The 72,089-nt window shown below is 35.5% G+C and overlaps 3 protein-coding genes across 6 annotated transcripts; 2 read left to right on the forward strand and 1 right to left on the reverse strand.

The window, feature by feature from the left end:
* The first annotated feature begins 12,497 nt into the window (after positions 1–12,497).
* Positions 12,498–32,173, forward strand: LOC127946240 (DNA replication licensing factor mcm4-A). 4 transcript variants are annotated; one of them, XM_052542681.1, is made up of 19 exons: positions 12,498–12,547; positions 13,397–13,509; positions 14,937–15,068; positions 24,469–24,526; positions 24,638–24,772; positions 24,863–25,026; positions 25,853–25,954; positions 26,064–26,159; positions 26,273–26,368; positions 27,055–27,193; positions 27,285–27,505; positions 27,652–27,772; positions 28,643–28,902; positions 29,001–29,366; positions 29,451–29,578; positions 30,394–30,601; positions 30,713–30,941; positions 31,716–31,849; positions 31,955–32,173. In XM_052542681.1, the coding sequence occupies exons 4-19, from the start codon at positions 24,481–24,483 to the stop codon at positions 32,045–32,047; spliced, it is 2,538 nt and encodes an 845-aa protein (XP_052398641.1). In that variant the 5' UTR covers positions 12,498–12,547; positions 13,397–13,509; positions 14,937–15,068; positions 24,469–24,480; the 3' UTR covers positions 32,048–32,173. The 4 variants fall into 4 exon arrangements, with proteins under 4 accessions (XP_052398641.1, XP_052398642.1, XP_052398643.1 ...); XM_052542682.1 differs by having other exon boundaries at positions 12,499–12,547; positions 14,879–15,068; XM_052542683.1 differs by having other exon boundaries at positions 12,529–12,547; positions 13,397–13,519.
* On the reverse strand, positions 20,712–22,094 carry LOC127946248 (CCAAT/enhancer-binding protein delta). Its single transcript, XM_052542699.1, has one exon. It carries the CDS (start codon positions 21,904–21,906, stop codon positions 21,031–21,033), a length of 876 nt encoding a protein of 291 aa, XP_052398659.1. The 5' UTR covers positions 21,907–22,094; the 3' UTR covers positions 20,712–21,030.
* Positions 32,174–32,772: 599 nt separating the features above from the next.
* Positions 32,773–39,409, forward strand: LOC127946250 (ubiquitin-conjugating enzyme E2 variant 2). Its single transcript, XM_052542701.1, has 4 exons — positions 32,773–32,862; positions 34,632–34,780; positions 35,955–36,080; positions 37,686–39,409. The coding sequence occupies exons 1-4, from the start codon at positions 32,847–32,849 to the stop codon at positions 37,830–37,832; spliced, it is 438 nt and encodes a 145-aa protein (XP_052398661.1). The 5' UTR covers positions 32,773–32,846; the 3' UTR covers positions 37,833–39,409.
* Positions 39,410–72,089: the final 32,680 nt, after the last annotated feature.

Below are 72,089 nucleotides of genomic sequence, written 5' to 3' on the forward strand. Positions count from 1 at the left end.
ATGTTGCTTTACAGTTGTTAAGGTCTGGTTTTAACATGTTAATTTGCTATGTAAAGTGTTTTCAGTCATTTTAGCATGTTACAGTTTTGCAGTTGCTATTAGTTGTTACTTGTTACCAAGTGTGCTGCACTCGTCCTGAAAAGTGAAGCCAAAATATTTTGTTCGCACCCTGGTGGCTGACAGCCCTCTCCACGTAAACACATGGGATTTAAGACCAACCAGATGGATTATGTAATATTATGCACTTGATATTTCTCTAAGTGTTTACTTTGTTTATTTTTTTGCTTTTCTTTAGTTATTTCAGGCAATATGGGTTCTTGTGATTGGGTCTGCGGGAGTTTGGGCAGGACTTTGATACTGTAGCTATAAATTAATCACGACTGCACAGACTCAGACTCCAAATGAATCACGACTGCGCAGACTCGGACTCCAAATGAATCACGACTGCACAGACTCAGACTCCAAATGAATCATGACCGCACAGACTCATACTCCAAATGAATCACGACCGCACAGACTCATACTCCAAATGAATCACGACTGCACAGACTCAGACTCCAAATGAATCACGACTGTGCAGACTCGGACTCCAAATGAATCACGACTGTGCAGACTCAGACTCCAAATGAATCACGACTGCGCAGACTCGGACTCCAAATGAATCACGACTGCGCAGACTGGCTCCAAATGAATCACGACTGCAGACTCATACTACAAATGAATCACGACTGCGCAGACTGGCTCCAAATGAATCACGACTGCGCAGACTCAGACTCCAAATGAATCACAACTGCGCAGACTGGCTCCAAATGAATCACTACTGCAGACTCATACTCCAAATGAATCACGACTGCACAGACTGGCTCCAAATGAATCACGACTGTGCAGACTCAGACTCCAAATGAATCACGACTGCAGACTCATACTCCAAATGAATCACGACTGCACAGACTGGCTCCAAATGAATCACGACTGCAGACTCATACTCCAAATGAATCACAACTGCAGACTCATACTCAAAATGAATCACGACTGCACAGACTGGCTCCAAATGAATCACGACTGCAGACTCATACTCCAAATGAATTCACGACTGCGCAGACTGGCTCCAAATTAATCACGACTGCAGACTCATACTCAAAATGAATCACGACTGCACAGACTGGCTCCAAATGAATCACGACTGCGCAGACTGGCTCCAAATTAATCACGACTGCAGACTCATACTCCAAATGAATCACGACTGCGCAGACTCTGGCTCCAAATGCATCACGACTGCACAGACTGGCTCCAAATGAATCACTACTGCAGACTCATACTCCAAATGAATCACGACTGCGCAGACTGGCTCCAAATTAATCAAGAGTGCAGACTCATACTCCAAATGAATCACGACTGCGCAGACTGGCTCCAAATTAATCACGACTGCACAGACTGGCTCCAAATGAATCACGACTGCACAGACTGGCTCCAAATGAATCACGACTGCGCAGACTCATACTCCAAATGAATCACGACTGCGCAGACTCAGACTCCAAATGAATCACGACTGCGCAGACTGGCTCCAAATGAATCACGACTGCGCAGACTCTGGCTCCAAATGCATCACGACTGCACAGACTCATACTCCTAAATGAATCACTACTGCTCAGACTCGGGCAGGAGATTTTTTTGCCTGTTCTATCATCACCAGATGAAAATTAGTTGTTTGATAATTTGAATTATTTTTTAAATTGAATTCATTGATTTAAATGTAAATGCTGTGTATCAGTGACATACAGAGAAAGTGTAAGGGTTAGTGAGAGTTCATTCATCTGTTTCTGCAACAAGCAGTCATGTAGGCATCTGAGGACTAATGAGAATATCAAGCAGATTCAGCTGTGCTTTCTTAAATCAAATTCATTATATTCCTCGATATATGACAAAAAAATTTAGCTGAATGTGTTTTTAAAACTGCCAGTAGGTGGCAATAAGTGCCTGATTAAATGAGTGATTTAATGAATCGTTCATTCAAACAGTTAAGAAATGAAGATTCAATTAGAAACTGACAGTCTTTATGAATGGATAATAGAATCGCTAACTCAAATGATTAATTCAAAAAACAGATTTGTTCAGGAACTAAACACTGCAGTGTAACAGAAAAAAAACAAAAACAATGTTGTGTCTAAAATGTAACTCACTCAATATTATAACTTTTTTTGTTGTTGTACTGTTAAGTAAAATCAATTTCACATTCACAATGTGAGAGAATGGCACTCTTGTTTGTTGGACTATCACTAATCTGTATGATATCTGATATCAAAAACCCATATGGGGATATTTTTGCTCTTATAACTTGAATTATATGAGCATTCTAACTGCTTTCTAATAGACTTCATCATCCAGTGAATGCTTTTGGACTCTCAAGACACGACACTTTATGTGCCCTCAGAATGAATCTTATGCATTTCTTTTTGTCAGATATTCAATCTGGATTTCTTCTGGTGCCTTTGTGGTCAGAGGTTTGTTATTAAACAGCTCAACCGGACAACCAGAAACCACTTCTGTTTCTGTTTTCACTACATTGTCAGTGTCAGTGTGTGCAGGTTTCAATTACAGACATGCTGCATGAGTTCAGGAAGACTGAAATCATATCCACAGGTTAAGTGTCCACGTTCTCCTCCCTTATACGCTTCCTGATCTCTTCACCGCTCTGAGACATGCTGTTTTGTTGTCAGAAAATGCACGTGGTGCTGTGTTGATGAAGTGTGATGGAAAAAGAGTCATTTGAGTGTCAGTAAGCGGATCCCCGTCAGACGCTTCAGCATGCCGTAAACATTGAAGCACAGGAAGAGCAGACACTGTGGAATGGAGTGTGTTGACTGGGCCAAAGCTGGTGTGACAAAGTTGGAGCCAACACATGCACATACACACAATGCACAACATTTTTAGCAGACCCCAGCACATGACTAGCTGCCATTCACAGCCTCATATGCTTTCTGTGTCACTCACTCACTTTGTTTCTGATTAATTTTCTTGATCATAAAGCAGTCTCATTGTATCGTCAATCCAAGACCGAGTTTTATGTGCAGGTATCAAATGTCTCATATTTAGAACCAATTTTAATTACTGATTTATGTTTTCAAGCTATAATAAATAAACAATAAAAGAAAAACTACAAGGAGAAAAATATTAAAAATGTATAATTTTATTATGAGTGGTATTATGAATAAATGACAATAATAATAAAAAAAAACCTTTTTATTAGGGCCGGGACTCGATTAAAAAAAATAATCTAATTAATTAGAGGCTTTGTAATTAATTAATCGAAATTAATCGCATTTTAATCGCATATAAATATTTGACCTGAGAACAGTGAGAAGTAATTTTTTTTCACATGGATTTATAGTATACCATTGTATAATGACTGAATACATAAGCTTAAGCAACAAAATATTGTTTATTTTTGTTCAACCAAGTCTAGCAGACCAGTGCAATTTTTGCCATGAAGTGTAGCAATAGCATATTTAGAAACAATTTAGAAATAGTACATTTCAGAAATTCAGGAAGCTTATAGGTGCTGGAACCTTCTGTAAAGTGTTTTTTTAAGTAATACACAATACTGTCAAGTACATTCAGAACATTGGAAACACTGACTATTAGAAAACATCTCTCTGTTGCTTCAGAGGCCATAACATACTAAGTCCAACTCTCAACTACCTTGGCCAACATAAACTGTTGCACCAACAAAATAATACATAGTTCAACATAAAGTGTAAAGTCCACGCTAGCTGCTATATGTTTTGCGTTGAGGTGATACTTGAGGCTCGATGTGCCGCAGTGATATGCGAACGCTAGTTGGTGCTCCAGTATAATCGGTCCCGCCGAAACTCATCCAGTGAGAAACGTTCCGCGGTGCAAAAATAAGTTATTAAAAATGCGGGAATTTTTTTTCTGTAATTAATTAATCTTAGTTAACGCGTTATTTTTTGTGTAATTAATTAATCTCAATTAACGCGTTAAAGTCCCGGCCCTAATTTTTATTATTACATATAATTTTTTTTTGTCATTATTAGTGTTAAAAGTAAATTTGTAATATTAGAGGTTTATTTTTATTTATATATTTTTTTGTAGTCTAATGTTAATTTATTGTAGTGTCAAAGAAGAAAATCAAATCTTTTTTTGCAATTTGAATTGCACTTTGAAATGCTATTTGGTTGAATCTTTGTTTTGGGTTGCGTTTAAGTGTTAAGTCTAAAATGTTACTCAAGAATGAATAGCTGTTACATAAACAGATGAGTAATGTGTGTAAACAGTACAATAAGTTACTTTTAACACTTGTGAATGTTCAGTGGGATGATGGTGATATCTATACTGTAGCTCAGCTGGTGGCACATGGTGCATACATGCGCTTATTCTCTTGAACATAGTCATACACACATCTTATGTTCAAATGCAGCATCAGTTGATTATACAAACACATTTCCGCTCCCTCATGATTCGATTCGCCTTCCTCATTTTATGTTGGCTCAGATTGGGTCAGCTGACTGTGATGAGTTCAACTTCTGCACCCTCTCTATTTTTTAATCTAAATGATTTAGTTGTTGCTAGGGCAATCATCACTATTTCTAATGATCTTACATTCTGAGCCATATCAAGTGGTGATGCTCTTTTGACTTGGACTAACCACCCAAAAACCCCTATGACCCCATAGCAACACCCTGAATAGATCATCTGTGCTTAATTTTAGACTTTTTGAAGAAAATACTGTACGTTTGTTCATTTGCTCTACCAAGAAGATTGTTTATATCTTTACTTTTCTACCTTTCTGTCACCTTAATATTCAGCCTTTCCCAAACTAATTTGTTAAGCTAAACTGTGATCTTTAATATATTCATATTTATTTGTTTGCTTGTTGACAGCAGTAAAAATCAGTGTTATTTTAGTATTATTTTAATTAGATATACGTATAGCATTTAATTTATTTTTATTTCAGATTGAGTAACATTTCTAAAGTTTTTTTTTTTTTTTGCGTTTTTCATCTAATATTTTTGTTTTATTTTGTTTCATATTTATTTTCATGAACGAAATGATTAGAATATGTTCAGTTTTAGTTAATAAAGCACTGGTAAAAGCTGTCTTGGCTCTGTTTATAAGTTCACCACACACATGCTTAAAATCAGATTATAAGCATATGCTTGAAATCCATGTTTATACCCTCAAACATGCATTATAGTTGTCAACAATATTTTTTTTTTCATGTGTGCTTTGACAACATTACTTCATTACAACTAGTTTGCAGTTGGATCCTGCCCTTTTTTTTCTTTATGGTTATTTCTCCTCGTTGAGTTTTTGTGGCCAGTTTCCAGACAATAATTAGCATTTAACTTTGGGTCCAAGAAGATATGTTGTTCCAGTAAAAACTCAGAGCAGTATAAACAGGCTGAAGAAGTACTCTGTGCTCAGACAGGAGGGGTTGGATGTTTTCTAGAAGAAGTAGAACACAATGTGCTTTACGTGTCGGATTACAGCTCTGTTTATCGAAAGATCCGCTCCCATTGGCCAGCGCTGTTCTGGAAGGAATCCCGCCCACTGTGCCTCAGCCAATCAGCTTCCAGAGAAGTTTTGGTGCATGTGTGAAAGAAACGCAGTGGGAGTGGGGTACCTACATCCAGTAGGCTTGTGTGAAATGTGTGTGTATGTGAGTGTTTGGACAAGCTCAATGGATCGCAGTTCCTGGAAGCGCCTCCAAGTTGCTGCGAATTCCTGCGAATGCTCACAATAACAGATTCCTGAAAGTGGCTCGTGACTGTGGCTGACTAGTGACAGAGACCCGGTGGGGGCGTCGGTTGGCCCCCAGTCCTGCTCCGTTGGAGGAAGTGCCTGAAGAGGAATAAAGAAGGGGGTTGTTTATGTCAGCCTGGCCATACCACAAAAAGCTACTGGCCAATCACCCCTCCTATTCTCCAGTTTCATAGACACACGGGTCTAAACAAGCCTCAGTGTTCACAACCGCACTCACTTAACCCCAGTGTTCTTTAGCAGCGCCACAACAGGGTAACAACAAGTCAGGATGATTCCAGAAACGCCAGTCATGGTTTATTAAAAGTCAACTCATATCGCGCCATCATCATTTACTTGCTTTTTTTTTCGTTTCTATTTTGAAAGCTGTTTTATTAGTGCTTAGACTTTTTATTCATTGTTTTCGCTTGATATTTGGCGACTTTATCAACTTAATTGCACACTGTTTGAAGAGAACTGAAGTGATGACATCACTGTTTCCTTTATAGATGAATCGAATTCATTCCAAAATTGAGGAAATGCACACAGATATTAAACTCAACTGAATCAACAATGAACTGACTTTTAATGAAAACTTGACTGGTTACTATTGTCTTCTTTTAGAGCTGCTTTGCATCAGAATTAAATTTTGTCAGCATCATTGAAACATTAATATCCTGTTTAACACGATAAAGCCACTTTGACGCAATCTGTGTTGTATAAATCTAAATAAAGGTGATTCGACTTTTTAACATGAAACATAAATGTTTTATCCTAATTTGGCTCGAGCTGAGTTAAAGTACTTTTTTGGACAGTATAAATGTTGAAAGACTTAATAGCAAATCTGAGATTGTTGGAAAATTGAAATGGATTCTTAATTTAGTTTGAACACATCTGAATATGAACCAAAATAAACTTTTTCTGTCAGCTCTGTGTGTTCTTGCCACCTTTAGCAAAAGAAAAGATAAAAATATAGAAAGAAATGGGAAAATTGAAATTCATATCTTATAAGAAGTTTGAGATAATCTTGTTTTCTGTCAACTCTGCATATGAACACATAACTAACTTCTGATGCCTTTTGAGATAAATACACAGAAATCGATAAGAAAGTATGCATAAATCACAATTCAGTATGCAAAAAAAAAAAAAAAAAAAAAAAAAAGGCAACCAACTGCAATTCAGTATGCATATAATGTAATGACATCACTTAGATTTCAAATAGCAATTACTATCATAAGTATACATTTTTTTTCGGGTGAAGAAAAGTTTGTGACTCTGTTCTAAACAGTCTATTAATAGTCTGCACAGAAAGTGGTTTGAGCTGAAATATATGCAGAAAATGTGGAGAAGGAAAAGAATGAAAGTAGATTATTATGCAGTTCTGCCTTGCAAGCACTTTTTTAACTAAACAGCACGTCTTCAGATCAGTGTGAAGAATGTACGAATCAACCGTGTTTATTTTTGTATTCCACTATAGTTATCTCTACTGTGCAATCAAATCACTGTCTCGCATGTGAATATATATCTAAATACCAGCCTGCTTGTTTAGTCCTGTGGTTTACTGGCTCCAAAAAAGTCACCAGTTTCTGTAAACTGACTGTATGATCTGTAGAGACTATTAATACCTGCAAAAAAAAAAAAATTTGAGTATAGAAACACCGCCATGTGACCGCTGCGAGTCAGGCCATAGATCAAATTATTAGTAAGTCCCCGTCTGGTGCCAAAGTCAACATTAAATCCGTAGCCGGTATCTGTATCTATGTGAGTGTTTGTTGTTGGGATGAAGCTTCCCTCTTCATCAGAGACTCACATTTGCAGGTTTTAATTTGGGGTAGTTTATTTCTGAATACAGTTTGTCATGAAGAGTCTGCCAAAATAAATTCAAATGCTTGTTGGATTTTTAGAAACATCATCAACAGTTCAGTCTTTCTCAGTCTCTCTCTTTCTTACCACTTTATTATTGCTTTATTATTGCCATGGCAAAAATGGTAAGCTTTTGTATTGCAAAAGTAAAATAACAGTAGTGCATTGCAAATGGAGTTAACAATTACTATTGAAACTCAAAACAAAATATCAGTAGTGCAAAGCAAAATAAGTCATTACAGGTTGTTAAATGGCTGAAAATGATTGTTTCCCCTCTCTTTCTCTTTCTCGGGTCGTGCGCTCTCATTCAGGATGGTTATGGGATGTTATGTGTGTTCACAAACTGTCTCAAACCGAACCCTGTTTTCTGCACTATTAGTGAATAATTAGTGAACCTTACTGCACTCTGTGAACTCAAAGTTAATATGAGCTCCTGTTTCCACCCTCTCCTGCTCAGATTAGCAGCACACTGGCCTGTGAGATTTACTTCTGTGTTGAGTATTATTGGCCTCTCGCCACATGTGTCTGCTCACTCAAGGTTGTCTGCGTGGCCAATGCTTTAACATATGTGTTGTTTAAGTTAAAGATGGCACGTGATGGGAAATTCTGGTGACACTTTTCTACAGATATGAACATAAGCCGTGTACACGAATACCCACGATGCCTTTCAACATGCACTGCTTATTTGGAATCAGCGGCCATCTATATGGTGTATAGGGTGTGTGAGATTAGGGTCAGGGCACTTAAGGAAATTCCGTCATTGTTTACTTGCCCTTAAGTATTTAAAAAAAATCTAAACTTTGTTTTTTATTTCAGTGGAACTAAGAAAGAGATGTCTAGCATGCCACTCTTTTCCATAGGATGAAAGTGAATGGGGACTGGGACTGTTAAGCTACAAAAAGACATTAAGAACATAAAATATGTCCTTAAATATGATCGCTTTATGTGAAGAAAAATGCAAAATGTATGTAGTTGCTGATAATATTCCCAAATGTTATCAGCGATAAATCATCTTAAATTCTAGTCTTTTCTTCACATAAGCCTAGAATGGTTTCAGAGCACTTGAAATTGTGTGTACAAGTCATTTGGACTGCTTTCATTTTAATTTTATCATGCTTTTTTATTTTTTGAGCTTAATAGTCGCAGTCCCCAATTTCCACTTTAATTGTAAGGTAAAGCAACCTAATATCTCCTTTTGTCTTCATGGTTGTTACTCATTGGGAACCTGTGTTATTTTATTATGCCAATATAGTTTTATAAATTCTTATTACCTTACCTGATTTTGTTTAGTATAGGCTAATCATTTTGGTAAAACTTTTGTCATTTTGCTTCAGTTTTATTAGATTTATTTATTTTTATTTTAGTTCACGTTTAGTTTTAGTATCAGTCTATTTGTTGCATCTAATATTTAAATATACACTTTAACTACACCTTTTAATAAATGATTTTCTACATTCGGATCAGTTTCATACTGGGGTTTTTTTCTCATACTGAATAGTATTTCAAGAAAAATGCTCTTTTTAATAGTTATCTAATAAACCTGGCATTGTTGGCTCTTTAGATAAAGTGTGCTTTGGATAAAAGTGTTTGCTAATACATAAATGTAAAAAAAAAACCACTAGAAAAGATGAGTTTTTTGGAGTTAATGCCCAGGAATAGACAACTTTCTTCAGGATATAAACAATATTGTCATTCTGCAGTGTTTTCAGCGAGGGCTCGTCCCGCTGGACTGGATCGGGCGGTTGAGCGGGTCACAGGAAGAGTGGTTGAGAGTGATCAGATCATGCTGCACTGAGGCACACACAGGGCTCAAGAATGCTTTTTAAGCCCCACTAAGAACATTTTATTCTCTCGCGTTCTAGAAATCCATCTATGTATTAGAGCTTTTAAGAGTCCAGAAACTGAATTTGATCTATAATGAAAAATCAGGACCTTCTGATGATCTCCAAACAACCATATAGCAACTTGAGAACCCTAAACCAATATATACTGTTATAGTTTTTAGTATTAATAGTATTATTATAGCTTTTTTCAGTATTTTTAATTAGCATTCTTATGTGTATATTCATTTAAAAAAAAAAAAAAAAAAAAATATATATATATATATATATATATATATATATATATATATATATGTATATGTATATGAGAGAGAGAGAGAGAGCGCTTTCTTTTTAATTTTAGTATAACGTTAGTAATTTTTTTGTGCTTTTACCATTTTTATAACTTTTTTAAAATATTACTATTTAAATGAATCTATTTTAATAATATTATAAATTAGTGTTTTTTTTACATTTTCAAATTTCTTTTTTAATTGTAGCTTAAATTTTGTACTATGTTTGTGTTTTTGCCTTTTGTATTAGTTTTTATTAATATTTTGAATTAGCTTTTCTTTTTATATTTCACATTTCTTTTTTAATAAAATTTTTTTTTTAGCTTAATATTTAGTAATTTTGTTATGTGTTTTTGTAATTTTCATTATTTTTAATGATTATTAATTGTTATTTAGGTAATGTTAATTTTTTTTTTTTTAGTTTCTAAATTTCGTTTAGTTTTTCATCTCAAATTTTTTTTCTTTTCTTTTTCTTTTTTTTTTTAGTTAACAAAAAGTTTTTTATAGTTTAAGTTTTAGTTAACGACAATAACCCTGGTACCTATTTATGCCATATCTGTTTTAATTCTAATAATCTGGGAGTGTTTATCTGTCACTCTATTAAATCAAACACAGACGGAGCTGATCTCGGTCCTTTTGTCTGAATGTCATTCTGTCTGAGTTGTTTTATTAGCAGCATAAACTCGGAATTGGAGTGTTAAAATAACACGTGGCCTGCCGAATATTAGATTATCAGCCATTTCAATGGTGATAATTTAATTCTTGAATGCTTTGATGACAGATTATTTACCTCTGTGTGTGTGCCTGCTAGTGCCTGTGCCTGCTAGTGAAACTGATCTCGTACTCGTCACTAGACACTGTTCAGCTCCAACAGCAGCGTGTCAGTCCAAGCGTAGATAATGAGACTGACATTATAAACTCTCCACCTTCGGCTCCAGTGTTTCTGGACTTATTTCTTTTCCTCTCTCTTCTTCTCTTCATCTGTGGCCTCCTCCGGTTGATCCAAAATCTAAAGATGATCTGCCGCAGTCTACCAGCATGGGTCTTCAAATCACATCGTAAATCACAGACTGTTTACTTCACATTTATCTCACATACCTGCTGCTTCTAGAAGATTCCTCCTGGATAAGACAATCATCACTGAGAGTTAGTGATTTAAACAAACTCCTGACGCCGAGTATTAAACTTTTCTGTGTGATCAGACATGAATGTACCCCTTTTTCTACAGATTTTCACCTAGCACCAACAAATCCCTTATTCACTTACACCGAATAAAGAATGTCATGAATGTCAGCTTCAAAAAATCTGAATGTTTTGTAGAGATTTTGTTGCTTGGGAAACTAAGTAGTTACCTTCATCTTTTCTTAGCCCTAAAACGTTCTGCCTTGGGTTTAAAAAAGCAGCTTTAAAGGAACCATTTTCTACTTATTCATAGCATTTTGTTGTCCTTTTGTATCTTGAAGGACACGGGAGCGGCCCAAGTTCTGTAAATATATGCAGATGTATGCAGTCATATGTTAATGACCTTCTGAATGAGTGTTTTTGCTGTTTTGTTTCTATAAATAATCTGGCTGACCGGGAAGGGAACTTTACTCTGAGTGACAGAGGTAAACGATATTCATTTATATTCCATCAGATGACCTCTCTGAACTATTAAACGATGTAGTTGATTTTTAAATAGTGAGGACGGTCTGTGCTTTCCAGGATCGAGTCCTACAGCAGCGTCCAGTTTCTGCTATAGACTCGTCCAGCAGGGTCACATGGTTCCCTTATCGGGACAGACTGAAACTGTACTGTACCGAACACCTGTTCTTCAGACGCTAAGAGAGATCCTTAATGTAAAGCACTCAAAACAACGGCAAAACAGATTGACAGCAGACATGCTTCAAAAATAAAGAACATAATAAAGGAAAACCTGAAATATTGAGGAATTTTAAGATTTTAAAACTATATATATATATAGTCTGAATTCGCTGGGGTACATTTTTAGCAATAGCCAATAGCACATTGTATGAGTCAAAAATATAGATTTTTCTTTTATGCCAAAAATCATTAGGATATACAGTAAAGTTCATGTTTCATGAAGATATTTTGTACATTTCTTACCGTAAAAATTAATAAATGTTTGATTAGTAATGTGCATTGCTAATAATTCATTTGGACAAATTCAAAGGCAATTTTCTCAGTGTTTTGATTTTTTTTGCACCCTCAGATTCCAGATTTTCAAATATTTTCCGATCTTAATAAACCATACATCAATGGTCATCATCATCTTATTTATTCAGCTTTCACATGACATATAAATCTCAATTTCGAAAAAGGTGTGGAACAGTGTTATTTAATTATTATTTATGTACTGTACTTTTATAGTTTTTATTTTGAATGAGCTTCAGTCTTTATATTTTCAGTTTTCATTTGAATTTTAGTTTAGGTTTTAGTAATTTTGTAAAGTTATTTTATTTGTTGTATTTATATATATATATTTTTTTATTATTAATATGTGCAATATTTATTTTTATTTCAGTTTTACCACAGCCCATTCATTTCAGTTTTCCAAGGTTATATGTTCCCCCCAAAAAATTAAGCATATGTTTTTCATTGAATATTTATATTTTGCTTTATTTCTGTTTTTTTTTTCCAATTGATGAAAATGCAGTTTAATAAATTTAGTTAACAAAACCAACAAAGGTGTGCAAACCATGAACATTTTTATTTGAATGCAGAATGATTCTTTCTTGCTTTCTTGTTTAGGACGATTCTTTGAGGCGTTGTTACAGCTTTTGGGCCACTGTGGTTCATAAACAATTACCGGTAATTTTTCCGTAAACTATTTTTAACAACAAATGCATAAATCAGATCATCAGTTTTCATCATAGCTATCTAAGTGGACCATCTTGGCCCACCTGGTTTAAAGAGGGTGAGAAATAGTCCATAGCTTTGCCTTTAGATTGTCTTCTTAAGAACCCACTGTAGCTGTTTTCCCAGCACGTCTGCCAAGTCTTCATCCCTCAGGGGATGAGTTTCCCTCGCTTTTGGAAAAGTGTTTGGAAAGCTTTATGCGCAGTTTGTCGCAAGCTTCCCGTAAGTGACATCACCCATTGACAATCAGACTGTGGACTTTGATAACCTGGGATTTATTTGCAGGAGGTTAAGGGTCATGCACACACTCTGGCGATGATAGTAGATTAATGTTTTTTGTTTTGATACTGACTGACATTGCACATCTGTGTAGGTGTACGAAGGAACAGTCTGGAAAACTGGCCCTAAAGCATTTCTCGTAATAATGACAGGTTTATGTCTTTTGAAATGAGGCAAAACAAATTCAGTTTTAATTACCCTTTGTTTGATAAACACCCATTTTTTTACATCCCTTTATCTGAGCAGATTTTTATTTTTTAATATTTTCTGTCCCCAAAAAAATGGGTGGTAACATAGTGTTGCCTAATATATAGATTATGTTTTATAACAATTTCCTTTAGTCTTGAATTCCTGCACATGATATATACTATACACAATTTTGCACAATATTGATGTCTGCATGTTTGAAAAGAGAAAATGTACATTGTACATCGAAAGGTTTATTCCAGTGCTAATCTTAAAATCTCAAGTCAGTTCATAATAATGTATTCACTGATTTCTACATACATCTTTGTATTGCAGAGCTCAAATGCAGGCAAGAGGCAGATGCTGCTGTTTGTGATTGAAGGGGAACAGGAGAACTGTAACACACACACAACCCCTTCTGATGATCAGACACGCTGTGAAGGAGAATGGTATTCACCGGTTAGACATACATGAACGCATCAGCTGTCTGAAAGTACTGCTATTGTCTCATTGTCTCATGACTTGCTAATTACTAGTTCAGTCTGCCATAATGGAAGTAATTCTGAGGTATTATAATTATTATAAACAATGCCGCAGGGTTTGATGACAATGACACTGAACCAAAAATTAAATATATATATATATATATATATATATATATATATATATATATATATATATATATATATATATATATATATATATATATTGTGTTACTTGAAATTAAATTATAAAAAACTTACAAATTAAATTATAATGAGAAATGTTGCCTTGGCAGCTAGATTAAATTAAATGTCTTGCCAAGCCTTCTGTTTTTTATTTAGTTTATCTGGATGTACTTTAACTGAAATAAGAAAATCTACTCGTTTTAATTCAAATGTTAACTAAAATTAAAATAGAAAATGTCAAAATAAGAACTGATTCAAAATTATAATAGCAACTATGATAATATCTCAATAATACTAAAATGACACTGATTTATACAGTATTATAGGACATTATGCAGATTAATCTTAATAACTATGTAAAGAACATGTCCAGGTCACGTTTTACCCTGAAATCAAGAGAGAAATAACGAATAATATTCATTTTTCATTTTTGGACTGTTAAGATTTCTTTGCATTGTGACATTATTTTCATTATAATCTCTTTACTGTAATGTGAAAAATACTGAAATGTGACCTTGGACCACAAAACCAGAAAAAAAAACTCTTAAGTGTCAATTGTTCGAAATTGAGAGTTATACATCATGAATAAATAATCTTTCCATTGATGTATGGTTTATTAAGATCATACAATATTTGTCTGAGATACAACTTTTTGAAAATCTGGAATCTGAGAGTGCAAAAAAAAAAAAAAAAAAATACTGAGAAAATCACCTTTAAACTGTCCAAATGAATTCTTAGTAATGCATATTACTAATCAAAAATATTTTTTTTCATTATAATGTATTTATATGTCATGGTAATATCTATGTATATAATTAAATTATTTAAAAAAATTACAATATAAATAAATAAGTGAATTTATGCTTAATTGTAAATAATTTCACAGAATGTTCCTAAAAATAGGTATCACTTTTCTTCATTCTTTTTTTTCCTATTCGTTTTTGGAGTGAAAAATGACCTTGACTTGTTTTCATGTGATGCAGCCACAAATGCTTTATAATGCATCAAAAAGATATTTTTTTAAGGAAAAGTTTGGCACTACTGAATGGAAGCCATTCAAGCTGAAAGTCTCTGTGGTTGCTTCTTCATGTTTGAACTATTTTGAGATTTTGAGGCTTCCTTCATTAATCTTCATGTTGTTGTTTCTCAGAGCCTTGACTGTAGAACGTTCCCTGACATTAAGCTACTGCTCCTTTTTTGTAAACCAGCTCAGATATTCTGCTGGGAACAGACAGTGATCCAACTGGAACCAGAAAACTCGTAATTCTCCATTCTGCAACCCATAATACTGGAGCACCTGGATCCAGAAACCCTCCCAGACTCTCTCTGCGCTGTCACAGGTTGGTACGTTCCCCCCAGAACCCCCCTTGTTTTGAGGAGTTGGTATGATCCAGCCTGACAGAACCAGATCTCGAGGGGGGTACAGCATGTTTGGACATTTAAACGAAACCAGTTGCTTTGTTAGGGACCTTCTTGTGGTTTGTTATTTACTCCTTCCTCCTTCAAGATCTTTCTCCCACATGTTGAAGTTGTCTTTTCGCCTGGTGTTGAGATATAAAACTCACATTTTGTTACAAAGTGTTCTGTTCTTCTTATTATTATATTATTTTAACTCGTACAAAGTGAAGCCATCTGTCTGAAGCGTTTCATTCTTTAAATGATCCACAAATATCGACCATCTTCTTAACATTAATAGTTTTTGAGAGTTATTTCATTGCTTTTACAAAAAATAAGGTTTATCTGCAGTAATATTAATAGAATGGCTTTACAGTGGCGGTTTGTAGAAAACAGGCTAAAACAACGGCTATATAGAAAACTGAAAAAAATTGCAGAAATGTGTGTAGAGTTAGTGGTCAGAATTTCTCATAAAAACCAACAAACAAATATCAAAATAATTTCCCTAAACGTATTGAGTAAATAAACATTCTGTCTACTCTTTGGTCTTTGATTGACCAACGGCAGATGGGAAATTCATTTTAAAGCATTATTTACAATTATTATATTATATATTTAAAATTTTTTTTTAATTTGAATAAATTAACTTGTACAAAATTCTGTTGTGGTATACTGATGGCATACTTGATCTACCAACAGACCTCTCAGTGGATAAAGAACATTTCAATATTTTTAGAGAACTATATTGTATAAATGTTAATATTTGTTTACATTTCATTTGCTCTCATCTGTGCATTTTCACATGATTTCCATGATACCTTTCATAAATAATTAGATTAAATATAATCAATTTTAATTGTAATTATTTGAATAATGACTAGTAATAAGTAAATATTTTTCATTATTTTGTCATGAAAACAATGTCACAAATCTTAATGGTCCTAAAAAGATGCATTATTTTCCTTATCAGGAATACAAAAAAATCCTTTTTTTCCCCCCTTTTTTTGTGGTGAAAAATGACCTGCACACGTTTTCAAGAGATTCAGCCATGAATGCTTTCTAATGTCTTACAGATGGTCTGTTTTATGGAAACATTTGAAACTACTGAATGAAAGTGATTCAAGCTGAAATCCCTGTGGATGACCCAGGGCATGAAGCGATAAATCTAGATTCTATCATCTCATATTTTGTCATCCGCACTGAGGTTTCTTGCAGACATCATGTTTAGATAGTTCCCCAGTGGTTTTCAAACCGGTCCTGCAAGCACCCCTAGCACTTCACATGTTGTATGTCTCCCTGTATGCGACACACCCGCTTCAGCTCTTGCAGTCTCTACTAATGAGCTGATGAGCTGAATCAGGTGTGATAGATAAGAGAGACGCAGAAAATGTTGCTCGCAGGACCGGTTTGAAAACCACTGATAGAAATGTCATTTTTGACACCCCATGTTAGACTTTGAATCTCTGTGGCAGTTTCACCCTGAAGATAAGACATATCATCTGACTCAAAATTGTCACAAGCACAAATTGTCTTCTGCAGTGGTCAGCAACTTCTGGCTGCGTGCCGGAGGATCTTCCAGAGTGCAGAGGTTCAGGCAGGGGTCTTATCACGCTTTCTGTTATATAACACAGATGTGTGTGTGTGTGTGTGTGCTGCGTTACTTCTTTTACAGTGTTATTTGTCAGAAAATGTCCATGCAAGTTCTCAGATGAAGTCTGAACAAACAAAGTCATAGATTGTGTGTCATTTCATAACTCATTTCACAGTAGTGGGTCAAATCAGACGGGGAAAAATGATGAGCTGTGATGAGCTAACAATAAGGAGTAAAAATAGCAGTAATGGGCTTAATCATAACCAGTAAACTGAAACTAGTAAACAAATGATTAAAGATGACATCCTTAAAAGTTAATCTATGGTTTCATGAAGAAGCTTTAACATTCATGGAACCCTTGATCGCACAGAAAGGTTCCAAAAATGGTTCTTTTAAAAACTGTTGACTGAAAGGTGAACCAAACAAAAGAAAATCCCTTTTGGAAGCTTAATTTTTAAGAGCCTAACTTTTTTAGTTAAACAATACATAGTTAATTCTGTGATCAACAAGCAAAGTGATTAGATTCAAGTGTGTCAATGAAATGATTTGAGTTGTAGCAGTGGATGTTCTCCTGGCTTGAGAACAACAGTCAGACCAAAGTTCTTATAAACCAGGTCTAAGTCCATACTGGGGAACTTTAAAGACCAGAAACTATCCTAAGTGAACATCAACCTGCAGCGTCTGTGATAAGAATGGGCTGACGGATTAACATTGGTCCTAGAGAACTAGAAGGCTTCAGACATTATTTAAAGCAGCGTCACAGCTGCAAATTCTAACTTGTGTCATCTTGTAAAGTCCCAAATGCTTTCTTTATTAAGAAGCAAATCAGAAAATTGAGTTTTCTCAAAGTACATTATAGGGGACGTGTTTGTGGCAGTTTATTTTGTTCCCAAAGCCACAGAAACAGACTTAAAGGCATAGTCACCCAGAAATTAAAATTGCTTGGAGATTTACTCATCCTCAGGCCATTCAAGATGTAGATGAGTTTGTTTCTTCATCAGATTTGCAGAAATGTAGTATTACATCACTTGGTGGTAGAGCATTGCGTTAGCTGTGCAAAAGTATGCACTGTAAGTCGCTTTGGATAAAATCCTCTGCTAAATACTTAAATGTAAATGTAACCAATGTATCCTCTGCAGTGAATGGGTGCCGTCAGAATGAGAGTCCAAACAGCTGATAAAAACACCACAACACACAGCTCCAGACCATCAATTAACGTTTTGTGAAGTGAAAAGCTATGAGTTTATAAGAATTATTTGTGGATTTTTGAGATGTTTTTATCAGCTGTTTGAACTCTCATTCTGACGGCACCCATTCACTGCAGAGGATCCTTTTTTGGTGTTTCTTTCAGATAGTACACTGTTGCTTCTCAGCTTCATACATTGACACTCCAATAAGTCAAACTGTAGATCATGACACTAGCAGTACCTAGATTAAGGCTTTAATTCAAATTCATAAAAAAATGTATGCCTTAAAAGCCAATGCTAGTCCTTTGAATAAAAGCATCTGACAAATAAAATGGCGCTGTCCTGAAATGCTTAATGCATGTGTTGCTTGTTCAGTTGTTGACCCATATGTGTTCAGAGTTAAAGGGATAGTTCACTTTCAGTTGCTGGTCCCCATTGACTTCCATTATATATATATATATATATATATATATATATATATATATATATATATATATATATATATATAGATATATATATATATATATATAAACACTGCAAATCAATGGGGACCAGCAACTGGAGGTGAACTATCCCTTTAATGTGTAAAACGCCTCCTTTATGTGTTTAATCACAACCCACCACATGGCTAAACTGTTTTCACATTCCTGTGTAAGAGCTAAAGCTAAAGTGATGACTCATGGTGCCTTTTGAGTCCTCGCACTGAAAATGACTCAACAAACATACGCACGTGTGTTGATGTTCTTTTTTTTATGGAAGGATTGGTCTGTTTAGTATGTGGAGCAGTGATGGATGTTCATCAAGGTGAGGTGCTTTCAGCTGCTGGATGTGGAAACGTTCATTCCCACGGGGGACAAAAACATGCTAATCATATGTAAAAGAAATAATAATGAAATAAAACCGATAATAATTTGCATGAATTTAGATTAAGTTAGATTTTAATTATTGTTACAATAAAATGTCCAGTTTTCCTTCTTTCTTTTTTTAAATAGAATATATTTAATGCAATACAGTAAACATTTTCATAATAGAGATATACAGTTTAAATAATTAGCATAATTAGCATCAGCTCTTGTCTAGATATAGAAAAATCATGTGCCATTTTTAGCATAAATTAAGCATAAATTAAATGCAGTACAGCAGACATTTATATGATATATAAATAATGTACAATTTAAATAATTTGCTTTAATTTCAATTATATCAGCTTTTGACTAATGTTATATAAAAATCATGTCCAGTTTTTTTTAATAACATATATATACATACTTTGCCATTTAAATAATAAAGTACTTTTTTCGCACCTAATGATATCTTGCCTATTATCATATATTTAAAATCATAATAGTAAGTTTGATCCATGTATATATATATATTTGGGCTGATATATGACTTGGAAGTCTTCGTGACATTCTTCTAATTCTTGAAAACAGTATCTACGTCTCACATGACTTTAAAATGATTATCATAAACACTTTAGAAAGTGAAGCTAGCATGATTTTATCTCTTGTGCAGAAACGAAAAAAAAAGATTTCATGTAGTGTTTATCTTCATTCTGTTTTATTTCCTGGAAATGTCAGCGAAAGTGGAGGGTCATATATTATGGAACAGATTTAAAAAGATACCTCTCATATGTTATCAGAAATGAGTTTCACTCGCAGAACCTGAATAAAGTTATGAAGTTTGGGACGGTTTGGGACTACTGAGTAAATGATGTATGAAAGGGAAAGTTTAGATGAAAAAAAAAATCTATTCTTAAGTGTTAAAATATTACAAATTTACTGAATACTAAGCCATTTTTATAATGCATTTAGTTGATGTAGCTCTCACCATGTAAAAGAAGACTTTAACATTATTTTGTCTAATGCTGTCAAGCGAAAATGGTTTAAGATGCTCGATTAGATGAGACTGTTGATTTCCTGAGGCCTTAGTCTAAATGATTTCCAGGGTTGTCTGTGAGTTAACAAAAAATATTCATGTTTCATACAGTATTTTTCCCATATCCCTGTGACATCGTATGAATCAAAATATGATATTAATGCATTCTTAATGCATTCATGTGCATGTGTTTCAGTTGCAGCAAAAGACCATTAAATATTTTTTGAACTCGACAAGATGTACTGAGGTTTGTCCACATTATCAGCAGAAGTCACACTGTTTGGAGGAGTTTGACCTCCACTGACTAGCACACTTATCTGCTGATTTTATGGTTTAAAAAGAATAATTAATCAACACTGGTCTTGCCTTATTTCCAAATGTATATAAATAAACAAAAAATGTATAGAATGCTAGAATAATTCTAGCAATGATCATTCATGAGCCTGTAGTATGAGAGCATTTTGAAACTGAACCATCAACTAATAATATTAGTAGAAAAGATGCTCATGTGATGTCCGGGATCAGCTGAGTGATTACATTATGGTGGTGTTGAAGTTTAATTATTTATTCAATAACTGATTTTTGCTCTCCATGACAGCTGAACACCTACGTTTACTTTAAATAAAAGTTTAATGGCACCAAATAACTGATTAAGTCATTTTCATTAAAGATCAACCAGTACAACGATTTTTAAGTGTCTAATAACCAGTGTGCAAAATGCATTTTACATAGTTTTATTTCTAATTTGAATCCAGTGACAAGTTCACAACAATTAGATTAATCTGACATTTACAAAAAATATATAGGCTATATATTTTTTTAAGTTTAAAAATCTCTGTTTACAATCCCATTGAGCTGACTGACAGCTTCACCTTTCAACAGACCACGCCCCCTCAGATCCGCCCCCCTGCACACATGCGCGTTCACATAGATATTTTTGAAAATTCACGTCGTTTTATTATACATTTATACACACTGTACAATTTCAAACATGCTCTTGCATTGAATACGACGTTTTGGGTAATTAGAAAACAAGTACCATAAAAACATATGAAGTTTTTTCTGTAATAATTTAGAATACAAAAATAAGCACGACACCATGCGGTGCTAAAGTCCATCATCCAATGTGTAACTTAATGCACGTCTGCTACAGAAGAACATAGTAATTCAAGTTCACTGAGGTATGTTTTTGGCAAGGTTTTTGGGGAGCGCTCTCTCTCTCACACACGCGCTTTCTTTCCCCGAAGCGCGTCACCGACTGTCAACAGCCGCGCGCGCAGCAGTCCCAAAAGAAGGTTCGGGCATGTGTTTGAAGAAGTTTCTGATGCTGCTGAGCTCTCGTGTCAGCTGATCGATGGTTTTGTGCAGGCGCTCGTTGTCGGCGCTCAGCTCGATCATCTTCTGCTGCATCTCCAGGTTGCGCTGCTTCGCCTTGTCCCTGCTTTTACGCACGGCGATGTTGTTCCTTTCGCGCCGCTGCCGATACTCGGGACTGTGCCTGTCGACTGACTTTTTTCCCCTTTCCTTTCCCAGCCTCCTCCGGGTGTGGGGTTCTGGCTCAGGTGAGGTGGGAGGTGTCGGCTGACCCGTGTGCATGAGGCTCACGGACGTCTGCGCGCACGTCTCGATCTGAGATGGTAAGGACGAGGACACATCACTGTCGCTCCAGTCCGCCTCTGCCTCTGCCTCTGCCTCTTTCTTGATCGGTGCGCAAAACGCGCCCTTGCCAAAGCCCCCATCCTGGTTCTGCAGCCTCTCCGAGCTCTTTTGCGCAAAAGCGCCTGCCAGGTAAAAGTCTGGCTTTTCATGCTTCACCGTGTTGTTGAACAAGTCTGCAAAGAGCTCATCGTTGCAGATCTCCAGAGGAACCGTGGACATGGACTCGATGTATGCGCTGAAGTCGATGGCGCTCTCATCATCGTAGATGGCAGGCGCGTTGCTGAGCTCCATCATGCTGTTGCTGCTGCTGTTATTGTTGTTGTTGTCCTCGGACGTGCAATGCTCTCCCTCGGGTTTGGCATCCCCTGGCATGACCTTATTATCATAGAAGTTGGCAGGCTCCATTGCCCAGCTCATGTTGCATGGTGGCGTTACGCACTGCGAGTCCAGGTTGTACATGTCAGACATGGACACAGCGAAACTCAAACTCGATCAGCAGATGCTTTCCTTGTCCCAGTCGACAAAAGGCGTAATTATTATTTTTTTTCACGCGCAATCACACGCTGTCTCGCGCACCTAGCGCGTATCTCCAAAAGTCTGGCTGTCTCGCGCACAGGTGTTAAAGTCCTCGTAGCTCTCTATCGAAACTCTGCCGTCCGCCTGAATAAGTACGAGCGCACGGCTTGCGTCACGGCATCAACGCCCCCTTCCAGGAGCCAGTGAGTGTCCAGCGTCAGTCACATGTTCCGCCCGTGCTCTTATTTGAGGAGACTCGGGTGTGCGTGAACGCCTACACAAACTTGTAAGAACAGTCTGTCAGAACTTCATGTTGTAGGACATGAGGACAAGTTTGAATGCGTACGCGAGTGTACTGTACATTCATGCATACACAAATACAATTAATTTAAATGGACAGATTGAATGTTTGGTTAGTTTTTATTTATTATTATTACTAATATGGATTTTCGTTCGGATTTATAATATTAATAATTTAAATTATATTATTATACTTATTATGAATATTTTGTTATTTATTATTATTATTATTATTATGACCTCAAGCTGAATGCGTATGCATGTGTAGAAAGAAGGATCAGTGAGAGAAAATTAATGCGCCATTACCACCCTTCCTGAATAAAAAAAAATAATGTAATAAATTCAAAGTATTTTTTGTTTACTATTTTAGTTATTACTGTTGTTTTTGTTGTTGTTGTCGTTCATATTTGTTATTATTATTATTATACTTCATTTTTTTGGACATGAGGGCATGTTTGAATGCAAAGAAAGAAGGATCGTCGAGAGACAATTAATATAAATAAATACGAATAAAATATTTTTGGTTCATTATTATTATTATTGTTGTCATTATTGCTATTATTATAATGTTGTTGTTTTTGTTGTTAAGTGTGTTTATTGTATACTTGGAAATATACACACATTTAAATTCATTTATTTTTCCACATCCATGTATTTGTGAAGCACACTGAACGTACAAATTCAGTACAAAAATAATATAAATTGAAACGACATTAAAGCATTAAAGCAAGCAAAATTTAGGTTATTTGTTGTTAGTTACATTTAATTTGTAAAAATCATTTTGCTGTTATATAAGCAACACAATAAAATGTTTTATTCCCCTGCCTTAGGCTTGTATTAAAAAATAATTTTCCTTAGTGAGGCCAAAAATTCATTCATAATTTTGTGAGGATGCTACAGTTGTTTTTCTATATGTAGGCTATTAATCTTGTCCACGTGGACATCTAGTGGATGTTAGAGGAATGACCTCTGTTTATTCTGTGTTGATGTTCTTTCCCGCGAAAACTTTGGACGATACCAAAAAGTTCATGCCATTCGTTTATATCACCCGCCCTATAATTTTCAACCTGCCATTAAAAGCGTTTGAAAAAGAGTTGATTGTAATTTTAAACATAAGTAATCGAAACGAATTGCGTAATCTAAGAAATAACGATTTTTTTTTATGATTTAAACACACATTTCGATCACTTCCCCCCTCTCGACTGATAGTGAGGAGCTTATTGTTGGTTGGTCAAAATTTCCCCGCGAAATTTACGTCACAGACAGTTTCGCGCCACCGTCCACATTAGAAGCGAAACAGTGCGCAAGGTAAGTGTTGTATTTCTGTATAAAAGCAACGTGTTTGAAAGTAGACGTATTCTCGATAACCTAAAAAGAAAGGTATCGGTCAATTGGACGTTGGCATAGTGTGAGCTTATATTAAAAAAAAAAAAAGTTATTCTGGTTAAAATACGAAGTTTTGTCGTTGTTGTGGGTGATGCAGCGTGCTACTAGTTGACTCTTCAAGATACTTTACATCCTTCATGCTTTCGTTTCATCCTTTCTCAATGTCCTTACAAAATAAACGTGCTGCGTAGTTTAAATATTAAGTTTTTATACGTGGACAGATATTATATTCTCTGGGCATCTCATGTAAGCATTAAACTTGTTTTCAGAGTCAAAATGTGTCTTCTTGTTGATTTAATTTATTTATCCACGACGTGTTTAGCAAGGCATTTGGGTGAGTGTTTTGTGATGCATTGCCATTTTCCAGTGTTTCAATGAAGACAGCTATTTATTTTATTCTTGGGGAAAATAAAAAATTAGGTGTGCTGTCATAGTATGAAAATGACTTTTATTATATAACAGTTATGATATTTGCATAACTTTTATAACAGGTAACAAGAACTTAAATCATAAGTTAGTATGTCACAAGTCATTTATAATATAGCAGTTATAGTATTTGTATAGCATTTATAGTTATAACAGGTTATAGGAACTTAAGTCATAATCAATTACAAATGTTAAAGGATTTTCAGTTTCATACATGCTTAAGTAGTCTGTGTATGAAACATAAACATGCAACTATTTGAGTTTACATGAACTAAATTTAATGTCAGTACAACTTAAAAACTAAGTTACTTAATGTTAAAAAATGTAACAATATAAATATAAATCTAATAAATGATATTCATTTTGGTTCCAGCTGATTAATTTTGAGATTTAATTTTATAGTTTTGAGTCGAGATGTCTTCACCAGCGTCCCAGAGCCGTAAGAGAGACCCTCCGACCCGTGAGTTACATACATTGAATCTGAATGCATACACATACTGGCATGCATGTAGTGTGTGACAGCTTTGTCTTTGACAGTAGTTGCATGTGAAGGGTTTGTGTGTGTTTGCAGCTGCGAGTGAGGACCCTCTCTCTCCTCCGTCGCAGCGGTCGAGAGCTCATGACACATCCACAGAGCTTCAGCCCATGCCCACATCTCCAGCCATGGACGTGTCGCTGTTCTCCAGCCCTATGGCCCCGCGCTCTGGTACAGCTTGTATTCAGCGTTTCACTTGCATTGAATTGAATTGAGCTGATTTAAGCAGGTCAGGAATTCATCAAGATTTGTTTTCTCCAGTCGTGCAGAGCGAGGTCGATGTGAGTTCTCCGCTGATGTACGGCACTCCCAGCTCCAGGGTGGAAGGAACGCCCCGCAGCGGCATACGCGGGACCCCGGCACGTCAGCGGGCCGACCTGGGATCTGTCCGGAAAGCTCCACAGGTCGACATGCATTCAGAGCCAGTGAGTGAAAGTTGTTGTTATTTGCGGTTTCATAAAAAAGGTTAAGGTTAATCTTTTGATTTATGACTTGCTGGTTGTGTTATTAATTAGCCGTTTATTAGAATTAACACATCATAAATATTTATGGTTACTTGTATAATTCATATTTTATTTGGAGTTTGTTCATGTGCATCAGGCATGTGATCACATAAGGACAAAAAAAGAGGAAAAACCTTCTTCCTAATATTACAGTATAATAAATGTAATAATAATAATTATATAAATATGAATTAAAATATAAAACGTTTTTAAAGTAATATTACTATTGTGCTGGATAATAAATAATGAAGACACAAAATATCAAAATCCACATTATCCATATCGATAAGTCTAGACTAGTTTAGCTAAAACTTAACTTGATAACTTAAACTGAAGTAAAATGTATTAGAAATGTTGCATTCAAAACTATTTGAAATAAGTTTCTTGAAACGAAAAATACTAACTGAAAGAAAAAATGTGTTACAAATATTTAGTAATATAAAAAAAGACAAAACGCAGAAAAGAATGACTACAAAAAAAAAAAAAATGAATTTAAAAGCATTTAAAAATATAAATTATTAGCAAAGTCACACTAAAATGTAACATAAAAATGTAAAGTGACTTAAAATATAACATTAAAATTATCACTGAAAATATGAAAATAAAAGTTATTTCATAATAAAATTAAATAAATAATAGTATATAAATAATTTTAAAATAACACTGATCCATAGAAATTAAAAAAGGACATCTCTGATCATTGCATGTGTTTATTTATTTGGATCTGTGCATCTCTCGTCATTCTCAGCCGTCTGGAGATGCTGTGGCCGGCAGCGAGCAGGGTGCAGGACAGAGACTGGTGATCTGGGGGACTGATGTCAACGTGGGAACCTGCAAGGAGAAGTTTCAGGTGTGTGTCACTACAGCCATGCACAGCTGACTGGCATAAAGCTAATCTTCCATGGAAAAAAAAATCATCTTTGGTTGAGAATCTGTGTTGTTGTTTTTTTTTTTTGCAGCGTTTCCTTCAGCAGTTCACAGACCCCAACTCCAGAGAGGAGGAGAACGCTGGGCTGGATCTGAACGAGCCTCTTTATATACAGAAACTGGATGAGGTGAGGAGTGCAGGACTGATTAGAAAGGCATAAACAGTGATTGTTCATGTTAAATGATGCAAAATCTTTAATATCCAGTTCTTGTGTTCTTATATGGCTGTTTTGTGTTTCAGATCAGTGTTGTTGGAGAGCCGGTATTGAATGTGAACTGCAGTCATATTCAGACGTTTGATGCTGATCTCTACCGTCAGCTGATCTGTTATCCACAGGTAATGATATTAATAATAAACAATAAGCATTAAAAAGTTCCTACCCAGAAAGGTTTGGGATCAGGAATTAATACTTTTATTCAACAAAAACGCATTAAATGTATAATAAAGTAAAAATGTAAAGACATTTTTAACGTAGCAATGTTGTTTAGAATGTTCAAATCTTTTCTAATAAATGTAACATTGAGCAGCAAATCTGCATATTAAAATTATTTCTGAAGGATCATGTGACTCTGACGACTGGAGTAATGATGCTGAAAATTCAGCTTTGTTTCACAATAATAAATTACATTTTAAAACATACTCACATAGAAAACAGATCTTTTAAATTGGAATAATATTTCAAAAAAAAATTTAATTAAATAAATGCAGCTTGCACTATATTTTTACTGTTTTATTTTATTTTTTTTATGTAAAATCATTTTCTAACTGTTTTTAAATGTTTTAATCATTTTAAAAGTTTTAAAATTGCTTGTTTTATTTTTGTTATTATTTTTCTTCATGATTATTTTACTTACTTTTATGTAAAGCACTTTGAATTACCATTGTGTATGAAATGTGCTATATAAATAAACTTGCCTTGCCTTGCAGCTTTGGTGAGCTTTCTCTTTCAGCAGCATTAATAAACTTTTGTATTGTCACATGTATTGACCTGTTACTGAGCTCTTTGACTCTCATCCTCTCAGGAAGTCATCCCTACTTTCGATATGGCCGTCAATGAGCTCTTCTTCGATCGTTTCCCAGACTCCGTGTTGGAGCATCAGATTCAAGTGCGTCCTTACAGTGCCCTGAAAACCAGAAACATGCGTGCGCTCAACCCTGAAGGTAAGTGAAGCAGTGCTTAATGATCACACACAGTTTATTGATAAATGTCTGCAGCCGTCACATGATCTGATCGTCTCTCATCTCCTTTCAGACATTGACCAGCTCATCACTATCAGTGGGATGGTGATCCGCACCTCTCAGCTGATCCCGGAGATGCAGGAGGCGTTCTTCCGCTGTCAGGTGTGTGCGTTTAACACGCGTGTGGAGGTGGACCGCGGCCGCATCGCTGAACCTGCCGTCTGCCGCAACTGCAACACCACCCACAGCATGGCGCTGGTGCATAACCGCTCCGCCTTCTCTGACAAACAAATGGTGAGTTCACTTAGAATCTTTTTGAGATATTTAACTTGGTTAGGAAAGGTTGTTATTCTTGGATGCATTTGTTTACTAGTCCTTAAGACCCTTACAGAAATTGAGGCGCATGATTATTATTATTTCAATATCTTTTGTGGTGACAGATAAAACTGCAGGAATCTCCGGAGGACATGCCTGCGGGTCAGACGCCACACACCACAATCGTCTATGCACACAATGACCTGGTTGACAAAGTGCAACCTGGAGACAGAATAAACATCACCGGTACGACCTGCTGTCATTGAAGCTTTGTTCTGTGGTTCTGTAGAGTACCTGATGCTATTTGAACCCTACACTTTCTTCGATCTGAACAAGGCATTGTATTGTAGCTGAACCGCTAAACTTTCAGACCCATTACATTAGGAAACTCTTCTGTAGAAAAACTGATAAGAACAGTTTATTACATCAAGTCAAAAAAATTAAAAAAATGAAAGTTCAGATTTCCAAACATGTGTTTTTTTTGTACTAATAAATTATAAAATATTTTAACCTCTTCATAAAAAAAGTAATTATATATATATATATATATATATATATATATATATATATATATATGAAATTCTTTAATTTTTACGTTTATTTTCATAATATATTATATTGTGTATGCTGTCATGTATACATGATATTGTTATTTTTAATAATATATAATGTATAATATTTAATCATTTATGATCATTGTTCATAGAATAGTATATAACATATATTAATGTTAGCATAAAAATTTTAAGTATATTGTGTTACATGATGTTCTATAATTTATTAATATTAATAACGTTAGTAGTTTTTGGTGTTTGTTTGTCTATAATTGTGTTATAATTCTTTATTTAAATTAAATTTATGCATTTAGCAGATGCTTTTGTCCAAAGCAACTTAAAGTGCATTCAAGCTATAAATTTTTACCTATCATGTGTTCAATAATTTAATAATATTGTGTTTAATAATTTTCAAATCTAAATATTTTAGCACAAGTGCTAGGGTTTGAGAATAGAATTTAAAATCCAACTTTTCAAAAGGTTTGATGTTAATTGAAGTATTGTATTTTAAGATAAGTGGTATTGTGAAAAAACTAAGCAGCATGTCTGTTGTTCTCATCAGGCATTTACAGAGCCGCCCCCATGCGTCTGAACCCACGACAGAGCCAGGTGAAGTCCGTGTACAAGACCCACATCGACGCCATCCACTTCCGGAAGACGGATGAGAAGCGTCTTCATGGACTGGACGAGGACGGCGAGCAGAAACTCTTCACTAAAGAACGGGTCGCAGCGCTGAAAGAGCTAGCGGCCAAACCGGACGTCTACGAACGTCTGTCGTCTGCGCTGGCGCCCAGCATCTATGAACACGAGGACATCAAGAAAGTGAGTTTCAGTCGGTGCTGCTTAAGACGTTTTTTGATTTACCTCATGTTATTCAAATGTTTCTCAGGATGTGGGTTCATAGTAGGCATTTTTTCCAGGGCATCCTGTTGCAGTTGTTTGGTGGGACCCGTAAGGACTTCACTCAGACGGGGCGTGGAAACTTCCGTGCAGAGGTCAACATCCTGCTTTGTGGTGATCCGGGCACCAGTAAATCCCAGCTGCTGCAGTACGTGTATAACCTGGTTCCTCGCGGCCAGTACACATCGGGGAAAGGATCCAGTGCTGTGGGTCTCACAGCGTACGTGATGAAGGACCCGGAAACACGTCAGCTGGTTCTGCAGACAGGAGCGCTCGTGCTCAGCGACAACGGCATCTGCTGCATCGACGAGTTCGATAAGATGAGCGACAGCACGCGGTCTGTGCTGCATGAGGTCATGGAGCAGCAAACGCTCTCGATTGCTAAGGTGAGGGCGATGCGTGAGCCATCATTTTCATGAGTGAATGGTTTTGTCAGGACAGGTCATGAATGTAGTGTTTGTGTGTCCCAGGCTGGGATCATCTGCCAGCTTAATGCTCGGACCTCCGTCCTCGCCGCAGCCAATCCAGTCGAATCTCAGTGGAATCCCAAGAAGACGACTATAGAAAACATCCAGCTGCCTCACACACTTCTGTCCAGGTAAGAACACAACACGACACAGTATTTACATAAAACATATTTAACATCCATAACGTGATGCATTTCTGAGAGAATGCAAGAAGGTTTTATCTGTCAGGATTGCAGTTGATTGTGAAGAGTGAGTTGCAACATTTATAATTTTCATTTAGTTCAACTCGACTTAAAATAAAAAAAAATAAAAAAACTTTAAAAAAAAAGTGTAATGACAAACATGCCATAAAATTACTAAAACCTTAAAATTAAATGAAAGTGAAACAAAATTAAAACATTCAAATTTTACATTTATATAAAACTCTCTCTCTCTCTCTCTCTCTCTCTCTATATATATATATATATATATATATATATATAATATATAATATATAATATATAATACCTATAAAACTGATTGAAAGCAGATGTGCTGCTTAATATAGAGAGGTAAAAATAATTCAGGACTCTTTAATAAAAGTTCGAATCCATCATTGCTAAATAAAAGTAAAAGTTATCGACCACAAACTTCACTGACCCCAGACTTTTGAATGGGACTGAATTTATTAGTGTTATTTTTGCTTGAAAAGTCTTCTCAGAAGTGGATAAAATGTACTTTATAAACTGTTAAGTTGATGTACACAGTAACACTAGAGACAGTTATTACAGTAAATGGGGTAAATGTAGCCTTTAATGATCTCAGACTGTTTTAAAGCTTAAAATCCAAATGCTTAAATACTTTACATTTTCACTTTTGTAATTTTTTTTCTTTTCTTTTTTTTTATCCCACCTGAGCATTTCTCTTTTCTTTAATGAAACACAGCTGAAAACTCTCTGGTTCTTAGGTTTGATTTGATCTTCCTGATGCTGGACCCTCAGGACGAGGCGTATGACCGGCGTCTGGCGCATCACCTCGTGTCTCTGTATTATCAGAGTGAAGAGCAGATCGAAGAGGAACATCTGGACATGGCCATGCTGAAAGACTACATAGCTTTCGCACGTACATCTGTGCATCCCAGGCTCAGTGAAGAAGCTAGTCAGGCTCTTATAGAGGCAAATAAACAATATAGATCAATGCTACTGAGTGACATGACTTGTCTTAAAGAGACTTTGGTAATTCTTAATGTCAACATTATCAAATTAATTGTCATTTTGACATTGCAGGCCTATGTAGACATGCGTAAGATCGGCAGTGGCAGAGGGATGGTGTCTGCGTACCCCCGTCAGCTGGAGTCTCTCATCAGACTTGCTGAAGCTCACGCTAAAGTGCGTTTCTCAAGCAAAGTCGAGTCCATTGACGTGGAGGAAGCCAAGAGACTGCACAGAGAGGCCCTAAAACAGTCGGCGACTGACCCCAGGACAGGATTCGTGGATATCTCCATCCTCACCACAGGTAGGGCTTAGAGATTAGGTCATAATAAACCGTTAGTACTGGCCAGGTCAAGTCACATGGGCTCATTTAACTTTAAGTTATTGAGAGCTATAATAATGAATAATAGTCTAATGATGTAAAATGTTTTTTGTTAATTTTTAATTTTGAAAATTACTCCATAATCAAATGATTTATTAGTAATTTAGGGTTATTCCTCAAAATATTAATAAAAATATTAAATGTTTAATAAAATAAATGGATAACTTAATTACATGATTATTAAATGATATACCATTATTAAATTATGTAATATAAAAATAATAATTATTATTATGTAGATTTATTTAATATTGGCTAGTTTTCATTTTGAAAATTGTTTCGTAATAAATATTATTTTAAAATTATGAAAATATTTTAAATGGGTAAAATAGTAATAATAAATTGGTAACGTAATTATATAAAGTACTATTATTTATTATTTGTTACACTTCTTTTTGAAATTTTTCGTAATCGCTGCTCTTCCTCAATTTACTTTCACTAATTATCCTTAACTAGTGAACAGCTTACATTGGTTGTAATTCTGTACTGATATAAATGCTTTATAAAAGAAAAATTAATATATAAAAATCATGTTTAAAAATAATTTAAATTAATAAAATGGTAATCAATGTAATTAAATATTTATTTTTATAATAAGTTATCTTCATTTTCAGTGCTCTTCCTCATCTTATCCCTTTATTATGCCTTAACTAGTAGCTGTGGATGTTGTTGAGTCTGATGATTGTTTCTGGACAGGGATGAGTGCTACAGCTCGCAAGCGCAAGGAGGAAGTGGCTCAGGCCCTGAAGAAACTCATCCAATCAAAGGGCAAAACACCAGCTATGAAGTACCAGCAGCTGTTTGATGATCTCCGTGGCCAGTCAGAAGCGGTATGTTTTCTTTTTATTCTTATTTTAATAGTACTAAGAAAGCATAGATACTCCAGCTATATATCGATAAGAAATGATGTGAACCGTTTCTTCCTCTCATTTCAGGCCATCACAAAGGACATGTTTGACGAGGCCCTCAGAGCACTTGCTGATGAAGATTATCTGACCGTCACCGGAAAGACCGTTCGACTTCTGTGAACACTCGACTGCTGCTTCCTCTTTGTTACTTGCTTCATCCTATTCTCTGTTTCTATAGAGCAATTATTGTTAATAATGATATGTGTGGACAATTTCTGGTTGCAATAAATGAGTTTTGTTGTACAAAAGAAGACTTTGGTGGTTTATAGCTGTTATTTACATAATCAAGTATGGAAAGCATCTATTCACTGATCCGAATCAATCACATGGGTGCTGGTTGAAACCTCAAAAATAATCACTTAAACATCTGCAATAACAACAGTGCAAAACCAAGCAAGTCAAATAAACAGAAAAAAAAACACTCAATGACAGTGTATTATCACACATCAACTACATTTTTTATTTGTTTTTATAAATGGAGTATTTACACAATGGAAATAAAATTATGGAATAGGAGAGGGAATTATATAATTGTGTAATTTTAGGAATTTAAACAGATTAAGTAAAAAGAATACTTAAACTACTTAGTCTGTTACTTAAAAAGAAATATATATATATATATATATATATTAGAGAGGGCTAAGACTGAAAAGTGAAACGGGACAGATAAAATTACCAATTAACTATATTTCTAACTCGGTCAAATAAAAAAAAAATACAACACCCTCAGGGTGAACTAGTGAAACGATTGAACTGAATTCAAATGTACTTTTGAATGTAAATTTATTTTTTACCTCGAGCGTAATAAATTACATATTTAGAATTTTGCGGTGGAGCCACGCCCCTTTCTCTACAGACGTTAGTCACATGACACGACGACGTCACGCTTTCGTACGCTTTTGGATTTGGACAGGAGAAGATGGCAGCCTCCTCAGGTTTGTCTCACAATCTCTACAGTCCTCTGCGGCCGTGCTTTAACAATAGACGCCCCAAGCCCGTGCCTCAAGACCCTATATAGATTATCTGAGAGGTTTCCCGTGATCATACGCCTTGACTAATTTGACTTAACAGATCTGTGTACGGTTTAAACAGTGTGTGTGTTAGCATCGAGCTAACGGCCCCACTCAGACATTAACTTTAAAAATAACATCCTATTTATTTGTATGTATCAGCTAGTAAATATTACAGAAACAAATCAGATATAATTATGCTCTTACATAGTAGTAAGGTGTAGATGTAATGCTGAATATTGTAGTTGGGCGGGTGTTTCGGTGCTGAGGCGAGGCGGAGCATTGACGCGCGCTGCTGCTGGATCCGTCCAGAGTCATGATAAACGGGCCTTTAACTGCTGTTTATCTGTTATAATAGCACCTGATCAGGTTATTACTTCCTCACGGAGTCATATAAACCTTTTAAAGATAACACATCTTTGGAGAAGATTGCGTTGTGATTTTGTAAAAATAGATTTATAGGTGCAGAACAACACTCGTTCAAGTAACGTATAAAGCCATTTCAAAACAGAATAACGTTACATGAGGTTTAGAGTTAATGATTATGTTTATTTATTATACACTCACGGAGAGCTTTTAAATCCGTTAAACTTATGAAATTTTGAGAAATGTATTACGATTATTTAATATTGTCTGTAGCTTCATATTTCAGCAGTGTAAGATCGTGTATGTTCAGATCAAATCACATTTAGAGTTTCTATGTAAACAACAGCATTGTATCTTTAAATATGTTAAAACTCACAGATCATGAGATTAGATCCTTACATTTGCACAGGCTAATTTGGGAATTTGCATATCTAGATATACATATGTGTAAATGAAATGTAGGACTGCGTGTGTTTGCATATGTATCTTAAATGTTTGCATGAGGTCAGATGCATCATCAGAAATGTATTAAGCTGTTCAGGCTCGTGCATGTCGCGATCGTTTTGAGATTGCTAGGAAGTGATAAACCCTGATAGAGCAACATGGGTGTCATTTCCTGAATCATTCAGCCTTTCCTTTAGAGCCTCACCTGAAGTTGCAAGTCTTGTCCCTCCACTTTTTCAGCGGTATGAAAACACTGGGTGATACTCTGTGTTGAAATACACAGATTACTAATGTTTCACAATTGATACCGCACAGATTTTGTGTTTCAATCTTATAGGTTTCATCCACTTAAATGTGCCTGCCCTACAGTATCATTTTTGTCTTGGTTGAGTATTTAAATGAAATTGCACCTTAAATGAGAGGTTTTTCACGTTCACAAAGCTGAAAGCTGAAATTGTTTAAATTAAGCATTAAAATTTTTTTTTAGCTGTGCTATCTTCTTAAATATGTCATATTTAATAATGAGAATTCGTTGATCAAATGGTGAGGGAACCCTGAATGAAATTGAACGAACTTTTTTATTTTATTTTTTGCATAAATTTAATAAAGAATATTCATAAGTAAAGGAAAAGTGTGTATTTTAGGTTTCCCAATTCATTCAAAATCAACTTTTATTCCTTTTGCTTTTCACTTATGTAGTATTGAGGTGTTTATGAATTCACTCGATTCATATGAACACATAAAAACAGCATGTATAAAAATTATACAAGAGTTAGGACAAATCATTATACTTCATCGAAAACATGTCAAATATGAACTAATCAGCTGCAAACAAAGGTTTACAGAGACACTGGTTATAATTGTTCATGAATTGATTCTTGCAGGAGTTAAAGTCCCTCGTAATTTTCGTTTGTTGGAAGAGCTTGAGGAAGGACAGAAGGGTGTCGGTGATGGGACGGTGAGCTGGGGTCTGGAGGATGACGAGGATATGACTCTCACACGGTGGACAGGCATGATCATCGGACCTGCACGAGTATGTTTGCGGTTTAATCATGTTTAATGTAGTCCAGGCTGACACATGACTGAAAGATAAAGATGCATGCTATGAAAGCAGTGCTGCAGCAGAAACATACTTCAGTTATTTATGTATTTGTTCCAATTGGCAGCAAGTTCTGAATTGGACGGGGAATATGGAGCTCTCAGAAGTCTTCAGGATAAATTGTGAATTTGTTTCATTTGCTTAATGGGTAAACTGAAACCTACCATGTCATATTTCACTCCAAAAATTATTGATATTATATTTTGCATAAAGATAATAAAGCCTATTTTTATGACCGTTTGCAATGGCACAATTGTACTGACAGTTAAGCACTTTCATTATAAATGTAATTTACTCAGTTGGTAATAAAACAAAATTAATTGTGTCCAGTTTTTTTTTTTAGTTTATTTATTTATTGTTTAACTGCAGTAAATTTTAGGCATAAAAATATCCTGAATTGGTATGACAAATAATCTTAAAGGACCTAAAATTTCCTTAATTTTTTACAAATGTAATTCATAAAATGTATTATTTTGAATTCAGGGTGAAATATGACCAATTATTTGTGAGATTCTCCATAATAAATGTGCTGTTCTAGAGGTGATGTAAGATAATTGTATCTTTTAGTTTTTTTTTTTTAGTTTTTTTTTTTCAGGGAGCTTTTAACTACCAAACAGAAGTAGTTAAGTTTTCTTTTGCATCCAAAATACCCGGCTAGCCGGAAATTGCAGGATAATTGTGTAGAGATAATATTATTGAATTCCTTTCTGTTATTCCTTTTCTGTTCATCATTTAAAGTTAAAAGTTACAGGGTTTCTGCGGGTCTTAAAAAGTCTTAATTCACCCTTCTTTAAAAGTCTTAAATTCAAAGCATTTAATGTGCATGCACTGCAATAGAAATGTCTAAATATCCTTGATATTCACAATACTTTTACTTGAGATAAAAATTTATGTTTTCTGAGAAATTGAACAAAATGAAATGAGTTTATGCTTAAAACATGAACAAATATCCGTCAAAAGAGCGTAAAAAAAAAATGCTAACTATTTTTTTTCTTTCAGGTTGTGTGGGTCTGTTCTCTTTGATGAATTGGTGTGTTCGTTGTCCTCTCACTTTCATGTTCCACTCGGCATTTCGGCAGTAACCTTTGACTTTTTCCTCATTTCTCAGACTAATTATGAAAACAGGATATACAGCCTGAAAGTGGAGTGCGGACCTAAATATCCCGAAGTACCTCCGACTGTTAGATTTGTAACGAAAATTAGCATGAATGGAATAAATAATTCCAATGGGATGGTAAGTTGAATCATTTATGAATGAGTATTTTGATTGTTGTTTTATCAAGGTATTGTCTGTTGTGTTAGAGAGCATTTATCAAACTGTTAGAAATGTGTGACATTGCAGTTTTTCAAAGCGATGCAGAACAGAGGCCCTCGAGTCACATCAGTACTGCAGAGGAGGGACGTTTTTCACTGTGCCTAAGCAGAACCAATAATGAACCTCAAACACATCTAATGAGTCTTAGCTGGAACCAGAATAGAAACGGAGCCAGAGTAAATGAATCGCTTTATTACACCACAGAGGCTTTTCTTATATTGAATTCTCATTTGTGTCCGTTTTTCTTAATGGCTGGCAGAAGTAGTCTGTTGGATATAGAATGAAAACCTTTGTGCTTGAAATATGTTGGTTTAAGAATAACTACATTTTTGCAAGCTAATTTGTTGAAACAAGTAGGAGGAAATATGATAAGCTGTGATTCAAATTCAATATTAAATTGAATACCTGTAGACAAGTAAAGGGAAAACATACAGCCGTTTATTTATTTAAAAATATACAGCAGTGACACTGATCTTTCCCCATGCTCAATAAAGAATTCAGTTTCTTGTTTTTGGACTAGATTAACACATCTTACCTTAAACTACAGTAATGATTATAAAGCACAAGTGTCTGCCACATCTGGAAATTGAGCTCTATTTGGTACATTTTTATATAACAGTCATACTGATACCACAGGACATTTTTGTGATACGTTTTTGCTGCTACAGTGATATTATTTGCACCCACTTTAATTGACTTCTCTAGTTCAAGCTTTTACTCTTATTGTGCTTTTTAACTAGTTGGCATGTTTCATTTAAAAAGGCAATCTCATTGACGTGTTCAAGCTTTATGTTTAGCCGGCATTTGTGGCATAATTTGATAAGCACAGAAAGTAGTTTTCACTCATCCCTCAGTTTTTATGCAAAACTTTTAAAAGTGGGACTGGTTTTCATGCCAGATGAGCTTTTAAATATGCGTTACCAATATAATAATGATTATCTACCAACAAGTATAATGATTAAGTCTTGTAGCTATACTTTTAATCCTCATGTTGTGATTGATTTGCATTTTTGTTTTTCAGAAAATGCTAATGTTATTGCATTGGACTATAATTTATATAGGGCATAACAACTTCCCTCAAATGTTTTAAAAAATGTTTATGCTGTTTTGTGACCCCTCACCCCCTCGAAATCCAAGATTTGATGATAATATAGCATAAGAGATATACTATTAGTTTTTTATAAGTCACTTTTCAACAGGGAAACACCAAGTTTTATTTAATTACAAAACAGCACATGGGTTAAAACTATGTATTTTAATGTCTACTGTATTTTTATTTATTCCTTTCATTTTAATAACTGAGGAATGAATCGAATTGATTCCACAAATGCTGTTGACCGAGTTTAGCTTGTATCACCCCCCAAAAAAACTTTATTAAATCCTGTATATTCTTTAATTTTGTGATATCGGTGCAATGCAAATGCACTCTTGCAGTGTTTAATTACGTGTGCGGCTGTAACTCAAATCATGTTACTCATTTCCACATGTCCCCTTCCTTTCTTTCTGTCTCTTCTTTTGTTTCAGGTGGATTCACGTAGCATACCAATTCTAGCAAAATGGCAAAACTCATATAGCATTAAAGTCGTTCTTCAAGAGCTAAGGCGTCTTATGATGTCCAAAGAGAATATGAAGCTTCCTCAACCACCGGAAGGACAGACATACAGCAATTAATTGTAAATGATTGTTATGACCCTCTGTCTTAAACCTCTTAGAAATGTCTTGTAAACCATCAGAAAAAGAAGAAACAAATATGACTCACTCCACACACAAACGGTCTCCTCTGCGGGGGCACGATTGGACATTTCTATTAGTTTAGCTTGAGAAACAAAGCAAAACGCCTATATTGTGTGGCACCATGTTCAATTCTGTTTTAAAGTTACGAGTGCACAAACCTCTTCTCTTCCAGTAAGATTTACATAAACCATGAGCTTTATGATGATGAACTGAATCCAGTCAGCATAGACGCAGAAAGAAGGCATGCTAGGTGAGGTTTATATACAGATCTGTTCATTTTAAGTTAAAGTAACGGGACACCAAAACTAAAAAAAAAAAACATAGGATGCATATACAATGGCATGCTTATTCAAAAAAGAGAGAAACATAAAAAGCAGCTTTTTGTGTGTGTGTGTGTGTGTGTGTATCTGAACCCCACACTGACAATAATGTTAAGGGTCCTAAAAGTGTGCCTGTAGTCTGCTAGTATCACAAAAAGGGTGGGAGCCGTGCTGAACTTCTCTTCTGTTTCGTTTTTAGTTTTTAATGTCTGTATTTGACACAATCGCAGTGTGTTTCAACGCCTTCTGTTCTGAAATCAAACCGTGCACAAGGATCTGTCGGGTGCATTAAAATATGACTCTCCAACCTGCTGTCACACTCTGTATACGAGTCAATCACACACCGCAGAAATACGCTGAGATGTTACTGTACGAATAAAACCGCAAACCCTTGCCATTCAGGGACGGGATTCAGAGAGTGGCCGATTTGCGGTTTTGCATCATTAGAATGACACAGCCTTATTTTCACAGTGATAAGATTCATTTTCTACATCAGTCCTACCAGTAAACGCTCACATTGATCTCATGTCACTGCAGTGTAACTCAACACAAGTGTGTGTTGTTGTGATCCCTAACATTTAAACCGCTCATTACATAAGTTTATCTAAAGCGTTTGAAGATTTTACACACTTCGTAAGGTGACGTACTGTGAAAATCAGTTCAGAAGTGAGTTTGAGGTAGGAATCACTGTTTTGTGTCAATGGTAAGGGTTTGCTGTATACTTGCCCTTGCTTTACCACAGTGCTTTATGACTCCACCTGTAACTGCGACAGCATGCTGTTATGTAGCTTTCATCACACCACCAACTAGTACTTCAGAAATGATTACATTAGAACTACTGTTATAATGTTTAGGTACTCGAACGAGGAGAATCATTCAATTCAGTTGTAATTCCAGTGAATGGTGGGGGTTTGTTGTGCTGTTCTTCATTTATGCTTATGATCTTTTTATTGAAGTCTTCATTAGCGAAAACGAATAGGCAGTTATTGTGCAAATTAATATATGTAGTGGCAGTTTTCTTACGGTCTCGACATTTTCAGAGCCACAGATGAATCACCCTGTAATGCACCTAAGAAATATTTTTATTTTCTCCTCCCTGTTCAGTTTTTTTTTTTAAGACATATTATCAAGTTAAGTTGAATTTGTGACACCGGGACTATGTTCAGAATAATAAAACAAACATTGTGGAACACACTCGTTTCTTACTCTGGTTATTTTTTGCAAGGTTGCTCGTAGTATTTATGGAATTAATATTAAAAAATAAATTGTCATCTTGAAGACTTCTTGTGTCATTTGGGCAGTGCCCTCAGAAGTGTTGCTTTATACATTATCTGCCCCTACTAGTATGTAATTTTAAGGAACTCATGTTCATAAAATTGAAATATATAATTGAATATTAGATCAATTACACAGGTGTATATTTGAGAGTAACACCAGTGACAGTTGTTGGTGTATCTCTTGCATTATGTTTTGCAGTATGTAAGGAACTCCCCTCATTTATATATATATAAGCACTAATATGGTGCATAGAGACATTTTTTTTATGATCTAATCATAAATTTAATTCCTAAAGTCTGTTAGGTTTCTGGTTGAGTATTGCTCAATATTTAATTAGGAATTGCATCGCATTACATAAGTCCTGCCGTCTCGTCCTTGTGGTTTAAGGCATTTGGTCCATCACCGGACATGACAGAAGAAGACCTCTCTGTCAGTGAAAATATTGTGTCTCATCCATTTTATATTCCCTGTCCATTAAATATTGATTTTGTTTCCCCTAAAGGGGTCTTGTTAGCGTCAAGATGCTATTTTCTACAGATTTAGCTGAAAAATTGTAGAATCGATGACATTTGAAATACATTTCACATAAATTATTGTGTGCTGAGAAGCTCAGCCACAACATAGGCTGTCTTTCTTTCTCTTAACTAAAATCACAAGCCTCGCATCACACAGCCGTGAAGTATTCGGACACTCAAGCCACAGTAAAAATGCCTGAATATCACTGAATTAGATGAATGTAATAAAAACATTTCATGAGAAGAAGTTATTAAACTTGATAAACGGTTCGAAATGAGTACATTTAATGAATTTAGACACATTCTGGCTCAAAGATGACATTGAGACTAGCAGCAAAAGGGGGAATTCTGAGAAAAGCTTCTTCAGGATTTGAGCCCAGATGTCACTTGCTTTGATATGTTTGCTATATTATAATGAGATTTACCCCCCAGACACTTTTAAACTTGTGCTGTGCTGGAAATCTTTTTGGAACTGATTGATCACATGCCTCACTGATAAGAGCATAGGCACCTCAGTTCTTGAGTGAAAAAAGCAATATTTATGGATAATTTTGTCAATATTCACTTAGAAACAGACAAGCATTCAGATCATTTAGTTCAAAAGCAATAAAAACCCTGTGTTAATTAAACAAAAACAAGTTGATAAAAATAATGATTTCAATATTTGGTATTAATACACCAAAAGTGTAACAAGGTGGGGGAAAAAATACCAAATAAGTAAAAAAATAAATAAAACATAACACATAACATAACACAAGTGGGTTAAATGTGACTTAGTTCACCCAAAAATGAAATTTTTGGCATACTTTACTCTCCCTTAAGTTGTTACAAACCTGTATGAGTTTCTTTCTTCTGTTGAGCACAAAGGAAGACTTTCTGAAGACTTTCTCAAACAGTTGGTAGCCATCCATAGAATGAAAAAAAAATAATTCTATGGAAGTCAATGGCTACCGTCAACTGTTTGGTTTTCAACATTCTTCATAATATCTTCTTTAGTGCTGTGTGCACTGTGGTGGTTGATGAGGAATGTCTAATGAAGGCTATTATAGATGGTTCAGCATGTCCTCAGGATAAAATATGCTTAGATTCTCTTTCAGATGTGAATGATGTGTTTTGTGAATATGCTTCTAGTTTAATCTAGTTTTATTGCTCTCTCTGTCAAGATCAGCGAAACACATTTGTATTCCTGCATGGACCAAGGTTGAGAAAAACTGTCACATCACTCCTGCAGGAATCACAGATGATCAAACGCTTTGACTTTTAAGCATGTCACAAGGAGGCGCTATATGCAAAGCCATGAGTTTCCTTCATCTGCTTCTAATTCACAAGCAGCTTCTGTGCATGCAGTTGTCTTCTGTGATCACTAGAGCGCACTGCCATGACTTTGCATGCCGGAGCTATGCATTATTTTTATGTTTCCAAAAAAGTCATGCTTTATTGACCTTGCCAAACGGAAAGCCGACGACAGAGCAGAAGCCAGAGCAGTCGCTCTTGGCCATGTTATGGTGTCTTTGTGTCTCGGGCTGTGTATAATTGGAGCATTATCCTCAACACTTGTAAGAGGTTTGTCTCTGTCCAAGGGGACCTTTCATCCTGAATTAACCGCCACTGAGAGAGGAAAAGTCCCTTATTAAAGAAAGAAACTTATGTCTTTCAGATGTTAACTGAATTGCTCTGTCATTAAATAAGCTTGTATGACAAGTGTGACCAAGAAGTCATGTGCCTGAATAATTCATTTTCATTGGTGCAAGCAGTCTTTTAAGCCAGCATTGCATTATAACTGTTGCATTACATTATTGCATTTCAAAAAGTTGAAAAAGCACATTCAAATTAGAAATTTTCATATTCCCTTTTTTTCATATACAGTATATCTTAAAGCAAAATTATAAATCTTAAACTATCATTTATTAATTTTTTTCGTTATGTAATGTATATGTATGCATACTTTTCTAATATAATTGATTAGACAGACAACTGACATTTGATTATATGAACTTTTGCATGCATGAACTACATATATTTTTAGCATTATAGTGCTTAATGAAAGTCATTATAAAGGGTTGTCAAGTGTCATATTCGACAGCAAGCGCATTTGTACAGTATCAAATGTTTGCTCAGTCTTGCTAATATGCATGACTGCTCTTTTGTGAGTGTTGGAACCTCTGGCAGATTGAAATCATGTGTGGTTTTTCTCATCTCCTCCTGTCGCCTGCTCTCACTCCTGACCGATGAGATGCAATTGTAAATATCTGCTGGAGACCGTCTGATGTGTGTTTACTCAATGCTCTGCTGAGCTGCAAAGTAAACCGTAACATCAAGACTGTGACGTCACAATGTAATCAGTGAAGCTGCAGGCGTGATGCTTATATAAGAACAATAAAGCAGTGCAGTCTGGTTGCTAGCGTTGTGGAAATTGATGGATTAACATAATATTAAATAATGTGGTTGGATAGTTTGGGACAGAACAATGCTTTATAATAGCATTGTTATATTATAATATAATCTACAATATACACTTCTGGTATGTGTAGTGCCACTTGTATTTACTTTTTATTATATATATATATATATATATATATATATATATATATATATATATATATATATATATATATATATATATGTATTATGTATTCATACTTATACACACACATGCATATGTGTATATGTATAAATATATATAGAGAGAGCATGTATTTCTTAAATAAATGGAGATAGAGCGATGCAAATATATATGTTATACTTATGCTATATACTATGTTTTTGTTAAATATATGTGTGTAGATGTATATATATATGCATTATGTGTGTTTTATAGCAAATGTATACTAAATTAAATATTTCTTTTTATATGCATTTGTACAATTCAAACTTTCTTGACCTTTATATTTGAATATGAATTAACTGGTCTGTTAATACTGCATGGTGAATTAATGAAGTTATCATGAAGTTATTATGTTACCCTAAAGTTTTTGGTCCTGTAGATTCTCTTTGTAAGGAAAGGCAACAAGGCAAAGAAAATATATATTCATGCTGGGGAGAAAGGAGAAGAACAAATAAGCTGTGTACGGATCCCATTCCAAGTTATTTATTCAGAGGGCAAAGCCAGCAGACTTTGTGTCTCTGGCTTGTGAGCGCTATTAAATTACCGCGGGATGTTTTTAATTACCGCCCATAAATGGAGCAACACAGCCCGGCTCAGAGCGCTTCGGCCCCCAGACTTCAGTTCTGCTGGGGGGCCGGCCTCAGCCCCTCCTCGTCCCGGTGGTCTTACTGTGTGTTGTCTGTGTGTGTTTATGCAATGCAAGCATTAGAAAGTGTGCTCTTTTTTTTTTTAGGGAAAAGTGAGCGTTCACGCTGCTGCTGGAAGAGAGGAAATAGCTAATAAAACAAGGGTGAAAACGGAGTGAGGCAGAGAAGGGGAAACAAGGAAAGTGGGACGGGGTGGGAAAGGGGCTCTGATCCACTTAATTGCTCTTAAATTAAAAGAGTTTTGGCTTCTTGGAGACTTAAACACAATCCCAGATGTACGGCCGCAGAGCGTCACTCTCACTGGCCCTGCGGGCTGTAATCCGTCTCCTGCGCTGGTGCCATCAGTAATAGCACTTGTCGCCAGTGGAATTGCTGTTAACGTCTCTTTCGAAACCTCAAATCTGCTGCCATATATTTCCTGGAGCTGTGTATGTCGAATCAGACCCGGCTACTTACAGTTAGTTTGACCTTATTTTACACACAGGGCCTTTTAAAGCAAAGAGAGTCAGTAAATCTCTTGTTAATGTTCGCTATTAGTATATGAAACATTTTTTGGTGTCGATATCGGCAGTTTGTCTTTTGTGAGGCGTGACAGACAAATGGACCGGCACGTCAAGGCAATTCGAAATGCTTTTGATAAAGCTCAAAGCAAGACCGAGCCATCAAATGACATTGGGCTGTGCTTTTGTCAAAAGCAAGACTGCAGAAATGTGCTGTCGCTAGTCATAAAAATCATCAGGATAACTGTGTAGTCTGCATGGCCTGAATGTACTTTCTCTGTCATCATTTAATCTTGCCATTACAGTATGTCGTTCAGAAACCTGTATGACACACACTCACACACACAAGCAAATGACGTTTTGATGAATGTGATTGTGCAATTAAGTTGTTTATTAACTAACTAAATATCTTAACTAACTTTTAAAGGGATAGTTCACTCAAAAATTAAAATTGGTGTTCGTGGAACACAAAAGTAGATATTCTGAAGAACACTGGGGAACCAAACAACATTTAATTGCACACTGTCAGAAATGATTCTTCAAAGTTGCATATAATAAACAAGAAACCCTATTTTTTAAGAAAACCAGGTACCTGTTACAAGTAAATCTATTTTAGTCTTTCTTAATAGAAATTTCACATTTAATTTGAAATTAGTTTTCATTTCTGTATTTTTTTTTATTTTTATTTACTAGCAATTTCTAAATCAATTTCTTTCAGTGTATAGATTTAAATATATATATATATTATTTTATTTTATTTATTATTATTTTTTGAGTGATTATGTGTAATTAAGCAATTACATGTAACTTAAGTAATTTAACTAATACTAATTAACTACTTACTGTACGGTTAAAGTTAGAATGAGGGTTTGTTGCATGGATTTATGCACAATCAATGGTTATTATTTTAGTAAGTACACGTGACGTCTAACAAGTACACTATATAAAAAAGAGTGTTACCCAGAATTATTTATTTACAGGTGACCTTTTGAACTAAATAGCACAGTAAGATTCCCTTCAAGCTCTTGCTGCATCATGACAGTAGAATGAGAAAACTGGCGTCTTGTGCTCCATTATAATTGGCATCTAACAATATTTTAGCAAAATGAATACTTGAAACATCAATTCATCTAGTTATTGTATTAAATTCAACTTAAATGTTACACCTGATTGTTGTGTTCCAAGAGGTTCCCAATCAAGCGCATCGGAGAGCAGAATGGGATAGCCGGCAGTTCTTCACGGGCTTCAGTGGGACAGACTTAAACCTGCAGAGGTCGGGCTAGGGGACAAATGTTGTGGTGACAGACTGGCTGGAAAGACAGTTGGTCCCTGTTGGTGCTGTTGTGGCACAGGCTGCAGAAGCAGTCCACAGGATGTAGGACAATACCGGGAAGGAAAGAGGAGGCAGGGAGAATAAGGGACATGAACCTGCCAACCTGTGAAGCCACGATACAGACAATATCCCTTTGCATGGCTTGAGCATTAGCGCTTCACTGAATGCATTTCACTTCCTTTAAGAAGCTAGAACCTTCTTAACTTAGGTCTCATTGTGTTGTTTGCTTGTAAAGCCCAAACAAGTCTCATTCAAAACAAGATATATATTTTATCCATTCACACATTCAGAAGTGTGACCTTTTGGATTTCACTGAATTACAGTTGAAAGAAATTCAACAGGCAGTGGCATTCTTAAAAATAATGTTTTTCAGCTTGGTCAATGCATTGAAAGTTTTTTGTACATTTAATCTATTTGTTGTTTATCCTTTCGGCCTGTGAAACCTTATTTATTTACTTATTTACACTTTCAGGCAAGCCATAATTGAATTCAAATTTTTCTAGTTAAATATTACACACGTTTATTTAAAGTTCAGTTTCTTGTGAATTCCACTTGTTTAAATTCAAATTCGAATTGCATTCCATTTGCGACCCTTTGCGTTCTAAAAGTGATTTAAAAATCAAATATGTTTGACATCCTCTTACTGGATGAATTACAGTCTATAGTTAAACAATCCATCATACCCTACATTATTTTCTGTGAAATCTATCAACTACAACGACCCAAGATCGGCAGGCTGACTGACTTTCAGCAACTATCTAAATTTGTCTAAACTGTAAACTGGGGCAAAAATGTGTATTCAGCCTTTAAGGGAATTGGAATTTTAAAAACCTTGTTCGATTAATTGTCAGTTAATATTGAATAGTGCCCAACCCTGTTACTGCTTGAGCTACAGGTTTATGTGTAGGCCCTTGAACACGAATGATGTATGTTCAGGATACTGTGCACTTATTCACATTTTGATGTTTTTGGACCTAAAAATTGATCGGAAGCTTTGTCGCATAAACATTCACAACAGGTGAATCTTTCTAAAGGGGTCTTCAAATGATGGAAAGAGTCATCAAATGTATGTTTTCTATTGGTGCATATTGGCTGGATGTATCATTAACGGTATCAGATTTCATTCATGGTTCATGTCTCTGTTTACTCTCGAAAGACTAATGAAAGCATGTCAGCCTTCTCTGTTTTGAGAAGTAGAAAAGCGGCCGCAGTGGTGTGTCCTCTGAGGTTTTGGATGGCGTTCCTCGACTCTGGTGGGATGGAGCTAGTCGTGGCTCAGACGAGAGACGGAGCGTGAGTGGAGTCAGGATGTTTCAGAGGCTCCTGTGGCCTTGAGACGCAGCATAGCTCTGGCATGAGCTCATGTGTGCGGCCAGTGAGGTCTTTCTCAGCACTGTCAGTGTCCAACTACAGCGGCATCCAGACGTGTCCATGCAGATCGTGCTTGCTTTGCTGATTTATTCCGTTAAGATGTGTTTATATAAGGTGAATATTTGTCAAATACATTGTATGGGCAACAATTTCAACTGAATTTATGATGGGTTACCCATACACCCCCCTTCCCCATTCATCAAGAATAAATTATTTTATATGCATGATTATAATCTGATATTTTATGAATGAGAGATTTATATAGATTTTATTCTTATTTTTATTCAAATTTATGCAGTCACCAGACAACTTTTATCCAAACTGACCTAAATATACATATACATTTGGATAAAAAATAGCATGCAACATAATTAAGTGCAATATTTGATCAGTTCCTGATAATTGAACCAGTGACCGGTCTGTTGATAGTTCAGCTCTGTTTACTGATTTTTCAATATGATCACTGTTTTTAGATGTAATGGTCAAGGCACAATGTCAACAGTATTAAGTATTTAAGTATGTGATATTTACTATGAATTATTTTTAACTATTAAGTATTGAATCATTTTGCAGTTTATTTTAAAATGAATTTACTTGTAAATTATATTTTATTATTTTACTTTTTTTATTCTAAATGTAATTATTATTATTATTATATTTAAGTGTGTGCATTAACTTTTAACTTTTAAGTGAAAAAAATATTTTGGTAAAATTGAAAGTAAAAGTATTTTGTCACAAGACCAGTGTTATTTTAGTATTGTTTATGTACTATTATAGACTTTATTAATATTTTGAATTAGCTTTTATTTTTATATTTTTAGTTTTCATTTTAATTTAATTTGTTATGCTATGTGTTATGTGCTGTCATTTATAGTAGGTTATATACTGTATATATATATATATATATATATATATATATATATATATATATATATACTATTTAGCTATTTTCCAATTAGTATTTCACTTTTAGTATTAGCAGTTATTATTTTAGTGGTTTTATTTTTTTACTTTAACTCAACCTAAACTAATTTTAGTTAACTGCCGAAATAGTTTCTTTTTTAGTTTACATCCATCATTTCTTTTTTATTTTTAGTGTTATTTCAGGAACAATTTTACAGTTTTAGTGTTAGCTGATGATAACAACCATGTTTGAGACTTGGCTTTTTGGACTTTTGAGTTGAGACTAAAAAGCAATGAGATGAGATCTTAGTAATTGCAAATCAACACATCATTGTTTCTTCTGAAAATGTAAAATGATTATATATCAAACCAGTTTTCCAGATAATGAAAAGCCACACTGATGCTAAACTCGAGTATGCCAAGCAAACGTCTGCTCTTTATTTATTCTTTCATGGAAGCAAACATGGTTTAAAGGCATCAGAAGTTTTCTTGCTCTCCTAACCCAACTCCGCTCTGACATGAAATGCATCCTTGATAATGCAAACACTGGGAACAGAGGAGCCAGAAATAACTCCTCACATAAGATGTGGAAGCGATTAGCACCAAGTCTGTGTGTGTTTGTGTATGTGCGTGAAAGGCAGTTGTCGGTCGGCAGAGGGTTATGAGCGACGCCAGCAAGCCGGAGGTGTGTGTGTGTGTGTGTGGGGAAGTAGTGGGGGTGTCTGGTTTTGTGCAAAAGAACTCATAAAAGTCACATTTGTTAGTGAAGCATGAGGAAGTGAAGGCAGCTTTGGCACATGTGTCTGTGGTGCTAAATTAACTGTTAACACAAATAATCAAAGTGCAGGGCCCATTGAGTACTGGCGCCAGTCGAACAGGAGGAGGGGCCCCGGGCTCCGAGACTGTACCTAAAGCAAGGGCGCTGTGTGCGTCCGTTCCCCTCCGCCCCTGATCCCGGATCAGTGATATCAGTGTCCCTTCCTGGAAAGGTGGTCGGCCCCGAGCGCCTTTGACTTTCATGGCAGGTGGAGGGCTTTCTCTGTTCTGAGGGACTTTCACAGGATGGAAATGCTTACAAAACAGGGCCGTCTGCCCCTCTGTCAAAGGAAGAGCTCCGTCACACTCCTTCTTTCCAGCTATTGTTGCTCTGAGAGCCACGGCTCGATTTAGACCGCAGCTTTTGTGCTCACTGGGCTCGGACAGGCACAGGACGTGTTGTTAGGAAGAGGTGCTCCGAGCGTCCCATCTTTCTAATCATGGGCTGTAATTGTAACTCTTCTGAATTACAGATTGGCTGCGAATGCCGAGTCAGAAAGCCAACTGTCAGAATAGAGGATAATTATGCAACAAGATTAGCTGAAAATATGATTAATTACTCTCTGAATGCTGGATGTTTCTTTTGTTTCTCTTTTATAATGACCCGAAAAAAGTACTTTGACCGTCGAACCACTTGAAATGTATGAATGGCATCTGCAAAGAGCTTTTCTTCTCACGTTTCTTCATCATTTTTCTCTGTGTCTTTTAGTCAGCTGGTGTTTTGGTGATTTAGTGCATGTGTGACGTCAGTTCTCCTAAAGTTCACAGAGTAACCACAGGTGTATTTCATCACATTAAAGGAATAGCTGAACATTTGCCCAAAATGTACTTACCCTCAGGTCATCCCAGATGTAGATTGATCCTGAGGGTGAGAACATGTTTGGCAGATTTTTATTTTGGGGTGAGCTATTCTGTGTACTATAAACATGTTCCACTAACGCTTGACCAACACAAAAACTCAATACTTTCATTTTGAACAATATATGTTGTTTTATAACTAACTTCTATGCCTTTATATAACATGTTTTGCTTGTATTTTACTCTATGACTTGTACTCTATAACTTATAATTGTAAGATATAAACTCCCTTTTTTATTGCATATTTCATATGTTAATAGATATGTTCATACAAATACTGTTTGTGGCAACTGTATATTCTCAAACTCTATGCACACAAACTGTTCTAATATCATATCTTATGTGTGCTTTATAAATTATGGCCAGACTAGATTCTCTATTTGTGGGCACAGTATTTTGTTTGTATTTTAAGACTGAAAGAAACTCGCAAGAGGTCAGATTAGGAGGAGTGAGTGCATCAGTCATGTCTGAGGGCACATTTTGGGTCTGGGTCAGTTTCCTGTGTCTGGACGACCCCACACCTCATTTATAAAGAGAGCCAAGTGGCTCCAAACCCAATTAGGCTGTGACGCTGGGCTGATATAGTAATGGTATTGAACTATATGTCTTTCTGAGATGTATGCAGTATGCATAACGTGTTTCCATACAGCTTGTCCTTCTACTTATTTAAAATGTTTTTATGCATGCATATATACAAACATAATTTATACATACATACTTAAAGACAGTACACTAACTTTTTTGATCCACTTCAAATGTTGACTACTGTAGAGGAGCTTATTTTTTTCAGTATTGAAGCATCTTTCACTTATGTTTAGAATATGAATGTATAAATTTGTCGACAAGAAGTTAAGCGATTAACAATCCTTTTATTTATGTTGCCAATATATATACTGTTCAAAATTCCAAATATCTAAAGAAAAAAAAAAAAATTTGATGTACTTTTTTTTCTTCTTCAAGTTTTTAATCTAATACCTTTATTTTTGCATTGATTTAGCTGAGCAGGATGTGTGGCGTTTCTATCATCAGATACTGTGTGCTCTCGCAGCAGCTCTGGCCAGTAAAAGCAGGTCTTTCGCCGCAGTGCGGTAACAGTGAACTCAACCACATGGATGTAGAAAGTGAGTTTGAGAACAATGTGCTGAAAAAGGCAAATTATGCTGCAGCGCTCTGTGACATCAGTGCAAAAACAGTTTGGCTCCCCCGATATTCCCCGTTTCCCATGAAGCCTCAGAAAGTGGGCAGCAGTCTGCACTAGCCTGGCGCCACAGTCATCATCCATGTCAGTCATTTGCGAAAGTTTCTGTTTTCCTTAGAGGATGAGCTAAGCTCCTCCTTTAGCCCTAACGATTTATTTTAGGCTCCGCCGTCCAAGACTAAATTCTCCCCCCAAAATACACACACACAACCTTCCTTCAAATCAGCGTTTACCTTGGCCTTGTTGTTTCAGTGTGAACCAATCGGCTGAGCCGAATGTCCCCTGAGACTCTGCCTGCTTTCCCAATAGAGCCATTCATTGTGAGGACACAAGCGCAACATCTGGTTTCCATTAATCCTCATACAATAGTTCTCATCCAGTCTAAACGCTGCTTACTAGGACAAGTGGGCATCCAGGATGTTTGAAAGTCTCTTTATTATTGTCATCAGCTGCAATAACCAGTTAAAAGTTGGTGAGATTTAATACATCACTTGGAGTTTGAGTGTTAATCTGGTTATAATTGAATGTGATATGACCATAATACTCGTGCTAGTGCTGACAGATGTGAAGGAATACTACAGGTGTTGTACAGGAACCTTAAAACTATTGACACACTTTCAGAAAGCCAGTGATTTCCATCTGTGAAAGATCCAGGAATCTGACATCACAACTTCTCTCCTGTTATGACTTCATAGGATTTACTGTAATGTAGGAATACAGTGCTTTTCAGCCGGGTTTGTTTCAGGACTCTGATTACACATTGCACCCATGTGAGACAGTGCCAAAATGATTTATTGCACATATATATTCAGTTATGCAATATGCATCATTTAAATATGTTTAACTTGTTTTCATTTTAATTAATTTAATTAATAATATTTTATATATATATATATATATATATATATATATATATATATATATATATATATATATATATATATATATATATATATATATATATATAATTTTGAATACATTCATTTGATATATATTTCACTTGTTTTAGTAGTAATTAATATTGTAATAATTTAGAATAATATTTGTGACATATATCTTCTTCTGTGAGTAATATTTTGTTAATGTGGGACAGTGGCAAAATGGTTTATTTTACATAATAAATATAATATATAATATTTATGTTATTTATAAAATAGTGTAATATAGTTACCATATTTTTATTTTAACAAATTAAAATGTTAAATATTTACATTTTAGATAATTATAATTATCATTTATATATATCTATGTCTATATCTGTCTATCTATCTATCTATCTATCTATCTATCCATCTATCTTTCTATCTATCTATTTATCTATCTATCTATCTATCTATCTATCTATCTATCTATCTATATTTACTTTTAGCATAGTCTGTGAATTTGGATGCTATAAACTGACAAAGCACATTTTTATAACTCATTCTGAACAGAAAATGATAAATTGATATGTCTCTGTGAACATGATCCATTTCAGTTTTTAAACTCTGGAGTTAAAGCAGAAACATTATAAATACAGAAGCCTCTCTCGGTTTTTAAAGTCAGTTCAAAACAAAGCTTTGGCACAAGTTCTTGCTGAAGTTGCACCTAAAAATCTAAACAGGCTGTAATTATGAACGAGGACCTGACACTGAGCCGCTGTGAGCTGGATGCCTATAAAAGGAATCGGTCGATTTCAGCTTTGCCTGCATGGTCATTACTTCTTCTTATACACTTCATTTTTCTGTCACGTTGTGCCCCTTTGCTCTCACTGTGGCTGAGTCACATTATAATGACTTTAACTATTGGTGCATTTGTATAAAGGTCATACAGCCTTGTTATATTACCTGAACAAATCTTCAGGGATCTTAGTAATTTATCTTTAGTTTTAGTTTAATAAAGTGCTTCTCGTAGATTATTCTTACATGTATGTATGCCTGTTTGCCTACAAACAAGCATTTAAAGCTTTATATGGTTACCCATAGGCATAAGGTGAACCAAATCTGGTGTAAGAGTAGCCTAATGTCAATGTAATCTATTAGCTATGCAAATTATTATTATTATTATTAATTTTTTTGCTTAACCAAGAAGAAATCCGCTATGAATCTAGAGGTGGTTGTTCTGGGTTGTTGTGGATCATTATTGGTTCAAGTCAAGAGTCCAACCCCCAGTCTGGTAAATTGTTCAGGTCACTCCATCAGTGGGATTGTTTGCCAGTTTTGTGCTCCAAAAGTCATTTGGATTTCTTAAAACAATGTTCTCTCACTCGGTTCTGGGAATGATATTCTTGCAGTTCTCATCTTAAGAAGCAAAGACACAGCCAGTGATTGTAATCCAGAGGTCCGTGTGCTGTAACCTCTTTCCTACTTCAACTCTCAGTGCTGTTTTAATGACTGTTTCTTAGAAGGATCGTGATTCCAATTTGACTGTTTTAGTTTCACAACAACTAAAGTACTTGTTTTAAAAATGTACAAGATGTGATAAGAAGAAGGTATTGTGCCTTTAGATTGTAGTCTAATGAAGTGACTCTCAAAGATTATTTCTTACACTTATTCTTGTCTGTTTACAATTTGGAACTTTATTTATCTATACAATTTATACCTATAATTAACTCTTTTATATAAAATTTACCGTACTCTTTTTTTATTGTGGTACAGATACGCTGTTCCTGTTAGTTAGCAGATGATCTTATTTTGTTGTATTTTGTTTCTTATTTAGTGAATGTGTAAAGTGTCTTGTTGTGCTGTAAATCATGGGTTAAGAAGATCACCTATTGGAATTTCTGTGAGCTCTAAGCATTTAACCTTTGACCCCTGAGAATGCTGGTTTACAGCTGGTGCAAGCCCAATTCTTAAAAAAAACATGTTTCTATTTTTATTTATGGACACCGAAACTACAAATCATTTTGGTTATATTTACACTTATTTTCATGCATTTAGCTCATGCAAATTGTAATCCATCACAGATTTTGAATTACAGGACAAAAATTGTAGTTTGTAACGTAATCCATTACATTACACATTTTTGGTAATATCATTGGACTACATTTGATTACTTTTGTGGATTACTCTTGGCCTAACTTTAACATGAAGTGCATGTTACTGTACTGTGTTTGTGTGTGTGTGTGTGTGTGTGTGTGTATATAGCATAGCCTATATAATAATATATATAGCCAATATAATAGGCAACTGTAGCTAATTAAAAGGTGTATTTCAACAATGCAATCTCTTACTTTTTGTATTCTAAGGTATACTCAGCCAACACCAGCACTGCATACTAAATACGTCACGTTACATATCTGCAATCCATTAAACAAAAATGCACTTACACCGACGTCCACATACACCCCAGACACTGTGCAAAACATTGGTGCAGTAAATTCAATTTTTACCATTTCACATCCAGCGCAGTGGAAAGAGATACAGGCAGCCAATTAGTCGTCATGATCTAATGGCCGACCATCACAAAAGAGCACATTTAGCTCTCAATGGCACAATTAGAGGGCTCATGGTGAGCTGTTAAGGTCAGGTTGGTGTGAGAGGCAAGTGTTTTATAGGTCATTTGGGAGCAGGGGCTTGGAGACGGGCTCACAGTGGGGGCCGGCGGAGCGGCTTGTAAACGTGACAGAGTCTGCCGCCAGGGCTGTGCCACACAACAGGCCTGCTTTTCACAGCATGCAGTGTGGAATGTGTGTGTGCCGGGGGTGAAGGGGTGAGGAGAAGTCACAGAAAGGGCAGAGGAGATGTGCTCGGAGGGGGGAGAGAACAAGAGAGAGTGCAGCTTTACCATCAAAGCCGCCTTTGAACGACTGCTCTGTGTTGTCAGATGATTCGGAGTCACTATCAGGCCCTGCGTAAAGACATTTACCCCCCACAGTAACTCCGGAAATGGGTCTGTGCGAATACTCATGCGTGACAGATACAGAATGCTTCTTTGTGAGCTAATCGGAAAAAGAAAAAAGCATTAGGTCTATATATTATATATATTATATTATATAATGTTCTGTGCTCATACAGTGTTTTTGATATCATGCACAAAAATACCAACAGCTGGCTGAAGTGGTGCTACACTGATTTTAGGTCTGAGAGGTGGAAATGATGATTTATTTATTTTTACAGATACTAAGATGAAGTTTAATAGCTGGATTTGCTAAAGTTGTCCAGGTTAGTGACATCAAATATTTCAATATTCAGAGTTCACACACAGCATGCACTGTAAACTCGATATTCACTGAAACTGAAACAATCAGTAGGTTTTACTTTTGGATTGATCACAAAGTTTATTCATTTATTTATTTGTGATTGTAGTTTTTATTTATTTTATATTTATTTATTTTATACTTTATAATTATTCATTTACTTTTATTTATATCATATTAGGTTTTATTTTATTTATTCATGATTTTATTATTTATTATATTTTGTTATGTTTATCCATCATTTTGGTAAGACTTTACTTAAAGCCTTTCTCTATAATGCATTCTAACTTTGGTTGCAATTATGTATGAAAAGATATATTGCATTACAATGAATGTGCATTATGAATACCTTGATAAAACATTATGCATAAAATCTTTAAGTATTCATAATTTCTTTCCATATGTTTCTTACTAATATGTTGGCTTTGTCTATAGTGCGTGTTTGCTGTAAAGCAAAATATATTTTGGTAGCACTTTATATTACAGTCCTGTTCCTCATGTACATACTATGTACTTATTATAGTGATTACAATAACTATGTAATAACTAATTACTAACCTTGAACCTACCTCTAATCCTAACCCTTGTTTTTACCTTTTTTTTTTTAAACTTTCTTAGTTAGGTACACTGTAAGTACACATACTGTAAAATAAATTGCAACCAATATTTTTATGAGATTTGTTCAATAATGTTTGCAGTTCAGTTGTTGTCAGATAACCCCTCCAAAAGAGTACATAAAACAAAAGAAAACATTTTTTGATTGATTTCTCCAAATGTCAGTTAGTCACACCCTTTCTGTATTAGAAGACAGTTCTTGGCCAAAATAAGCACCAGATGGACTAGTCTTGATACCAATGTTATATAAAAATATTACCATTCATTTTGAGATTATTGGAGTACAATGAATTATGAATATGATAATGATCTTGTAGCATAATATCAAAGTACGGATCTGATTCCATCACTGTATCGCCACAATGCATTTGTAATAGTACCAAAAACAGTCATGCACGTTCATTTCCATCAATGGCTTTATGCATGACTTGTATTATTTATCACTTAGGATCACATATGGAAGTAAAAAATTGTGATTGTCTCATGATTATCATGGCCAAGGGATAATAACCGGCAGAGGTGTACAATTTGTACGAGCAACAGGGAGTCGGGTTTATGACGGTGCTGCTTTTTTTTTTTTTTGCCTCAAGCCATTCAGTCTGGTTTTATAAGCATCTTAATGGAGCATAACTGGATCCTTAGCTGGAGGTAATTGCTATTATTCATGCTTAATAGTTTATTGTTAGGGACTGTTGGTCAGGACGGCAGTAACAAATCAACATTGTGAGCTGATACATCTACTAGATGAGTAAAGAAAATAGATCAAAATAACACCACAGAGTTTATTACTGTCACAATAATAATCTGTAAAGATGTTGTTCAATATATGAAGAAAATCCAGAACTAAAGACAAAGAAAGTATTTTTTCTCTCCTATTGCTATCCAATACTGTCAGTAGACTTTGTGGTCAGAAGTTTCATCTGTCCTACTAAGAATGGTTGAATGTAACTTTCTACTAACTCAAATGATTATATTTCATAGATTTGATGGCCAAAACCTTGCAAACTGCAATTAAAACCCGTGCATCCTTAAATCCTGGAAATGCTCTATTAGACTGTTGAATTTGACCAGCATTGAATTTGATCACCTCTAACTACTTTAACACAGAATATGATTTGTTACATCCACATTCAAGTTCCTAAAGGGGGTTTTCTCAGCGAATGTCATAGAAGAACAATTTTTGGTTTCCCAAAGAACGTTTTAATAATCTAAACAACTTTTTGTCCACTCTTAAAAATAAAAGTTCTTTATTGGCATCTATGGTTCTTTGAACATCCATGAAACCACTCCATTAAACGAAAGTTTTTTTCATTATTATTATTTTTTTTTTAGTTGAACCTAAAAGTTCTTTGGGGAGCCAAAACTGCAAAACCTTTGAACCTTTATTGATTCCAAAAATGTAAAAGTGTGGAAGAACCATTTTCATTTCTTAGTGTAAAGAACATTGAATGTTTTGTGCATTGAAAATATTCCATGAAGGTTAAAGGTTCTTCATGGAACCATTGCCAGAACTTTTTGGTGCAACATTTTTTCATAGAACCATACATCACTCTAAAAAATAAACGTTCTTTTTGCCAGCATTTTTTCCATAAAGAACCTTTAACATCCATGAAACTTTTCCATTCCACAAAAGATAGGAAAAGGTTCTTAAGGTTATTAAAATGTATTCAATTTAAGAAAGAAAAAAAAGGTGATCACTGAAAGGTTCTTTGGGGGACCAAAAATAGTTATTCTATGCCATCATTTAGGAACCTTTGTTTCTCAGAGTGCATGATCTTAATGTATCAGCCGTGCCTGTAGGAAGTAGATCTGGCAGTGGAAGAGTTTGTTTAGTGCTGATATCTGCTCTTTATCTCTCTCTCAGTTCCTGATGCTTTGATCGGGTTGCTAGCATCGAGAAATCGATCATGTAGTACACCTGCTTCATTCACTGCTGGCATATAGCAAAGCTGAGCTGATTTATTCATGAAAATCATCAAATGCAGCTTAAAGGACATAGCTTCAGGCATCACTGCTGCTTCAGACACACTTTTCCAGGATTTACCAAACACTCCATCACATGGTGCAACCACACACACACTGCTGAAGAACATTCCTCTCCGAACAGTGTGTGAGATGTGTGGTGTGGCTGAATGTGTGTGTGTCATATATAGAGGGGAAAGAACAGGAAGAATCAGTGTGTTTGTGTGAGTTACGAGGCCCGGGGTGTTGAGATATGCTCCTGAGCGTCTCAGGATAGACACACGGTGGGTGTTTGTGGTTTGGAGGGAGAGGGGAGGAGGGCTGTGTGTGTATGGGATGGTTTGGGAGCAGGGGGAAGGCTGGTGGTTTGGTCCAGGAGACTGTAAGCCATTGTGGCTGGCCCTCACGAGCTCTGGGTGGCAACGATGCTTGAGCCCGAGACATTCATCAACCTGCCCGAGTCGCCCGCCGTACTGGAGCCACATCGGCGGCTTGCGCTTTCAGACCCCTCTCCCGAAAGAAAAACCCTTTTCTACACTCTTACACTCACAGTTTTGCCGTTTTTTGAGTCTCTTTAACTTACTTTACATGAAAAGGAATGTGTTCTGGTTATATGTTCTTCCTTGTTTTACCGCCACCTTGTCTTTCTTTTTCATTTTAATTTTCACTTCCACTTCCTTTCTCTGTTCCTTTTCTTTTTTCTTTCATGCCCCATACCTTTTATTTCATTTAGACACTTTCTGAGCACATAATAAAATTTATTATTTCTTGTTCTATAATAATAAAATATATATTTTTAATCTTTTCTTCTTGTCTATTTCCTCCTTTCTTTGTTCTCTTTTCTTTTCCTTTCCATCCCTTTCTTTTTTTACCTTTTCATTCACATCGACAATTTTTTATCTCAATGTCCATCCTTTTCTGTCTTCCTTTTTATTTTATTTTTACATTATCCTATTAATTTTTAACCATTTCTGTCTTCCCTTTGCTCTTCTTACCATTCACTTTTCCTTTCCATTCCTTCCACCTTTGCATTTCCTGGATCTGTATCCTTTTCTGTCTTTCTCTCATGTCTCCGCTCACACCATCTGTCTTTCTCACTCTCACTCACACAGGCTGTCAGAGCCCCCGCAGGAGACAGACTCGGGTCAGTGAAAATAATCAGCTTGCTGACGCCGGGGTCGGTTGCTCAAATACTCACACAGCCCCAAATATGTACGATGGAGAACAGGGATCCCACAGGAAGTTGGCGACACTGTTCTCCAACCACGCTCTGAGGACGGGGTTTGAGCTGCGGCGGTCCACACGCACCACTGCTGTATTCATTTATAGCACAGTCATGGGTACGAAAACATGAATTTCCATGCATGAATATTCAGAGAGAGACTTTGCATGTACAGTAGACTAAGTAGACTGTGTATATGTGCCGGTGTGTGTATGTGTGTGCACACAGATGCTGTTTCTTCATACATTCCAGCCCACTCATTTTCCCAGGCTTTGAGTCAATCCGAGTAAGTGCTCTTATCACAGAGCCAGACGCACGCAAACTGTCTCACACACTTGCGCCATCGCACACACACAGAATCCTAATTCTGCAACTCTGACTCAACTCCCGTAATTACATCTGACATGCTTTTGAATTCGACAGGTTCTGAGCGTCCACTGCTCTGCGGACGTCACTGGCCGCACGAGTAAGGTCCAGGTTAGCCTTCTCCTTGAAAAGTTTATCTAACATCAGCACAATTCTTTCTCAACCTTTCCCGCTCTCCCCGCCATTGACGCATTGCCCAGTTCTTGGTCAATTCGAAGTCTCTAGTGTGTTTATAGATGTGTTGAAACACCCGAGCGCTCTCATTCCCTCTGTTTATTGTCTTGTTTGAAAGAGAACATTTGTTTTTTTTCTGTCTGTCACTCTTTCACCCTGATCTGTCCCTGAGGTTCGCCTCGTTTCGTCTGGAGTGGAGGAGTTAACACAATTTGGATCTGCACAAGCGTCAGGCTACCAAATGAATGATGCGAACGCTACATTTTCATGCACTGATGAACGATTTACATCTGGAAGTGGGTGTTGAAAGTCCTAAGAACTGACTGGTCACACTTTAAGTATTTTTCTGTGCATAAGTAAGGTGTAAATATTGTTTTAAATAAATATGAATATTCATGAAAGCATCCTTACAGAAGTTGTACTGTGATGAGGTTTAGTGCAGTGTACTGAATGATTGCCATATTCATGACCATGGTATGTTAATGCATGTGTGGTGTTTTCTAGTGCAAACATTCATAAGTGTGCAGATTACAGCACTGCATGTGTAATAATCCATGTTTCTTAGTTCCTTATGAATGTGTTAACATTATAACAAATGATTATGTCATGGTACTTTGTATATACATACCATGGTACTGATTAAAATATGAATGCACAATGGTGGCACCAAAGAACATATTACAAATAAATATATCAAAATTCTAGAAAGTACCATGTTACTACATTGGTAATTTGAATAGATACCATGGTACATGCCCAGATGTTATTACGTTTTGAAGTGCTATGGTACGCAAATGTCTTTACCATGGTGTAAATATGCAAGTACTGACACAGTACTTTTTTGTAATGATAAAAAAAGGAAAAGCCCTGTAGTACATGGTTCCATAAGTGTCTGACATTTTTGTATAACATGTAATAGTGCATTTATAATAATAATCTGTAATTTAAGCCTCGTGGAATGCCTGTTTATACCATGCTGCCACTATAGTATTTTCTTGTAAGAATAATCAGCACATTTAATGAATGCTTGCGCTAACACAAATACCACGATGACTTGCGCAAATACGCAAATTGCGCAAATTTTGTGAGTGATTTCTGCTGCTTTGTGGTGCACAGTTCTCCCTTTCTGAAAATGTTCCTTGGCTTTTAGTTCTTGATCGTCAGCAACGTCCACAAACCCTCTCGGGATCTCCATCATCCAAACTTCCTGCATCGGCGGCGAGGGGGCGGGGGGCGCTCGATCAGTGCCCCACAGATTGACGAGCCCTCAGATGCTGATTTACTGTATATGTCAGCCTCACTGGAGCCACGGCACATCTGGAGTCTACTAGAGCGGGAGAGAGAGAGAGGGTGAGGGAGAGAAGGAGATTTAAGGTGGAAGTAAGGGGGGCGCTTTGGCTAAAACAAGTGTAGCAAACCACAGTTGATGAAAGGAGCTCCCCAAACCTCTCTTTCCATTTCCATTCCCTCGTTCCTGACTGGGTTTGTGGAAACGGCTCCGTGTGGAAGGATACCGCTCGTCTGCAATCTGCTTCCCTTGATAAAAAAAATCTAATTTTTCAAAGTCTAAAGCGTGTTCCTTCAGCTGCGTCAGGCGTCCATAGACGTGCGTGACATAAAAGTAAAAAGCCTCTGTCATGACTGGATGAACTGGTGGCAGCACAATGTTATGATGTGACTCTCATGCCATACGATACCTTATGAAATATATGAGCTTAGCAATGAATCATTACTTTAAAAAAGATGTTAGATCACACTTTCAGACACATTCAGCCTTATTTCTTCTTTCTTTCCAGCCACCCAACTGTCTATCCATCCATCCATCCATCATATATAAACACACACGCACACACACACACACACACACACACACACACACACACATACAGGCCTACATACATTTAGTAATTATGTAAACTGCATGAATTAAATTGTGACACTGTTTTACATTGACATGACTGAAGTCGTACTAATTATTTAATTAATATTATTTTAATTAAATTTTTGTTTTTGCTGATTCATTTTGATTAGTTCTTTTATAGTGATTTGAGAAAGCTGTTTATTGATCAGGCAAAGCAAATGCATGCATATGCATATTGTAGTTTATGTAGCTTTTTAAAAAGTTGCACTTCTTTAACCCATTAATGCATTGAGTTTTATCCAAGATATGTTATTTTTGTAATTTATTTATTTATTGCTTACTGTGCAATTTGTTACATATATTTTTCATGCTAATATAGTTTAAATAAAACAACTTGTGCATGTATCTATGTAGAGAAACCCCTATAGAACCCTATGTAAAGATTAAGATAATAAGGGTTTTTTGCTCACAGGTCACTCAAGCTGCCAGGTGCATTTCTGAGGAAACGCCCAGAAATGGCAGCATGAATTAAACGTGACATTTTAGATGTCAAAATCTATTTTTTGAGTCTCCTTTGGGGCTTGAAGACATTAAATAAATTTTTTTTTGAAACAATATGTTTTTTTATACACGCTGTACAAATAAAAATGACTCGACCTGATCTAGAGTTGCGAAATTGTACGCTAGATGTTTTAAAGCATTTTACAGACACCCAAAAAGCATGGAATGGAAAAAAGTGGTGGGGAAATTGGCAACTTTAATTGCCTGCAGGCTTGAATCTGGTAATGAAGGTTTAATTTTCTTCCGTGATAATCTTCCTCCAGCAGAAGTGCACATTTAAAAATAAAGGTTCCAGTGTGAACAAAAAATATACTTTTCTGTTCTGTTCTTTTTTTATGTGTCAACAACTTTTTATTCTATTGTCCATGCTTTAAGGACATGAAATCCAATACGCCAATATAAAAAGCCTAATGAAACATCGTTTTGAGAACTTGAGAACTCTTTGCTAAGTTTGAATTTGATGAATGCTCGTTTTTAATAATGCACACCAGCTATGAAATTTGTAGTGGTTAATAATACATGAATAATGTATTGATGCATTCGCAATCTATGAAGTAACTCGAGTCGTTAAAGGAAATCTCCATGCACAAAAAAAGGCATGCTGAGAAGCCCGGAGCCTTCTAATGGTTATTTCTAAAATGACTTCTAAAAACTGCTGGTGAGTGTGTAAGCAAAAGGTCTGAAGTGTCAAGGAATTCATTGTCTGCTCTCCACCTGCTATTATTCTAGACCCAATCAACCTGCTAGCCAGGCTGGAGCCGCTGGCCATCTGGAAACGTTGCTGTGTTTATAAACTTGGCAGGGCCGCGCACTGTGGGGCTTGACCTCCCACACAAATCTGGAAACAATTAGAGCAAGACAGAGCGACCGATTGCTGCGAATGGAGCCGAGAATACATCTCACTGACTGCGGGGGGACATTAGTGCCTTGTTAAAGAAATCACAGACTTACACAAAGCCAGAAATGTACATGTATACAAATGCCATCTTATATCTAATTATGTTCAGTATTAAATAGAGAAGGAATTTATTCTAACAGGACATAAATTGGCCTAAAAAGTATTTGCAAACTATTTGCGAGTGTTTTTGAATTATATAACAAATGTCAAACCAAGTGGCATTTATATACTTATGCACAATATAATGGACCTTTCAAAATATGAAACACAATATATACTTTTCAAATAAAGAGAAATGCACTTTGTTAAATGTTAGTGCAACATGTTAATAGTTTGGAGAACTGACTTTATGCATCCACTAAAAATCACCAAATGACCAGCTGCTTTAAGTCAATAAGAACAAATGTTAAAAAGTGTGATATTTTGCATTTAATTAAATTTTGGAATTTTTAAGCGTGACATAAAGGAATAGTTCACCCAAAAATAAACATTTGGAACTGAAAATGTACTCACCCTGAGGCTATCCAAGATTCGATTTTTTCTTCATAGGAACATATTTTGAGAAATTTAGCAATTGATCTCTTTATCACCAATGGATCCTCTGCAGTGAATGGGTGCCGTCAGAATGAGAGTTCAAACAGCTGATAAAAACATCACAATAATCTACAAGTAATCCACACCAGTCCAGTCCATCAGTGAGCATCTCGTTTCGCAAAAAGCTGCATGTTTGAAAGAAACATTCTACATTAAGCAACGGATTGAAGTTAAAAACATCCTAATGATGGACTGGAGTCGTGTGGATTATTGTGATGTTTTTATCAGTTGTTTGGACTCTCATTCTGACGGCACCCATTCACTGCAGAGCATCCATTGGTGAGCAACTGATGTAATGCTACATTTCTCCAAATCTGTTCTGATGAGGAAACAAACGCATCTATATCTTGGATGGTCTGAGGTTAAGTTTATTTTGATCAAATGTTCCTTTTTGGGTGAACTATTACTTTAAGTGTTCGAATGTTTCTAAGGCCGCTGTGTATCTCAAGATGTGTATCTCTCTCAGTCTCGTACGCTCTCACAGCTGGATTGTTCCAGTATTGGCAGGCTCGATTGCAGACTCAGTAACTTCCCACTTTCTGATATCATGCCAAACAGGAAGTGCACAGACACACCATTCAGAAAACCCCATCAGTCTTCCTGGCGAACTGCTCCCGTGGGCCGCATCTTTCACTTGTGTGGGAATCTACCATCTCGTAATGGCTTGTGAAAAGAAAAAAGAAAAAGCATTCGGCCCAAAATAGGGCAAAGAAATATAACTTTTTAAAAATAGGGTTTAGGATCAGACTGGGGCGGGGTATTCTCAAATGCATTTGCAGAGATTTCAATGTGTCTTTTATTAGACCATTAAGTTTCCTAAACTCTGCGTGATTACACTGGATTTGCAATCCCTCCTTGCCTTGCAACTTGCATGTAAAACACAATTAGATCCCAATGCAATGTCTCTTATTTAAATGCAACAAGCATAATGGTCTGAGATGAGCACTGACAATGATTCTGTTGCTGGAGTCATGGTGCACAGTCTCTGGACTCATTTGCATAAGGTTTTTCTTTGCTAATTCAATGCTGATGTTGCCAGAAATCAGCTGCTCTCATTAGAAATGTGTCTCTTTGTGGTGCATTGTCACTGCAAATCATTGTCAGTGGTTCCATAAGTTTGATTCACTTCTGTCAAGTTGTTCAAACAGTCTGTTTCTTCGATTAAAAAGCTTACAAACAATGCTGTGCTAAAATTTGAAGTCATTTCTTTTAAAGAAGTCTCTTTTGTTCTCCCAAAGGCTTCATTTGATCAAAAATACAGTAAAAACTAAAATAATGTGAAGTCTTCTATGTTAATATTGTTAAAAATGTAATTTATTCCTGTAATGCAAAGCTGAATTTTCAGCATCATTACTCCAGTCTTCAGTTTCACATATCTATATATTTATTATAGTTGAAAAATTGTATTTCAATGTGTTGTATATAAAATACCTAAAAATATAATGATAAAATAAATACCCTGTTAATTGATAAAATATCTTTATAATTTAATAAACAAATGATATCTAAGAGCTATAGCTCCACCCCCCTGGTTTTTCAAAGGCCTTTTGCATTCAAGGTTAGATTATGGTTTAGTTTATCTTATGGCTTTTCTATTTAGTTTTCCAAAAAATATTTGTTAAAAACAACAAAAACTAAAAAAAAAAAAAAAAAAAAGGTTATACTTTAAATATTCACCCATTGTCTAAATACATGTGATTAAGGAGCCAGGATCACTGTGATAGGATTCTGAGTCTGACTTCAGGAAAAATAGGAAACAAGAAAATCTAAAATCCTGATGATCGTGTTCCATTTTCTTCATTGTGTGAAATAGTGAAGTGTGTTTTAGAGCAAGTGTCGGTCCGGCATGTGTGTGTGTTTGTGTGTGTGTGTTTCAGTGGTGATAGGCCGAATCCTGCGCCGGAGGTTAATGTGTGTGTGAAATGGCAGAGGAAGTGTGACGGCCGTGTCCGTTCCTGCTTCCTCCCAGCAGCCCTGATGGAATGTCATTTGGAGTCTTCCACTAAAACTCAAATGATGTCAGGTCGTACTATTGTCTGGAAAGCTATTGATCGTAGATTTCTCTCTTCCTCTCGTCTTTATGAGACACCGTGTCCTCTCCGAGCGGCTCCATTTATCAGTCCTGTCCCACTGTGCCCTAGATGATGTAGGAGCATCACTTTCATTACTGCCTAGATTTAAGGTTTGGTTTTTCATTTTAATTTAAAACACTTAATATATATTCAGATTAGAATTTTATGTTTATGTTATATCATATATTATATTTTTTTTTATATTTGAACATATATGTATATTGTACATATTATATTCTTAAAGCTGAACATTTATCTAACTACTTTTCTATCTACTAATATATATATATATATATATATATATATATATATATATATATATATATATATATATATATATATATATATATATATATATATATATATATATATATATATATATATATGGTTTATTCTCTCACAGGTGCACCACATCACTACACCAGTTGGTGGCAACAAGACACAGCATCTCACACACCTGTGCACATCACACACACACACACAGATCACACAATTTAACACATGCATTCTCCAGTTCACAGCCAGAAACACACACACACACACACACACATACATATACAGGTGTGAATCTGATTTGAAATGTTTGACATTGTAAGCATAACAGTGTCATAACAAATTCAGCTGGTTAGGAAATATAAACATTATGTTCTTGTTTTATAACCAGAGATCTGTATTTAATAAGCAGATTTATTGGCTGTCACAGAGAGTTTTAAATACAACATCATTTCAAACTTTCATGCATTTATGTAAAGTCTTAAATTTGGCTGTAACAAATCTTACAACTAAAGCAATTGTTAGCTGAACTGACCTCTTCGGTAATATATTTTAACAAAATGTGCAGCTGCCAAAGTCTATCAAAATCGTTGGTTTCAGATGTCGCTTAGATATTAAGAGCAGGAATGTTTTTGTGAAGATAAGCAAACCACAGTGATTTCACTTGGCTGGAATCGGCTCAGTCATTTCTCAGTAGATGCTCACAGATAGAATCTCTACCTGAGGCTACGAGGAACATCTCACGGAGCTGAGGAATGCACACGGCTCCTTACATTCAGGTGTAAGGTGATTAGCTGGGTGTTTCCCGCTCTCCAGCGCTCTGTCTCTGCACTCTTTTACATCTTTCTCAGGTCCTGTGTTGTGTAAGGGAGCGCTTCTGGAGCGCTTGAAAGAGCAGGTGGTTTGTATTGCTGGACAGGTGTTATCTCCTGTCTGTAATGCTATGAGCCGAGGACGACTGAATTATCTGCGTCAGCAGTCGACCCATAGTTACAGTACAGAGAGCATAGACACATTTAATGTGAATAACCATTTAGGTGAACACGATGTCATAAAAAAATAAAAAATAAAGTTCTAGCTTAATATTCAGTATCAACTATAAATAAGACATTTCATAACGAAATGAAAAAAAATATGTAAACATTATCATTTTTATATTATTATTACATTTTATATTATTATTATTTTAAAAAATATGCATACAATTTATATTTTTTATAATTACATTTATAAATGTGATATTTATATTTATACAGAAAATTAATGAATAATATTTAAGAATATCATTATTATAATTAAATGTTATCACTAATAAATATAATAAAAATGTGTTATTTTAGTATTATTAATTTACTAACATTGTACTTATTCATATTTTGAATTAACTTTTTTATTTTTGTAATTTATTGTATATTGTATATTTTACATATATTAATATTGTATAATAATGCTTTTGTCATTTTTTCAGATTTAAAAAAATCGGTTTCTATTTAACTTTTATTCATTTTATTTCATTTCGTTTTACTTTTAGTTATTTTAATACTTAAAACCCAACTTACTTTATTTCAGTTACTTGGCAAAGTTTTTAATTTTATATTTTAATTTATTTTTTAATTTATTTTTTCTACTTCTTTAGGTTCTAATCTAATATGATCTTATATTATATAACATTATCTACTTTTTCAAGCCGGTTTTAATTTTAGTTTTAATAAACGATAACAACACTGATATATTCTAATTTCCTGATTGTAGCTGATAAGGTTTGGATATAGGTTCTTTAATATCTTCTTATAGTCAAGAAATAAACAAAACAGTAAGTTTTTGGTCACACGTATGATAATAATTTTTTTACAAAGTAAATAAGTGGCTTTTTATCAGTGTTAGACGACGGCCTTGACATGCATGCACACACTGTTTGACATTCTCCTTCCTATCACCCTCTCATTCATTCACTCCTTCTCTCAAACACACACATAAACACACACACACACACACACTCTCAGCTATCTAACAGGTGCATGTCTTCATGTGTCATGAATCCCTGCCTGGAACAGAGAAGTGTTTTGTAGCCTGCAGGCCTGAACAGCATATTCGCTGTGTCCCAGCCGTATAGGAGTGTTTTTTGGCCAGAAGAGACAGATATGACTCTGATGAGCGTGTTTTAACTTGCGGTGGGCATGGTGCTCTGCACTGAAGAATGCAGGGGCTTGTGTGTGTGTGTCCTGACTCTTATCCTGGCCTCGCCTTGCTCTGTCATTAGAGATGAGGTCTAACGCTGAGGTGTGAGAGAAACACATGGCAGATAGTTTAAAGAGACACTTGGGCTGCAGCCAATCGCCTTTCAACACCCCAGATTTGCTGCAAGGGTGTGGCTTTAATATGTAGCTGCAGCATTTCTAACTGTTGCTAATTATTACTCAGGGAACTCTTTAGTATAGGGACCAATTCTCACTATTAAAACACATTTGAAAATGCATGACTGTCTCCTCATCAGATAACAAAACAGTGAACCAAGTGGCATTTATTTGACTACAGCACACTTTTCAAGCAAAGTATTTCACAATGCTCTTTAAATTATGAAGCAATAGATGTAGTGTTCAAACTAAAACAAAAACTATTTTGACACTTGTGAAACATTAACTGTTAACTGCACTTATTGTGCGTACCCATACATACATACATACACATATATACATTATAGCATTATAAATAAATATTATAATAACAAAGAAATATTTTTAAATTATGATGCAATAGGTGTAGTGTTCAAAATGAAACAAAAAGTATTTTAGTTTTACATTAAATACTTAACTACTTCATACTTCATTAACTACTACATATATATATATATATATGTGTGTGTATGTGTGTGTGTGCGTGTGTGTGTGTGTGTGTGTATATTTAAATCTATTAGTATTTTTTTTTAATTAATTTAAAATAATGAGACCAAAGCTTTGATATTTTTATAAAGGGTTTCAATGAGAGAGAAAATGCAGAAAACGGTATATTTTCTTTCCTTCCCTTAGTTTATGATGTCATTTTTCTTTCACAGTAGATTGTGTTTATGATCAAAAATGTGTGAGAAATATATTATGAATTTGACCTCATAATGACATGACTTTATTCTCATAATTTTGACTTTAATTTTTGACTTAAATTATGACTATTCTCAAAAAAATATATAATAATAATTTTTTACAACACTGATAATCTTGTGGGGCCTCTGTACTCTTTATAAAAGGCTTTACCAAGTCCTTTCATAAAAGGGCTTTTAATTGTTTTGAAGAGTTGGGGGTCTTGATTAATTTTGGTCTAAAGATTGCTACACCTGTGCTTTTACAATTTCTATTGATACGTGATTAGTTCACAATGTTTATCTGTCAGACTCATGATGGCTTCTTCTCACAGACTGATGCTGATAATGTCTTAGTCAGCAGGGTTTCACACCCAGGGCTCTCTGGCAGTTTGTACAGCTTAAAGGTAAAGGTTCCTAAAGATAATTGTGACTGACAAGGACAGTCCCTCAAGGTAAAATGCCTCATTTGTGGGAACAATGGTAAGGAAAAGCCTACGGTGTGTTTAGCTTGACCTATTGACACAAAATACAATAGATGAAATGTCATGTGTTCTTCCACATTTGATTGAAACATGCAATATATTTTATTCAGGTGTTAGCAGGAGAATGAATGCCCTTTAAACTCATAAAGATCTTAATTGATTTATACATTTGTGTTAGACACGGCAGAAGTCTGTTTGTTTGTCATCTGTATGATGCTATATGGATGCAGAAAAACACATGCATCTAAATTTGAAATGTTATTTAGTTTAAAACTAATACTTTAAATCAGTGCAAACCAGACTATTTAATGCAACTATTTGTAAAAGTACATATTCACGTAAAATCAGAAGTGTGAATTACATTACACACTTTGATTGTTATTTTATTAAGATTTATTATTAAGCGCATGCTAGCAACAAGTTAATCATGCTAGGATCATGCTAGTAACCTGCTAATCATGCTTGAAACATGCTAGCGATATGCTAGTCACTTGCTAATCATGCTAAGAACATGCTAGTAGCATGCTAATCATGCTTGAAACATGCTAGCGACATGCTAGTCACTTGCTAATCATGCTTGTAACATGCTTGTAACTTGGTAATCATGTTAGCGACATGCTAGCCACTTGCTAATCATGCTCGGAACATGCTAATAATGCTAGGAACATGTTAGCAACATGCTAGCAACTTAGTAATCATGCTAGTGACATGCTAGTCACCTGCCAAACATGCTAGCAACACATGCTTGTAACTTGCCATCAAACTTAAAACTTTTCAAACTTTTTCAAACTTTCTAGTCAGGCAACAACTGCTTAAAACTTTCAAGCTATAGGCTTTCTCAAGCCAACCTAGAGTTTGTCTTAACAAACTTTTTTGTCTAGTTAAGATTATTCTACTATTTTAGTCAAGGTTTTACTTTCTATTTCTATTATTTACTACATATTTATTAGCACTTTTTAAGTGTAAAAAAGAAAATCATTCACTGAAATTAATTTGGTGTTGAACATTTTTTACAGAAATAGCAAGTAAATTTCAGAAATGCACTCCAATAATAAAAAAAAAAGGTTTTACATTGCAGGCAAATGAAAAACAAAAATAAAATTTCTATTAACATTAACTATTTTCCAGATAACATAAAAGCATAAAAAATCATTACTTTAAATGAAATAAAAATGTATTTCTCATTTATACATTTCTCATTTATGTTTAGTTTAAGTATCGAAAGTAAATAAAGTAAAAAATAAAAATAAAAACTATATAGACCTAAATAATAAAAACAAAAACAACTACTGCTAAAAAGAAATTCAATTAGACATATTAACAAAAACTATAATAGGGTGATAATAAAATAACACTGAAACTTCTGTGGAAAAATTTATCAAATGTTAATTAATCAGATTAAAAGATTAAGTAAACATATTGCAACCTAAGGTAAAAAATAACTAAATTTTATTTTAAATTGACTATTTTACACAATAGCTGTATATGCTATGTATTTTTGTGCATGTTAATTATTGTTATCAATAATGAGCAAAAATAATGTGAAAGTGTGGTCGATACTGTTGCCTCAAGTATGCCTCAATGCTGCTCCCTTGGTTTTAAAACGGAGCGTGTCAGCATATATTTAGCAGATTTGAAATGTTAGAAAACAGTAAACAAGCATTTCCTGCCACCGCAAGTTAAACCTTAAGCCATAATTCCTGTGTCTCCTATATGGAGGATGAATCGGATAAACAAAGCTTTTGTGGTTTCAGTTTTGGCCATACATGTTATGACTCCATTAAAGAAAGTTTGATACACACCCTGTGCTCAGATCCTTCAGAAGAGACGCCGGAGCATTACTGTAGAGCAGTGATTCATTGCACGCTTGTGGCATCATGCTCTCTTTCAATGGGAAATTCTGCTGGCACTATTATTCACGCGCTTACTCAACAATTCACCTGATCTTATTATTACTGCGTAGGAGAGGGACTTAAGACAGGTTTTAGGGGGATATAAGAGACTTCTGTTCCCATATAGCACTGGGGTTTTGGTTTGCATTAAAGGAACAGTTCACCCAAGTTGTTTCAAACAAGAAGGCTGTTAGTTTTTGTGCAGCACAAAATGTACATAGTTACAAGTCTGGAAGAATCAAGATTTTTTGATGTTTTTGAAAGACGTCTCTTATACTCACTATGGCTGCATTTATACAGCAAAAACAGTAATATTGTGAAATATTATTACAATTTAACATAACTGTATACTATATTGTAAAATGTACATTAGTTCTGTACTTTCAGCATCAGTGCTCCAGTCTTCATGATCCTTTAGAAATCACTCTAATATACAGATTTTTGGTTTTCAGTTTCTAAAGTTTATACATTGTATATAAAGATCCAAAATGAAAATAAATAAATAAATACAATTACTGTATAATTTAAAAGTAAATAATACCTTAAAGGGGGGGTGAAATGCTCGTTTTCACTCAATATCCTGTTAATCTTGAGTACCTATAGAGTAGTACTGCATCCTTCATAACTCCAAAAAGTCTTTAGTTTTATTATATTCATAAGAGAAAGATAGTCTGTACCGATTTTTCCTGGAAAAACACGACCGGCTGGAGGCGTGACGTGTGGGCGGAGCTAAAGAATCACGAGCGCGAATAGGCTTTTGCGTTGAGAGCGTGTGGAAGCTGTGACATTACCATTAGGGAAAAACCATCATCCAAAACAAACCATGGCTTACAGTCAGATTCAGCCGTTTATTTATGATCCAGAATCAGATCCAGAGGCTGAAACTGAACGAGAGCAGCAGCAGCAACGACTCGCTCCGAGCGGGGCTCGAACCCGGGTCTCCGGCATGGGAGGGGACGCACTAACAAGGAGGCAGAGATATTTTGAGCAGTTTTACTCACCGCCTGCGGTTTCAACACACGATCGTGACCCTTTTTCGTTGGGATTGCATCATCCTTAAGAAATAAACGATACGCAAATCCGTCGTCAAACTGGGCCTTGTTTGTAAAACAAGCATCTTCGAAATGCAGAGAACAAACACAAACACTTGCACAACTCAGTTGATGCTCTGTAAAAATAAACTCCATCCACTGGTCCCTTAATGCTGTTTCTCTTTTGGTAATCTGTGCAGGGTTGTCTTGCCCTGGCAAACAAAAACACACTTCTTTTGTGACATTTCGCGACGCTCTCGCTCTGATCAGGGATTGTCTGTGCTCAGCCCCTCAGTGCTCTGCTATAGGGGAGTGTGCGCTCTTCCGGCAGAAGTGCCCTTAGGACCCATATAAGGAAATTCCGCTCCATCTAACGTCACACAGACCCATACTTGAAAAAAACTTTCCAAAACTTGTGACAAACCGGAAGGAGTATTTTGGGAACAAAAATACTCCTTCAAACGTACAACTTAATTTTTGAAACTTTGTCCATGTTTACATGGGAATCCAACTCTTTAACAGTGTAAAAAACTCAGTATGCATGAAATAGCATTTCACCCCCCCTTTAATAATACGAAGGTTTTGAAAATGGTG

Source organism: Carassius gibelio, chromosome A24, assembly GCF_023724105.1.
Source record: "Carassius gibelio isolate Cgi1373 ecotype wild population from Czech Republic chromosome A24, carGib1.2-hapl.c, whole genome shotgun sequence".
Taxonomy (NCBI): domain Eukaryota; kingdom Metazoa; phylum Chordata; class Actinopteri; order Cypriniformes; family Cyprinidae; genus Carassius; species Carassius gibelio.

What these genes read in the sequence shown, in the direction of transcription:
- LOC127946240 (XM_052542681.1), top strand. Translation starts at nt 24,481, where the DNA reads ATGTCTTCACCAGCGTCCCAGAGCCGTAAGAGAGACCCTCCGACCC. An exon ending in AGACAGAATAAACATCACCG is followed by an intron (nt 27,773 to 28,642) that starts GTACGACCTGCT and finishes TGTTCTCATCAG; the next exon opens with GCATTTACAGAGCCGCCCCC. An exon ending in AAACGCTCTCGATTGCTAAG is followed by an intron (nt 29,367 to 29,450) that starts GTGAGGGCGATG and finishes TGTGTGTCCCAG; the next exon opens with GCTGGGATCATCTGCCAGCT.
- LOC127946250 (XM_052542701.1), top strand. An exon ending in TGATCATCGGACCTGCACGA is followed by an intron (nt 34,781 to 35,954) that starts GTATGTTTGCGG and finishes CTCATTTCTCAG; the next exon opens with ACTAATTATGAAAACAGGAT. An exon ending in TAAATAATTCCAATGGGATG is followed by an intron (nt 36,081 to 37,685) that starts GTAAGTTGAATC and finishes CTTTTGTTTCAG; the next exon opens with GTGGATTCACGTAGCATACC.
- LOC127946248 (XM_052542699.1), bottom strand. Translation starts at nt 21,906, where the DNA reads ATGTCTGACATGTACAACCTGGACTCGCAGTGCGTAACGCCACCATGC.